Here is a 66,601-nt window from a genome sequence, read left to right on the forward strand (position 1 = left end):
TATAGTTTAATTTGGATTTAATAACAAAGTAATTTATTTTTGGTTTAATAATATAATTTTTATAAAGATAATAATTAGACATTCTGTTAGAATTCAATAATTATCTAATTATATTTTAGATTTTCTATATTTAAAATGGTTGTTTATCCTGTATTTGATTATGTTTATCTGCAATTACTTACACGAATTTAAAAATGAAGCTTTAATAAGTTGTAATTACGTAAAATTACTTGTAATATTGAATTTTAAGTAATATGTATCAATAAACAGTATTTTATGCATAAAAAATGGTATTTACAAGTTTTTGTGAAATACTTTGTAATATAGTATAGATAGTAAAAAGTAAGAACTAAATAATAATAATAATACAAATAAACAAAACCAAGACCCTGCACCCTAAATGTGTGCCGCCCCCTCGGTTGATATGAATATCCAACTTGCAGCCCCGTAACCTGAAACTCCAATATGAATATCCGACGACTCTAAAACTATGGCGATAGATCTGAATGTTCGGCAACTCAAAAACTCCGGCGACTAGATCTGCAACTCCGTTCTTGTACCTCCATCCTCCCCACACATCGTCTCTACAACTAAATCCAACCATTGTTCTCTATCCTATGTGTTTTTTCTTCCGATAGCAAATGTAATCTCCATGGCTCTAAGGCTTTTCTCAATAGAAAAATCTTTTTTTAAGGTATATAATATTATACACGACAAATAGAATAAATAAACTCACACACCCTCCTTACCTTTGGTGAGACTTTAACCTCTGACCATCTAAAGACTCACATACCGTTAGGCCAAAGACGTTTTGTTCAATGAAAAAATCTTCGTTGCATCATTTTCCTTGATTTCTATTAAGTTGTTTTCATCTTTATTGATAAACCTCTGATAAGTTATTTCGAGTTTCTTGTAGCTGGTTTTTATCTTCATGGACTTTCATCTTTGATATAGGGATAGAAAACACTAAAAAAAACGTATGACAGAAACCATGGTAAGCGCTTAATGGGTAAATTGTTGCATACAATGTCGTTTTGGTGGACTAAAGTCTTATAAGGTAAGTAAGCGGTAGTGTTATATTTTATTGGTAAACACTTACTGAGTAAATGTTTGATAAACGGTCTCTTAGTAAATGACTCGTTTCAAAACTTGCTAAATATTACCTTTTTTAAAATTAAATATAATTATAGTGAGGTCGACAATCGAAATTGGTGTAGCGGCTGGCAAAATAGCCAGCTCATCAAAACCATATTTTATCTATACTATATTATAAAGTATTTGACAAAAACTCTTAAAAACAAATTTTTTATGCGTAAAATATTGTTTATTAATGCATATTACTTAAAACTCAAGAGTACAAGTACATTGTGCGTAAGTACAACTTATTAAAGATTCATATCTGAATTCGTGTAACTAACTGTAGATAAACATAATCAAATACAAGATAAACATCTCATTTTAAATATAAAAAATCTAAAATATAATCATGATAATCATTGAGTTCTAACAGAATACTTAATTATTATCTTTAAAAAAGTGTTATATATTAAACCAAAAATAAATTATTTTGTTATCAAACTTAAATTAAATTATAATAAAAAATAAATTAAAGAAATTACATAAGAAAATGATAACTTTTAAATAGTTGATTTGGTATTAACATTGATATATTTTTTTCAATTTTTTATGATATCTTCAAACTTATATTTTATTCAAACATAGAATATTTATTGTTTTTTTAAGAACACATAAATCGTATTATAACATCGGTAGAGACAAATAATAAAATAGAACATTAGAATCGAAATGTGTCTCGCTGTATTGTGTAAGTGTTCTTCTAGTTTATAAAAATTACATTTTATAAGCTGAGAAATGATCTGTTACTAAATCTTGACTATTTTAATTGAATTAAAAAATAAAAATAATATCCAAAATAACAATTCTTAATCAATTTTTCCTTTTACGAAGAGCATACAACTAAAAACCTCTTCTAATTACAACTTTAAATTTAATAATTTATTAAATATCTAAAACGTATTAAAAATAGTTATGAAATAAAATCAATGGTCGTAATATATATGTTTGTTTACCTTTTAATCTATATTATCTTATTAAGCAAATTTAACAAAAGTCTTAAAGTCTTAAAATTCTAAATGACCAAAATATCCTTTATACACACTTTTTTACCTTTTCACCCCCTCCTCTCTTCACATACACTCACCCCCTCACATACACTCACCCTCTCACAACCAATTTTTTAAAAATTATAATTTTAAATTTACATTTTATACCCCTATAATTAATTAATTTATTTATTTTACGTCATTTACTTTTAAATGTTTCATTTTAAACTTTTATCAAATTAACATACATAATCGTATATCAATTAAAATATGTTTAAAAAATACATTTTTATTTTAACAAGTTACACCATTATAATCGTCTCGTTAATACCTTCGAAATGAGTCCAATATTAAATAGTTTTTGAATTAATTATATTATTATATATTATAAATACTGTGAAAAAATATTATTAATATTTACGATTTATACTTTTATAGTTATTTATTTATATATATACTATATATTTTGGGGTTAGGCGGTTCAAATTGTATTGTATAATATGTTTTGAATTAATATGTTCTTGGGTTTTTTTTTTTGAAATATATATATATATATATATATATATATATATACATGTATTAATTCAACCTTAATTTGAGTTTCTGGACAAGAAAGAGAGTAAGCAGTTGAAATTTCATTCTAAAACCCATATTTTTTTGTCTTTTCATGGCTTATGATCTGTAAATCGAATACATTTGGTTTTGAGTGTTTATCTTAAAACTCAAGTTTCTTGGTTCTTTGCTTTTGGTGTAAATCGAATACATTTGTGGAGTCGTTTAAATATGTTGAATTTTAAATATATTGAATTTTAAACTGTCATACAATTTTTTTCATCGATAGTCTGTAATTGGAACCATAACTCTAATTTATTCAAACTGTATTAATATGTAAAGACCAAGTGTAACATATATCATCGTTAAATTTTATATTATAAACCAGTGGAACTTCAAAATCGTTAAAATTCATGGCTCCCGCCGCATTGCGCGGGTACACAACTAGTAGTTTTATTAAGAGGTAGTATCTGAATCGTTAAGTGGTGAATCTTGTTTGATAAAAACTTTTTGTCTTTTAATTGTTTCAAAACATTTTAAATAATTTTGTATCTTGAGTCTCTCAAAACCATTCACCATGTAATATAATGATAATATGATACAGTAGTAAAAAGTAAATTACAAATTTCGTCCTTGTGGTTTGGTGAAAATTTAAATCAAGTCCCTCAAGTGAAATAATTACAAAGAAGGTTATTGTGGTTTCATTTTTGTTATGGATCAGATCACTCATGATAACAACTGTTTAAAATCTATCTTATAAATATTTTTTATGTTTTCGTTGTATTATGAAATTTGTAATATTTTTAAGGACCTGTTTTGTCAATTTCTGAAACTCAATAATAATAATAAAAAGAAACAGAAAAAAACAAATCTTGTATAGACCGCATCTTCCCCATCACCATCCCTCACCTCTGGACTTTAAAAATAGAAAATTTAAGCTAGTCAACAAAGGTTTTTGGTTTTTAACTGGGGGTCTGTCCCTCAATGTTTAAAGCTTGGATCCGCCCCTGCTTGAGACCATTACAAATTCTATAATACAGCGAAAATATGAAAATATTTATAAGTTAACGGAGATTTTAAACGACTGTTAACATGAGGGACTTGATCCATAACAAAAATGAAACCACGATGACCATCCTTATAATTATTGGACTCGATCCAAATTTTTGCCAAACCACAAGAACTAAATTTGTAATCTACTCTATAATATATTAATTTATTTTTAATTTTGTTAAAAGAAAAAAAATTATCCCTAACTTAACAAAGTTAAAGTTAACAACATCACGATGGGAGATCTGATCCATAACAAAAATGAAACCATATATGTAATTATCTCGTCTAAAAATCCTTAAATTTTATAGGGTAAAATGCATAAAATAGCAATCTACTTTCATAAATTTCTTTATTATAGCATTGTACTTTCAGTTTTTCTTATTATAGTAATGTACTTTCAAATTATTTTTTATTAGGACATTGTACTTTGAAAAATTTATCCATTATAGCATTGGGTAAATTTTTTATTTAAATTTACTCATTATACTAGGTTTCCATGTCACCTCATTGTCCACGTAGGTTGTCCACATGTACTATAGTGATGTGACTTTCTTACTACATCATTGTACTTTCAAAATTATTTTATCATAGCATCTACTAGTTTTTATTAAACATTATATTTTTAATTTTAATATTTAGATATTTTACATGTTTTTTTAATAAATATATTAAATGAATTAAAAAAATTCTAAATTATTCATTAATATATCAATATCAATAAAACTAGTAGAACACAACTTATCTCGCTAATATTTTTTAAAAATAATGTGTTTTTTGAAAAAAGGAAAATAAGAATTGTTCTTTTTTTACCAAAAAATATTATATTTACTTGAGGAATATATTATATTTGTTTAAAAAAAATTTACTTGACGTATAAATATATTAAATTAATTAGATTTTTTTGAAGTATTTATTAATATAACAATATTAAAAAATTGTAGATAACAATTTATTTCATTAATATTTTAAAGAGAACTTTAAAAGATATGTATTTATTTGAACAACATAAAATAGGAAAAGTTGTCTTTTTTACAAATAAAATATATCTCGAAAATAATGTTGCATATTTATTTAATAAATATTTTACTCTAAGAATATTTAATTTAAATACAACTTAATAAGAAAAAATAAAAATAAATAAATGTTTTTTTAGATAATAGCAATGAAAAATGAAAATCACTAATAATAATTTGAAATATGTTTTTATTTTAATTTTAGTTAAGTCATCAAAATGATGTGTCATCCACATCAGCTCATTAAAGCCACACAAGCAAAAAAGTCAAAGGGTTAACCGGTTTAAAATGTAACAAGTTACCCATTGCTATTATGGGTAGATTTTAAAGTACAATGTCTTAATAAAAAATAATTTAAAAGTACATTGCTGTAATAAAGAAAAACAAAAGTAGAATGCTATAATAATAAATTTTGTGAAAGTAGATTGCTATTTCATGCATTTAACCCAATTTTATATAACCACAAGAACTAAATCTGTGTTTGGCAGTTGCTGAATGGTTTGGTGCAGAATGATTAAGTGATCAAAATGATTAAAAGGCTCTCATGATATAGTGCAAAATAAAATATAATTATCTGGTAAATGTTCACAATGAAATTAGGACGCTTAATCATGATTTAATCATTTTATTAACCGAAATCGATCGTTACGGATCGATATCAAGAAACCCGTTTTTTCCATTGATTATCAGAAACGACGCTTCATGTTTGACATCGGGTTAGAATTAAACTCGTTATAAAACTGACTGTTTTTTGTACGATGATAAGATACATTAAATATCTTTCTTCCTTGGTGATTTATGTGTAACTAAAATAATTAAATGTCGCCCTTATTTCTCGATGTTGATTCGTTCAATTTTTTAGTCAAATGTGACGAGTTGAAGCATTTACCGGTTATTATGCTGATGTGACGAGTGATACGGTATCCAACTCAGTATTATTTGTTGACGTAGTTAATGACATAGATTTTTTTTATATCTAAAAGTAGTTTTTTTTAATCTAAAATTAGTCTTCAACCGGTTATCCGATGGTACGTTACCCAAAATATGAATCAAATTAAAGTACGTTATTTTTTCATGCAATTTGACCAAAAATAAACCTCAATAAAAGAAGGTAAGGGTACATGTAGGTCCATTATGCCTTTGTAGAAACCTCTCTAACCTTGAGATGCCAAAACAAGCATGACCCTATATATGTTTAAATACTATAAAATGACGTCGTCTTGTGTATTACTCAACTCAACATATGAGAAAAAAAATAAATTCGTGATAAAGAAATATAAGAACCCCGAAAAGGTTAAAATACACTCTCGATTCACGTTTTACAATTTTTTTAACGACAATAAGAAATATGTAACTGTACGTTAATAGAAATCAGACACTTTTATGTCTTATTTTATTAACAGATTCGTGTTACCATCAAAGTAATCGTAATCTGATTCTATTTATAGGAACAGAGTAAGCATCAATTTTCGGGATTCGAAAACGAGAAGTGGAGTTCTTAGACACGAAAGTAACCAATTATGAAAGAACACGTAAATGTTAAGGCTTCCCAGTGGAGTAAAAATGATCAACAAATATGGCATGTTAATAAATGGTGCAAGACGTGTAATAATGGTTTCGGGTTTTCGAGGGCGGAAGTTCTTTTCGTACGAAAGAACGACTTTCACGCCCACGTTATTTAGACGAGTTGTAGGGGATTTGGTATCTTTTTCTATAAACAACGGGTTTCAAGAATTCAGTTGTAAATAGAAGTGGAGGGAGTTAAGAGTAATAAAAGATTTCCGTCATGAGATACGTTAGATGAAACAAGGTCTTGTACGCAAGTAGTTAAGGATGTAAACAGTTTGGTTTGATTATATTTTACCAAGAGATTGAAAATCAAACTTTCTTAACGGGTTTCGGGTTTTCTGGAGTGTGTGTTTATCGACGTATATTGGTCAAATTCAAACTGGTTTGATTTCACAGTTCAGTAAACTGAACAATTTGTGTTGCTCATAACACTTTTAGTGGAAAATGGTAAATAAAAAATAAAATATTATTTTTCTGTACAACTCAAAATGAAAAGTGAGAATAAAATGGAAAATATTGTCTCATATTTGACGTGACATTGAAATGAGATCATATAAATATGAATGCGACAAAATACGGTCTTTTTGTATTAAAATAGATGGAATAAAAAAGCAGATAACAATACTAAATAACTAAATTACAAAAAACTACAATCGTCATCTGCTGATGCTTTTGTATATAATATATATATATATATATATATATATAAATATATAATATTATAAAATAATTATACATTATAAACATATTATATTTTATCAAATTACTATACTTCTTGTGTATATAATATTTAAAAACATATCATATATTTATGCCCATAACATAAATAATATATTTTTTGAATATCGATAAATAAAACAAATAAACTTACATACCTTTCTTATTTTTGATAAAGTTTGAACCCTTAATCTTTTAAGAAGCCAATAATTCACATACCATTAGGTCAAAAGTCATTTGATAATAAATAATATATTTGTGTATGATAAAGTGTATTATATATATATATATATATATATATATATATAGGGTTAGGTTCACGTGAGACCAGACTGTTTTTGTGAGACCCGTGAGACCCGTGAGACCATATTTTTACACTTGAAACTTCACAGCAAAAACACTGTGAAGGTTTAAAAAAGTCGAACCTTCACAGCAAAAACACTGTTAAGGTTACCTTCACAGCATTTTGTTGTGAAGTTTCAAGTGTAAAAAGTTGGTCTCACGAAAACAAACTGGTCTCACGTGATCCCAAATCTATATATATATATATATATATAGAGAGAGAGAGAGAGAGAGAGGTTGGTTATTATACAACCCTTGACATTTGTGCAACCAATACAACCTTATCTCAACCGTCCATTTCATTTGATTAATATGTGATTTCATAGAAGTTTTGATTGTTTTTTAATATAAAGTATTGATCATAATTAATGAATCGTATTCATCTTCCATAAATATTTAAATCATAATAAATGAATTTTTATCATTTCCATAAATATCTTAATTTATTGGGTTGTATTGGTTGTACAAATGCAACGGGTTGTATTTGAAACAAACTCTCTCTCTCTCTCTCTCTATATATATATATATATATATATATATGGGCCCATTCAAGGGAGAACTGATTAATTTGTGGTAATCGTGAGATCCAATCTCAACCACAAATCAATAGATAAATTAGAAAATTTATAATTTTGGTAGTTTTTAATTAAAATTTTAATGCAGAGACATTTTAGGTATTTTCTCTTCTCTCTCCTCTCTCTCTTCTCTCTCCGTCCTCGTCTTATGGCCTCCGGCCACCGTCCTCCAGTGATACCACAGTGTGATACTCAAGCACATATAAGATGCATTGTGATACAATTATGTTACATATCCGATCGACCATACAAACGACCTCAGTGTGATAACAAACACATATAAGATACATTGTGATACCACTATGGTATCACCGGAGGACGGTGGCCGGAGGCCGGGGGACGGAGATAGAAGAGAGGAGAAAAAAATACCTAAAATGTTCTTACATTAAAATTTTAATTAAAAATTATCAAAATTATAAATTTCCTAATTTATCTATTGATTTGTGGTTGAAATTGAACCTTACGGTTACCATAAACTAATTAGTTCTCATTTGATTAGACCCATATATATATATATATATATATATATATTAGAACACACATATATATATTTATAATATATATTATATTATATTAAACTTTTGATATATTATATAACATATAATATGTTTTTAATATATTATATAGAAAATATGACGAATATTTATAAATGTATTATATAAGCACTTGGTCATAATTTGTAAGTATTTTTATAATTTTTTATTGTTTTATTTTTAATGGTAGTATTGGAGATGGACTTAAAACATTTTCAATAATTTATTTAAAATAGAAAAAAACGAGTTTTTATTCTTTATAAACATTTTCGACAACTATGATAAAATAAAGAAAAATGATATTTTAACAACTTTTTTTCTCCAACAGGTATACTATCTTGTATACTAAAATTAAAAAAAAAAAAAAAAAAAAAGGAGATAGATGGTAGAAATCTCTAAATCTCCATATTTAAGAGAGATAAATAATTTTTTTTTATCTCTAAAATAGAGATTTTTTTATAAAAAATGTATTGAGATGTTAAATTGAGGAATATTATAATAATATAATTTATATTAAAATCTCTAAAATAAAGATTCTGTTGGAGATGAATGTAAATCTTTTTAGAAAATTTATGTTTTGATTATTTATTTTAAAAAAATTATAAAAAAAGTTGTTGAAGATGTTCTAAAAACCTACACACGTTCAAATGTCCAAACAAAATACTTAAATCTATAATTTTAATATTTAATACTAAAAAAATTAAAATTAAGAAATAATTAAATAAGTCGATATCATAATACTACCATGATATACGATTTTCAATACAATATACCAATTAAATTTGTATAGTTGATACATTACTATCAGTTGATTGTAACCGATACCAGTTTAACTGATATAATTGGTTTGATTTATATAAAATTGATACATATTTGTTTAGACAAAAAAAAAAATTATTAAATATTATAAATATCTTATCGTATTACAGCAGTAGAGATGTAACATATATATATCTTGTAATAATTATTGAAGTTCTTGACGATGGAGTCTTTTAATCAGGAGTAGATGGGATGATTAATGAGGAAGAGATAGACTTTGAGACGAGGGTTTTTCCCTTTTCTTTTTAGGCACACATAAACACAACGGGGAACCCAGATTGAGGAGCTGATCCCTCTGAATCTGTTGCAGAAACAAAAGATCAGGTGTGTTCGTACGAAATAACCCCATCTCCCATAATCATTCCAACTTTACACCTTCGTTTAAATTTTACTCTATTGATTTTCCACGATTCCCCTTTCTGGGTTTGTTCTGGATCAGCAATTTATCACTAGGGTTTCTGTTTTTTTTTTCGTCTTAATCGATGAATCCGGGTCTTTTATTCTTCTTCCAGTACGTAGGGTTTCTTGGCCAGACGTTAAATTGTGCGCTATGATCCGTTTATTACTCTTCTTTTTCCTATTTGTGGGAAGAGATTGCAACTATTAACTTACATGCACAGATGAAGTATATTTGCAGCCTACCTGTTTGTTTTTATCCCCCAATGGGAAGATACTCCCTTTTTTCTCATTATCTGTTTGTGTATGCTTTTGCTATAGATTGTTTATTGTACTTGGATGTTTTTTGTTGCAACTTACTAAGTTATGCTTACAATTTTGTTTCCAATTGCTATGTTTCTCAAATAACTTCAAAGATTGTTCTGTTTTTTGGGGTTTTTTTTTATGAGGAAGTTGATTGCATCTGTTTTTGGTTGTTTACCACTTGGATAGATTGTTGGAGGAAGGGAGAACATCTTAACTCGTGATTTATAAGGATGCCTCATCACGAAGTTGACCAAATAGATTACATGGCAGAAGAAGGGGACATGTCGGATTTTGCGGACGATGTGGATGGAGAGGAAAACGGTGGTGGAGATCGAAGTCTTGATGACTATGATATGGTAAGTCTAATTCATCCTTTTTTCATGAGTAGATACTTGTTCGGTTAGAGTTTAATCCAGAATCTAGCATCAGATTTATTGTAATCTGCTTTATATGGTATCAATCAAGTTCCTAATTTTGAGTAGCTTACGAAGGTGACGGATACGTCCTCTGCTCAAGCAAGGACAGGCAAAGATATTCAGGGCATTCTGTGGGAAAGATTGAATATAACAAGGGAAAGTTACAGACGTACAAGGCTGGAACAGTACAGAAACTACGAGAACATTCCCTTATCGGGCGATGCTGTTGATAAGGTTGTATACCTAAGGCGCTTGCCAGTCTTCTCTGCTTCATAAATATGATTCTTTTTTTGCTCTTGATATCATGGCAACTTTGTTGATGTGTGCAGAAATGCAAACAAAAATCGAAGGGCGGTTACTACTATGAATTCTTTCATAATACGAGATCAGTGAAGCCTACGATCCTTCATTTTCAGGTTTATACCATTACTTTCTGTTCATTCAAGCATTCAGTTGCTATTAGACTGATATCAACTAAAATCCCTCATATCAAATTAATCCACAAAAGTCATCCCTAATTTGTGTTTGCTGTTTTTCAAACGATGTTCAGTACTTGTAGGATATAAGTGTATAACAACTGTAACTTAGGGGTTGTTTACCAAACACTTACCCGGGTAAGCGCTTACCAAGTCACGTTACCTCATCGGATGAATATGGTAAGGACCAAGAATCTTGCCCGGTAAGAGCGAGACAAGGACCATGAGTCCTACCCAGTAAGTGAGGGCGACAACTCTTACCACGGTAAGCGCTTACTAGGTAAATTGTTGCATACRATGTCGTTTTATTGGACTAAAATCTTACCCGGTAAGTAAATAATGATGTTAAATTTTACCGATAAGCACTTACCGGGTAAGTGTTTGGTAAACAGCCCCTTAGTGTTTTTACATGCCTAATTTATTTTGCGGTAATTGGTTCTTGGTTCGTCAATGGTATATGACATGTGCATAATGTGTACAGCTAAGGAACCTGGTATGGGCTACCTCGAAGCATGATGTATATCTCATGTCTAACTACTCAATCATGCACTGGTCATCATTATCACAAAACTTGACGGAAATCCTTAACTTCTCTGGGCACGTAGCACCTACTGAGGTACTTCCCTTTGATCATAAAGTTCTGGAAGTTGCAAAAAAAGGGAGGCATTGCCGTGCCTTTTATTTTTCTGTGACTTTACACCTATTAATATTCTGCTGTGCTGATATTCATTTTGTGGCCACAGAAACATGCTGGAAGTTTACTGGAAGGCTTTACGCAAACTCAGATTAGTACACTAGCAGTTAATGACGATTTTCTGGTTGCAGGAGGCTTTCAAGGAGAGCTCGCTTGTAAGGTAATTCTATAATAAAGGACTACGCATTCAGTCAAAAGTTTTGTTTTCTTTTCCTTGGAATATATTTAACTGGAATGTTTGGTAACTGCCCTTAAAAATGTATAGACATAATCCACTAGCTTATAATCGGAAGTTTATATAACCAAGTAGCTTTTTTTTGGTAAATGTTCCAACCAATTGATGCAGACTGAGATTTAAGGAGAAAGAGAGATGACCTAAGCTCAACTCCATATACATAGAATGGTTAGTGATTAAATATTTTCAAACAGAAGGCAGATCTAGCCTAAACAGGAAAAGGAAACTAAAAAGAAGGAAACACACTTCTAAAAAAGGAGATATACAAGACATGATTAGCATCAAACCCATTCATCATTAACTATGAATTATTTACTTCCATAATAACGCTAAATGATAAAAAAACGTCAACTAAATCTAAATAGGTAACTTCATCATCTCACAAGTATTTCTACTGAATTATTAAATAAATTTTATCTCCTAATAACCATGCGTAGTTTCCAGTTACTAACATTCTACATTACCGCAGCCGTTCTTGCATTCAAAGTCACTGTTAGATATGGTTCGTGACCTTTGACTCATCTGCCATTTACGTTGTCATCTTGATGGGGATGTCAAGACCATTGGTTGTTGGTACCCTTAAAGCTGTCTTCCAAATATGTTCTGCATCTTATCTGGAATGCAGCATTTGTAGGTGCCATTGCATTGCCATCATCGCTATCTGACCTTGCCTTTGAATTTATGGGCCATTTACCTGGTCATCTGATGGGAAACAACCTCTCTACCCCTTAGAGTAGAGGCATGGTCTGCCTACATCCTACCGTCAGACCCTATTTGTTAGGTTATTTCCATTTGGTTTCTTATAGTCAAGTTAAGAGAGCACTGTATTCGACATCTGAAATCAACCGTATGCATAGTTGAATCCTTCAGTTTTTATGCCTGTTAAAGGAATGATACCACACCTTGGGTTATGTTTTTCCTGTACTTGCTTCTATTTATATTGCCTTTGCTTAATCATATCTACTTTTATCAAAATTTAGCATATATGTCTTTTATCTTTTTCTATTTTGTATTGCTGTCGTTTGCTCATATCTAGCCTTTCGAATTTTAGCATATTGATATTCTCCATTTCACACACTTTTCACTAGTAGGACTAGGGGGTCTTCATGGAAGCAACCACTCTACTCTTTTGGGTAGAGGTCAGGCCTGCGCACATCCCCACCCACGGCGGAGTGCTGCAGTGCATGCACCTGTCAACATTTAGTAATCACTTATACATTTTGTTGATTTGCTTTCATCTCTAATATGAAACTTGATTGTATTAAATGATGCAGAGGTTGGATAAACAAGGAGTAAGTTTTTGTACAAGAACAACTTATGAAGACAATGCCATAACAAATGCTATTGAGATATACGACACCTTGAGGTACTTATAAATTAGGATGTACCTTTTTACTATAAAATATATTATTTTCGGTAGGCTGACATTTCGATTAATGTGTTACTTTGTAGTGGTGGGACGCATTTTATGGCATCAAACAATGATTGTGGTGTGAGAGAATATGATATGGAGAGATTTCAGCTTGTGAATCACTTCCACTTTCCTTGGCCAGTGAATGTAAGTTTCTGACAATGGTTTTGTTACAAATCTAGCATTACTCTTTTCATGGTTGTAATTATGAAATTTGTCATAGGCTATGTTTGGCAAACTAGCTGATAAGTTAGCTGATGGCTGATAAATTAGCAGATTAATGTAAAATGACCAAAAAGTATATCTGCTAGAATGCAACTTGTTTCAGTTCGAATGTTCCATTTGGGTACTAATGAGTGGTTCTTGTCGCAGCATACATCCTTGAGCCCAGATTGCAAACTCATCACTGTAGTCGGAGATCATCTTGATGGATTGCTTGTAGACTCTTCAAACGGAAAGGCAAGAACCTGTGGATATAACTCCTAGTTTATAACAAGTCACGTATTTTCTTTTTCGGATACTGACATCCTATTTTTGGCAGACGGTTGCGACAGTGGAAGGTCACCTCGACTACTCATTTGCTTCTGCATGGCACCCGGATGGGAGAATCTTTGCGACAGGCAATCAAGACAAGACTTGCAGGGTATGGGATCTAAGGAATCTATCAAACCCAGTTTCGGTTCTGAAAGGCAACATGGGTGCAGTAAGATCAGTGCGCTTCTCTTCAGACGGGCAGTTCTTGGTGGTGGCAGAACCTGCAGATTTCGTTCATGTGTATAACACCAACTTAAACTACGAGAAAAGGCAAGAAATTGATTTCTTTGGGGAGATTTCGGGTGTTTCACTTAGCCCTGATGATGAAAGCCTTTACATTGGAGTATGGGATCGGACTTTTGCGAGCTTGCTACAGTTCAACAAACGACATAGGTATGGGTATCTTGATTCGTATGTGTAGTCTAGTCCCTAATAGTCACCCTGAAATAAGTCGGTCGGAGTTGTTTGTTTTTGTTTTGTTGTGGATTGGAGACCATGGAAGTAGTAGTATCTAAAACATTATTCCCCAGTGACAAGAAAGAAAATGTATAGTAAATATGGAGAAAAGGTTTGTTAAGTATGTTGTCATGACAACTTGTTAATGTCATATGGGTTGTTACTTGTTAATATCAGTCATATTGTGTTGTGTTGGGTTGGGTTGGGTTGGGTTGGGTTATGCACGACTTTCTTTCAAGGTATGGTTTATGGTCTTTCTTTATGACCTTTTCCCCTTTCGGGAACCTGATGCACCCGTCTCGAAGGGGGGACTGGGGATGGGGACGGGGCCAGGTAATGAGATCCCGCCTGCACTATGGCTGCACATGGATTGGGTTGGCCCAAGGGTTGCGGTTTGAAGAATCTCAACCCAGGCAAAACTATAACCCATCCCAAACTGTATTTGGTTGAAATGGTACACCATTTTACAATTTAGCCAAGTGTTTGTGTCTAAATGAAGTAAATCAAAATGATTAACATACAAAAAAAGACCAACAAATTCAAAAAGAAGTTACGAATAAGAAATAAAATTACGGTTAAAATTGTAATATAATTTTGAATATGGTTAATTACGGATTGGGCTAAATATGTTAATCAAAGACTTTAAAAGATTCATATAAAATCCGTAGTATAGAAAGACGAGATTTTTTTTTGATAAGGAGGGGGAGACCTCTCCGGATCAAGCAAAAAAACACTAAAACGCAAGACAAAAAGCATTCGGGTGGGGGCGAGTCCACAACCACCAGAAAAAGTCAAGGAGCCCCGAAAGAAAAGAAGGGAGAGAAAAAGAAACAAACCACAAGGGAAAGGCCCAGACAGGCAAGACTAGGCAAGCAACGGAGAAACAACAAAAGAAGGAATAAGGGCCTAAAACAGGCTCACCCTAAACCAAAAAAGACGAGATTTATCGAGTTGGGTTAGGTTAAAACGACCCTAATCTAATTCAAACCAATAGATGCAATTCGGTTTAATTTTATATCAACTATGTATCGAGTTCCTCGGGTTAAATTCCTTTTTGGGTTATCTCTTGCTGGGTTGGTCGTTATTTTGTGCACCCCTATCCTATCCCGTCCCCGTATATTAGAAATTTGTAATTAAATACGTTGTATATTTCTTATTAAATATCTTTTAGATTTATAAATAGTATCTTGATCTTTTTTCCTTATATATTTTATAATTATATTTTTATGACTTGTCTTCCTCTTTTAGATAAAGAAATACGGAGAGCCGAAAACGTTTAATCAAATAATTACGTATGATGTTATAATTTTATTCACATATGAATATTTGATACCCCATAAAAACAAAATTTTGGAAACATGTGAGATTTAAAGTATATGTTTAAAAAATATGTAATTATTACATTTTGTAAATCAATTAAATGACAATTGTATCCTTAATAACACATGAAGCAATAAATTTATGTATTTCATAATTAAAGATAGAATTAGAAAGTAAATATGTACGTTTAAAATATATATATATATATATATATATATATTGTTTACTTCGATTCAGATTAGTTTTTAGAAGAAGATATCTTAGTTGATTGTAATTGGGTTTTTAGGATCGGTTTGTTTATATTAAGACGTGAAGTATTTGTATACGGTATTAAGACATATTGGTTGGATCCCAAGCCGATGCCTTTCCTAGCATCTGATCTGCTCTCCTCATATCTTCAATATGTATGTTATATTTTCTCTCTTTTCTTTTAAAATTTGGAGATTTCTTCATTCTATCTCATATTGTTCTTTACTCTAGGGGTTGTTCGGTTCATATTCTGTTAAGACATGTATGGATAAAGTTGTTTGTATGATATCAGATAAATTGTTGTTTGATTGTTGTGTTGAATAAACTGTCTGAATAATATAAATGACCATTTTACCCCTTTTCTTTGTTTTTAGCTTTTTCATTAACAAAAGAAAAACTCATTGTTCGCTGTCCCAAGTTCCTAACTTCCTGTGAACATAGCAAATAACAAGAAGAAAGAAGAAAATAGATCTACATATGAGAGCCATGGTTTTTGTTTCATGAAACAAAAAGAGGAAAAACAGGTCTGCAAATGGTATGAACCGGAAGAAGAAACATAAAAAATGGTGAGTCTTCAACAGATCTCCGACGGGAAGGAACTGTGGAGTCGGGGAGGAACCTATGATGGTGGATTCTTCAACAAATCAACAAACCAGCAACAGGAAAGAAATCGATGGAGAGACCTGCAACAAGAAGGAAACCGGTGGAGAGAAACATGCCTGTGATGGATGGTGAGACGCAGAACCGATGGAGTGTTGAGAGAGGAGGGGTTAAGCCCACACTGAACAACCATATATGGCTATATGAATAAGCCATATCCATTATACAACCCATTAAGCTCCTACCGAACAACCCCTCAGAGAGTTTAACACAACTGTTGAAGCAAACTTTTCCCAAATCTCCAAAAATTCTAAAATAACATACTTGTTGAAAATACTCTAACAAGAGGAAGGAATATATTTAATGACGCGTTGAATCAAATATCAGAAATATAATATTATGGTTATTAAGTTTATGTCTTGTTTATTTCTTATAACGCGAAAGTGTTGGCAAAAGTATGCGAAGGATCAACATTTCTATTTCAGTTTTCTTGAATATTAATCATTTTGATTTTTTAAGTGCAACGTATGTTATAGATTAACTTAAAGAAACATAGATATACGAATCTTATAAAAGTTGTATAGATTATATTTAATGACACATAAACTAATCAGATATCCTTAATTCACCATAAAAAAAAAACTAAAGAGTTATTTGTTTACCTCCTAATAGTTCCATTAAAAGGCAGCATTTGAATCGTTAATAGCAAACAAATATACGGTTCTAAAAATATCTTTAAAATATATAACTGTTTGATAAAACATGCCCTAAGTTTTAACCCTCAACATTTTGTAGGGTGGGGTTTACTTGTTTGCTTTGTGTCAAATGATCTTTTATGGATAGACTAAAGATTAAATTTATCATACATTTTATGCATTCTTTTATTATATAAATTACGTTTTAATGATAATATTGATAATGACTAACATGTCGTTTATACAACACTTATCAGGTAATTGCTTGTCAAATCAATTACCTTGTTGGATGAGCATCGGATGAATCGAGAATCTTACCCGATAAAAATGAAGACAATGATTGAGAATCTTATTAATTAATTTTTACAAAACGAATGTTTTAAACATATTTTAAAATATTATAATATATAAATTCTACGTAATACCAACCACTTGATGGGATTTCAAAATCCTGTAACTTCAAATCTACTGAGATGAAATTCAAAACCAATAGTGCAAACCAAAGGTACAATAAGCAATGCATAGTGTACAACTATCCATAGGAAAGGGTGAATAGTGACATGAATATATAATATATATGAATATATATATATATATATATATATATATATATATATATATTGATGCTTATCTTGAAGAAAAACACACCCTACAAACATAAAGGTAGTGACAAAACGCCTCACATTCCTAAGCCATAACTGATAACACCCCAGGCCCCAACCCCAATCTCAAATTCAAGATTTCAAAATATAAAAAAGAACCAACCCAGTAAGTTAAACAATAAACCAAGCCAGCCAGTGGAGGTACACCAACTAATGCAAATGGTACAACCTCATCAATTAAGACACACAACAATTACATATGCTTTGCTAACCCCTATGCCTATGCTCATATATATATATATGTATAATATATATATATATATATATATATATATATATATATATANATATATATATATATATATATATATATATATATATATATATATACACTTGAATTGAAGAAAAACACATCAGTATGAAGTTGAAGCAAGAAACAAACAACTCACCTTACCAAAGCAATACATGTGACACCACATCTTTTTGCTCATAAAATCAATTTCTCAACAAATTTCAATCTTTATAATATTTCATTCTGGTAGCTATAATGGGTAAATAAGGAATATTATCATAACTAATTATACTTGGAAAAAGTTTTACTATTTACCCATCATCAAATTTTGTTTTTTGCCAAGAAGTCGCGGGTCAACATCACGACACGTTTTTCCTTGCGGTTTATAGTATTTTTCGACACATCCACATAAAAAGTGGGTGCAACGCAAAAAATAAATTGAGACGCCGTAGCTTGCGACACAAAAAGCAAGCCAAAGTCGCATCTTGTAGTGTTTCGCGTAGTTATGTTACGGTTTCTTGGTTGTTTTATGATAATAACACAAAAAACGAAATTATTGTGGTAGGATTTCTTGAATTTTCACTTTTCAGTTGCTTCACTGAGATATGCAGTTGAAACTTCCATGTGGGAAGATAAGGTACAACAACTAATGCAAAAGGTACATACATTCTGATCAGTCAGGATGCTTGAAACAACTTTTGCTTGTCCCTATGATGATACTTCAGTTGAGGAAAAACACACAAGTATAAAGGTGAAGCAAGAAACAAAGAATTCAGATCACCCAAGTTATACATGTGGCCAAGTGGGCCCCACCATCTTTTTGTGGGTTGTCTCTTTCCTGCTCTCACAAAACATTCTTTGACAGACTTCCATCTTCATAAGTCTTGATCATATTCACTCAGCAACCCCTCCTGTGTCTTCCAGGTAGCTTTCAAAAAGAGAGAGGGGTAAAAAAGGAAAGCATTTTAATGGGTTTTCTTGAATTTTTCATTTTTGTGTTAACCTTATTGAGAGGTTGCAAGAGCATTGATGATTCTCTTGAGCTAAATGATGATGTTTTTGGACTTATAGCATTCAAATCAGACATTATTGACTCATCATCTCATCTATCCTCATGGAATCAAGATGACAACTCCCCCTGTGCCTGGAAGTTCATAACGTGCAATCCGGCAACCGGCAGAGTCACCGAGCTGTCTCTCGCCGGCTTGAGTCTCTCCGGGAAGATTGGTAGAGGCCTCGAGAAGCTGCAGAATCTGCAGGCACTGTCTCTTGCTCATAACAATCTTACAGGCAACCTTAATCCTCAACTATCTCTCCTCACCAATCTTGAAAGGCTTAATCTTTCCGGTAACACTCTTTCCAGTGGAATCCCACCGTCTTTAATCAACTCCGGCAGGATAAAGTTTCTTGATTTATCTGAAAACTCATTATCAGGACCTGTTCCTGAGGAGTTTTTCTTAAGCTGTTCGTCGCTTCGACTACTCTCATTGTCCAGAAACAACCTTCAAGGTCCAATTCCTAGTTCACTTTCTCAATGCACCATTCTAAACCATCTTAATCTTTCCCACAACCGTTTTTCTGGTAACCCCGGATTCGCTACGAGTCTTTGGTTGTTGCCCCGGATCAGAACATTGGATCTTTCGCACAATGTCTTATCGGGTCAAATACCGAATGGTGCATTGGGTTTGCCTTACTTGAAAGAGCTTTTTCTGCAAGGGAATCACTTCTCAGGAGCTTTGCCTTCTGATATAGGTCTATGCTCACACCTAAAGAAGTTGGATTTAAGCAATAATCTCTTTACAGAAGAGCTTCCTGTTTCTTTCCAGGGCCTTTCTTCTCTAACTTATCTAAATCTAGCCAATAATATATTAACCGGTGAGTTTCCTCTATGGATCGGAAAACTGAACGGCCTGGAATACTTGGATATTTCGGGCAATGGTTTGACAGGAATACTCCCAACATCTATTGGTGGTTTAGGCTCATTGACTTATGTGAGCCTTTCTGGTAATAGTTTAAGTGGGAGCATTCCTACATCATTGATCTACTCCAGCAATCTGTCAGTGGTTCGATTAAGAGGTAATAGGTTCAATGGTAGCATACCAGAGGGTTTATTCGAGCTGGGGTTGAACCAGATTGATCTTTCAAGGAATCAACTGACTGGTTTGATCCCTCCAGGTTCAAGCAGACTTTTTGAGACTATTCAGTCTATGGATCTATCTGCAAATAGGCTTACGGGAGACATTCCTGCTGAAATGGGACTTTTCTCCAAGTTGAGATACTTGAACTTGTCATGGAATAATTTTGAGACAAGAATGCCCCTGCAGCTTGGATATTTTCAGAATCTAACCATGTTAGATCTACGAAATGGAGCTTTTCATGGTTCAATCCCTGGTGATATATGCAACAGTGGAAGCCTTGAAATCATGCAACTTGATGGTAATTCTTTAACAGGATCAATACCTGACGATATCGGAAATTGTTCATCACTCTACTTGCTGTAAGTCTTCCTTTAGCATCTTTAACCTTACATGTTGGGGGCAGAACTGTAATTTGAGCTTTTATTTTGTGGTATATGCAGGAGCATGTCTCACAATGACTTGCGGGGACCTATTCCAAGATCAATGTCGCTGTTGAAAAAACTCAAGATTCTCAAGTTAGACTCCAACCAGCTGAGCGGTGAGATACCACAGGAGTTGGGTGAATTAGAAAACCTCCTGGCAGTAAACATATCCTACAACAGGCTACAGGGAAGGCTTCCTGCTGGGGGAATATTTCCAAGCTTACAGCAAAGTTCTTTGGAAGGAAATCTGGGTATTTGCTCACCCTTTCTCAAAGGACCATGTAAGATGAATGTGCCAAAGCCTTTGGTTCTTGATCCATACGCCTACGGGAATCAAATGGGAAATCATCAAGGAGGAGGGGCTGAATCTTCAAAAGATTCCAAGCACCACAGATTTCTCAGTATTTCGGCCATCATTGCCATATTAGCATCTGTCTTGATCTCCATTGGTGTGCTGGTGATAAGCTTACTCAATATTTCAGCAAGGAGGCGGCTGAAATTTGTCAACACTGCCATTGAAAGTTGCTCAAGCTCCTCCCGTTCAGGACGCAGCCTATCGATGGGTAAGCTTGTTTGGTTCGATTCCAAGATTGCCCCTGATTGGGTTGTTAATCCTGAATCTTTGCTAAACAAAGCAGCTGAGATTGGGGGAGGTGTATTCGGAACTGTCTATAAGGCTTCATTAGGAGAAGATGGCAGAGATCTTGCAATCAAGAATCTTGTTGTATCAAACATGGTACAATATCCTCAAGATTTCGACAGAGAGGTTCGTGTTTTAGGGAAAGCAAGGCACCCTAATCTTGTATCCGTAAAAGGGTACTACTGGACTCCTCAGTTGCAGCTTTTAGTGACAGATTATGCACCCAATGGTAGCTTACAAGCCAAACTCCATGAAAGGTCACCTTCAACTCGACCTCTTTCTTGGCCAAAGCGGTTTAAGATCTTGCTGGGAACCGCAAAGGGGCTTGCCCACTTGCACCATTCATTTCGTCCACCTATTGTGCACTATAATATCAAGCCCAGCAACATTCTTCTTGATGATGATTTGAATCCAAAAATATCAGATTTTGGATTGACAAGACTTGTAGCAAAGCTTGACAAGCAAGCCGTGGGTAACAGGTTTCAGAGTGCATTAGGTTACGTGGCTCCAGAGTTGGCTTGCCAGAGCCTAAGGGTCAATGAGAAATGTGACATCTATGGTTTTGGGGTTTTGATTCTTGAGCTCTTGACTGGCAGACGGCCAATCGAGTATGGGGATGACAATGTCGTAATACTTAATGAACAAGTCAAGATCATGCTAGAAGAAGGGAACGTGCTGGAGTGTGTTGATCAAAGCATGGGGGAGTATCCTGAGGATGAAGTTTTGCCTGTTCTTAAGTTGGCATTAGTATGCACTTCTCAGATACCTTCAAGCAGGCCTTCCATGGCAGAAGTGATTCAGATATTACACGTCATCAAAACCCCCATTCCTCACAGGATGGAGGCGTACTGACTGCTAAGAGTGCTACAAACTTTTAACTTCGATTATGTATAATTGTGGTGCTTGTTTATTATCAACAATTAATGTTTCCTGCACTTGCACGAATGGATTTTGCAATTACTTAGCTTCCTTATAGTTCTTTCAACCTTTGCTTCCACCACCAACCTAAACTTCATATTTGTTTGTCCAGTTGCATATTTGATCCAAAATTTTACCTTAGAAAAAGAGTACTGATGTCTTGATGCTATTCATGCTTATAAGCCACCTAAAACAGACTTGACATCATGAAGCAAAAGAGCAGTACAGATATGAAATAATCAATGATACACATGAGACGCGATATCACAATCTATTATCAATTGCTGCCTTAAGAAACAATAAATTTGCAGGGTGTAATGGTACACCAGAAATTTGAATAATACATTTTAAAGTTAAGGAAGTAATACAGTTAACTGTCTAATAAAAGAACCAATAGAATCAGTAACTATTAAAATGTACAGCTAAAAAGTGAAGTAGATACTGGATGGGAAATGAAATAAAGATGGTAACACAAGGCAAAAAAATTGGAAGCTCAGTATCATTTCTCTCTTCAATTATAAGCTGAACATATAAGCCATATGCTCTAGACATGCAACTAGCAAAGGCTATAAGGGTTAAAAAAAATGAAAGATTTAACAATCTGGTGGTAATCTCACTGATCATTTCTTGTGGATGCTTGATCATGTGTTCATTTAAGAAAGAACTTCCAAATTTCTGCGTCTGTCGTTTCTTTAACTAAATGAGCTCCAAAAATACCTTCCTCGTCTACCAGGCTTCTTAATTGCCGTGCTGCGCTGTTGAAGCCAACATAATGTTTTTTTGTGGCAAAGAACAATGCTCCATAAGGAGGCTTCAAGCACTGATGATAAAGACGAACAACACAATTAAAAAGAGAACGAATGTAGTGTAATAAAATTTACAATCTAGGAGTTCAAACCACTAGCAACTCTAGAAAACAAAATATCACCTATTAAATGAATGATTAAGGAGTAAGATCATAAACAACTGGCAACTAAACACGTTGCGTCACTTGGCACCAAGACTAATGGCACCTTTTTTTGTAATTCCTGTATGCTTAACTTTCTAAAGTTGATAAATGCATCTAGTGATCTAGAGTGCTACTATTTGCTAGTTTCCATCGTCTGTTATTTCTAAAACAAACACCTCTGACTGGAGGAAAGGAACACCAAGAATTATTTGAGATCATAGATAACAGTTATCTGAACTGCTGAGCTAAAAGAATATCACAAGTTTTCAATGAGCGTGGTATATTACTTTGAAAATAAAGCATATCTTGTCAGGCAAAATAAAAAAAAGTCGATTGATGTCCTATTTCCATGTTTTCCAGCTGCTTTACTGCCTACTCTGATCTCACATTTCTGTAAAATTTATGCATGATTCCTTTCTGTCCAAATTGAAAGTGATAGCAAGTAACACAACTCACCTTTTTAATTAATGCAAACAGCTTTTTCAAAGAAGTTGCTGAATGAGGAATATCAGTCATCAATATGACGTCATATCCTCCTCCAATGTCTGTGTCATTAGCCCTCTCCCAGACCCTACTTCCTGAAAGCCTCGTTGATCGCCTCGAGGAATTTTCTTGTCCCATGATGCTACCATCATGGCTACTAAATCCATCCATAAAATCCTCCTCCGAGAAGCTGAGGTTCGTTGGTGGCGGCACTTCCAGTACATTGTTCTTTACAACAGATAAGACTCCAGCAAGCTCTTCCCACTGTCCAGCATAAAAGTGAACCACAGGGGAAAGAATCTGCCTTGACGGTGTAAGGGGACTCTCAGGCTGACGGCTCTGCCTGTCCCGAGCCTGCTCAAGATTGACCAGGACATTTGGGATAGTTGTGCATCTTATAGTTTCGGCATTTAAATCTTGAAAGTGTACTGTTGAAGCTCCCTGCAATATGTTATAAAACAAGTTCAAAATTAGAACTCTCAGAACATATCTTATTGTGGTATCCATCTGAACAAATCTTTCTTACTCAGGATCATCATACTGATCTACATTTGAGCTTTAGTGTAAAATGTTTAAAGTGTTTGAACACAAAACACAGACTGTTACCTATGCATGGGATTTACCCTAACCCTAGGGTCAATTTTTGGTAACAAAAGTTTATGAATTTCCGTAGTAACTGTAGTATTTTCATAATTAAGAAATCCTCTAAAAAGGACTTGTAGAAGTTAGGTATTGTGCTTGAAATGATTTAAGAGAGATTCTAGGTTATATTAGGAATCTTTGGTAGAGACTGCCAACCTCTCATAAGTTGGACAACCTTTTTGTTCATTATTAGTAAATTTATTCAATAAACTTGTCCGGGTCCCATCACACACACATTGAAGAGAAGTAAAATCGGAATTGATAATAATAAAGCACAACTGATGGTACCTTCAGACAAGCAAAGATCCCTGGGATTCCATAGCCACAACTAAGCTGGAAAAAACAGAAAAGAGAAGGTTGGTAAATTCTTAATACAGAGTAGCATCAAGGAATATCTTGTAAAACAGCACCAATATCATAGTGTAATCTTGATGTGATTTATAGAGTAAATCGAGGTAGTCTTAAACTGAGTATACCTCAAGCACCCTTTTGCCTCTGAAGCTTAGCTGTCCATCCCGAATCTCATGCTTAAGGATGTTAACAAGTTCAAACGAGCTATCCCAGGATTTCAAAGATGCTGCAACAAAATTAAGTTAGATTCTAGGAAAGTTAAATACATAAGAAAATATGACCCATTCACTTTCCAAAGTAAACAATTATAATGCCCCATGTTGGTGCACAATGTTGTACACTTTGAACATTGAGGAGTGGTGCAAGATTGTACTTACCATCAGGTTTTGATGAAATCAACTCTGTGCCTATAAGATCTGAGACACTAACTCTGCCCTGCGTTAGAAATACAGAGGACCTATCAAATACAACTACATACACTCTAGTATACATATAATCAATGTGGCAAAGCAGCTTTGATGCTAACCACAACTCTGATCCATAGTGTATTTAATATAGAACATGATTACTTGCAAATCTGATCCATAGTGTATATAATATACAAAATCATCAAAGCATCTTTAACCTGATTACCATCTCAAAAGATATATATCACATTCATGTTACATCATGTATGACTACTAGACAAGACTACTGAAGAAAAAAAAACAGATATGTAGAACATGGTGTCCAACTACTGGAAACCAACTTCTAACATGGCAAAGCAATCATGATATCTTTATATGACATGGCAAACGCCCAAAAACATATGTCATAACACATAATATTTCTTCTTTTGTGGCAGCATAATCATTTAACACTTCATTTCAACATCAGGGCTATCCCTTAGAGTTCAATCAATTGACACAATCTGATCTATTTGAATCCCAACAATGAAACTATGAAGGACCTAATAAAAATGAGCAATGGGAGATATAACTCACCTTCAAGAGGTTTACTCCTTGCCCGTCTATGCTCTCACCAGCATATCTGTGCGGGTATCCCATCTGCACAGAGAGGAATGCACTTGAATATTTAGAGTAACAGGAAGTTATATCAAAAGAATACTGTGAATACAAAGACCCAGGTGTTGGTGATTTTAGTGTCATCAACCATTTGGTGTAATTGAGATGTACTTGAGATTGATTAAGGTGATGAGGCAAACATAAATGAGTTAGGAGCTGCGGAGTGCACACTCACACATGTTTATCACCTTAGATCGCCATAAGGCGGTGGTCAAGGGGGCTGCGCCCCTTTGCGGGGGTCAAGGGGTGGTACCTCTAGTGGGGTTCCAAGGAGCAGAGCCCCTTGGGGCTATAAGTCTGGATAGTGGATTCAGAGATCTGAAACATGGATCCCGATCAATGGAATCAGAAATCTGAACCTTGAGTTCAGACTTTTAAGTTCCCGGACTTAAGAAAATTAACTCTTAAGTCTGAACCAATGGGGTCAGAGATCTGAACCAATGGTTTCAGAAATCTGAATCTTCAATTCAGACTTGTAGTTTGCTATCAGACTTAGTTCCCAATGGAGTCAGACTTCGATATCAAACTCTGATTCGGTTGTAATTGCTCTTCAATCTAATCTATTAACCGTCATAACTGCCTGTAACCGTCGATCTCTCATATAAATACATAAAACATGATATGATGAATATATATATATATATATATATATATGAGATTAGTGCCTTATTTCGTGTATGAAAATTCTAGATTATCGCGGTACTGATTACGTGTTAACCTAGGCATTTGAGGGGTGAAATACAATATTTGGAAAGTGATTTCCAATATATGATCTAGAAATTTATCTAAGTTTTACAGCCACAAAACCCATATTCCCAACACCAAGTTGCGTCACATAGAATAAATAAAATACCTTAGAGGGTATAATCTCAACAGCTGGTGAAGGCAGATGCATCTCCTTATCAGATGCGATGGACATGCTTTGAGCTACCCAGTCATGGGGCGCCAAGCCAGGCAAACATTGTGTAAACAATGATGGTGCACGCATTTTAGACAAACACGTGAAGATCTGAACTGTTTTAGAAGAAAAACCAGTAATCACAATAACTTGATCAGAATATTTGAAGCAATGAAGAATAATCGCATGGATATCAGAATTTCGGATACACACCGACTGACTGACACACACACACAGAAAAAAAGGACACATGGAGGTTAAAAATACAATGAATTAAATGAATCCTGAAACAAGGATAATCAGAACCAAGACAAATCTTTAGTATTACCAAACAAAACTACAATGACGGATCTAATGTATTGCTTCTCATCAGCAGTCCAACATGACTCTATTCTCCACCATATTTACCCCCTCTAAGAATGACTAAAAGCTATCCTATCATCCTTGAATAGAGATAGAGTTATGGGCATTCATATTTGATTATTCTTGCTCCTTGCCCCTACGGTACCTCAAGGGAAATTCTTAAGCCTTTTCAACATGAACTTCCTATCGTCCTTGTAATCTAAATCATGTAGGCTTTTACAGCATAATACATAGTGCACATATTTAATTAGATATTAAAAATGTTATGCTCCTAACTTCCTAAGTACTTTCTAAATATAGTTATACCTCATCACAAAAAAAATTGCACCAGAAGCATGTGGTTATATAACCTATTGAACCATTCGACCAACAATGCATCCACCCACTCACCCTGGTAAATTGTAAAGTGGGTTTTAAGCTCTCAAAAAGATGTCAAGGGAGTGGCATAGTGATGAATATTTTTATTGATAAAAACCAACTTCGTGTTGATCAAAACACATAACCATACAGCCATCTAACTCCACAGTTTTTCGAGCAATACGAAACCAAAAGATAAAAAACAGACACAACATCGCGATCATTATCAATGTAAATCGGGTTAAAGCTAATAAACAACAGTTACCACAAACAAGAATACAAAGTGAAAAGTAGCACATTCTGTTGGGAATTGCAATACGAACAGAAAACTATCAGATCAAAATAAATCCAACTCCAAAAAGCTAGAATAAGCATCAAACTACTGGTTCTAAAAACAAAAATATCAAAACACTAGTCACTCACCACAGGTCGAATCCCAGAATATAAAACCAAAATATAAACAGATGATTGGAATATTGAATCAGTCAATTTCATTTACAGCCAAACTCAACATAAGGTAACCGAATCATCAGACCATTAACAACAAGATTCAAGAAAAACAACAGAATTATCAAAATTGATGTGAACAGGAGCATAAACATACCAAATCAACAAAGAAAGAACTGAATCACGATCCCTGGATGCAAATTAGCAGGAAATGATGCAATTGCATAGAAATTGTAGGGTTTTGGTCAAAAGAAGCACCAAATCGAAGAACAGAAGCTTTGGTAGACAGACTTGCGTTTGAAGCTGTTGTGAATATGTAATATATTATTTTAAATTACGGTTATATCCTTTTGACTTTTTCGAAATGGAAAGGAGTCAACGTAGGTTTGGTGGTAGATTAAGTGGAAACGTGAGGGTAATATGGACTACAACTTTTGCGGTTGGTTGCTGGTAAAAAAAAAAGGGGAAGGAGGTGGAGCACCTTCGTCTCTGGCCACGTGCATGGCACGTAATTCTTGTGGTGGGTAGAATAGTCTTTTTCTTAAAATCCAAAAATTACGTAATGTCTTACCACACGTATTTTAAAATGTCATAAAACGATTTGATACTTTTTTTATTAGAAATATTTTTTTTAGAGCATTATATCAGAAATGTTTTAAAAACTATAAACCAAATGTGGATAAAACGAACAATATATGATATAGTTAGCATATAAATGTTAAATGGTTTGTACGTACATTTTGTGTATTAAGGGGGTGTTTGGGATTGCTTATTCAAAATAACTTGTGTTTTTTTTTTTTTTTGTAAAAATGTTTTATCAACTTATGTGGTGTCAAACTGGAGTTTTATAAAAAAATGTTTGATTAGCTTATGACGGTACTAAAATGTAATAAGTTGATAAGTTATTCTTTAGTGTTTGACAAATTTTGCTTATACATGTAAAATGTTCAAAAAAAAGACATTTTTATCGATTAGGGTTCTTTATTTGACACATCTTTCTAACACCATTCCCATATATACATATCGGATCACCAAGATGATGAATCGAATTCACGTGAAAGCAATGGGTGGGTTTATATTTCTTCTCCATAGTTTTCATTTTGGATAAACTCCAGTCACAGACTATTTCTTTCTACATACTGATCGATTAGGGTTCTTTCTTCTGCCTCCGTCAATTTCTTCCTTCTTGGAGGAGGCATCGTCAAGAATTGGTTTTCTGTAAGTTATACTATATATACTCATTCAAGAACAAAAACATATTCGATCTTTACACAAATTCTTGACGGTGAAGAAACCCTAATATATATGTTTACATGTAATTAGACACAAAAGTAACGATTTGAAAAGTGAAAATACTACTGACCTTGGATGGTAAAATTGGGAGCTGTAAGTTGCGATTAGGGTTCGAAAGGTTGAGGATTTATGAGTTGTTGAACTGATGTTTGATTCGGTTAAAAGAAGCTCAAGAAGAAAGAAAGAACGAAAAGAGTCAAAAAAAAGGATAAAAATGTAATTTGGTTTTCAAAGTTGATAAGTTGTTTCTGATAAGTCAGAAATGAGTAACTTATTAAACCTTATTACCGGTTTGACCCCGGTATAAGTCTTTTCTTTTATTCCCATCCAAACACTAAAAACTGCTTATTACCAGTATCACACCAAAATAAGTTAATAAGCAATTTAAATAAGCAATCCATAACACCCCTAATTGTTTGCAAGGCCATGTTTCACCCGTTAAACTTAAATCGACCAACATAAGATGTTAGAAATCTAAGATAGAACGAAAATGAAAATGAAAATGAGTTTTGGAACTGGATTTAAGTTCAAGACGAATGTATGCAACCATCATGTACGTGACCCAATGATACTATTCACTAACATCAACATTAAAATGGTAATTTGTTGTCATTCAAAGAACAGTTACCAAACAACATTATTTCATTCAGCACTTAACCATTCTGGCCCTCTTAACCATTCTTGACCACTTAACCATTCTACACCAAACCATTAAACAACCGTCAAACATCCCCTTATACTATTCACTAACACCAAAATAATGTAACAATTGGTTAGAGTGAATTTGATGAATTGGTATAGAAAATGGAATTTGGTACACCTCCAATTCAACCCCAAAACCCAAAAATGTATAATTTGGTTTAACCGTAGTTTAAAAATAAATAATAACTGAAAACCAAACCGAAAAACTCTAAACTCATTCAAATTGGATGGGTTATTCAGTTTCGGTTTTTTCCGACACTCCACGACAAAAGTAATACTTGGATATTATCTCAATCACGTAATCATCGGGGTTGTGGAAGAGAGCCCGTCACACACTTGATGTCCATCCCTCCAGGTTTGGGCAGAAAATTGATACCTACACAGGAACCTCAACAAAAAAAATTAAAAAAAAGGTCAAGAGGACTTCTATGTTCCTGGGTCTTTGGATCATAATCTAACCACATGGAAAAACCAATGAAAGTAACAGCAGCAACATCCTTACCACCCATGAAAGAGCAGAGAAACATGTCATCTAGGGGCTGTTTAAAAAATGCTTACTGGGTGAGCATAATAATAACTGAGAATCTTACATCGTGAGGGAGAAGACTCTTAGGGGTTGTTTAGTTGGTTTTTCATTAGGTTTGTATTGATTAATTTGTCTGTGTGGATTAATCTGTCTGTATAAATTGAGATGATTTTTCATATATAGAAGGAGTGTGTTCTTTAATTTGGTGGGACATGTTTGGAAAAAACTCGGCTTTCTGTATAGAACTCCCCCCATAAGCTTACTGAACAAGCCACTTTCTATATCATTAAGCCACTACCAAACTGTCATGTATAGCTGACCAAACAAGGAGTGATCCCCATACAGCTCATTAAGTTGCTAATAAACAGACCCTTATACGGTTAGAGCTTACCAGGAAAAAGATGCTTACCACATTCCATTTTGATGGCCGAGAATATTATCCAATAAGGTAAGTAAGAGAGGTTACTTTAAAAAAAAATCTTTTTGTTAACTTCACGACTTCTTAATTTATCATAACTATTATATGGATTTCCGATACATCTCCAATTTTCAGCCCATTCAATATAAAACTTAATTGCTGGTAAGCGTTTGGTCATCATTCTCTAATCATCACAATTTACGTTTTAAGAAGATTAGCAATGTGCAGGTTGGTTATGTAAATTTATACATACCCTCCTTCCCTTATAAAAAGATAGAATTAATCCTGAATCATGCTAGACAATCTATGGGCTCATCGAACAAAAGGGGACCTTTTGGTATCAAGGTGCAACTCAGAATACATCCCAATCTGGGAAATTTTAAACATATAAATTTTAACGATCCACAAGGACAAAGACAACCCTAAGCAATATCATCTTCTTGAACATTGATACTATGCACTCAATATCATAACTCCAAAAAAAGTGTAGAATTGTAAAAACGTCTTTAAAACACAACGACAAGAGAATGTAAATATAGCTTAAAAAAGGTTGGAAAAAACCATGGGATCATGTAATTAGTAAAAATACGAACGCCAAAGAGTATATTTTGACTAATGGCCATCCATAAGTAGCAAGCACACCTTGTGTTTTACATACTTCTCTAGTAGACAATAATAGATGATAATTGCAACATCTGATTTGGGTTTGGGACATAAAAAGGTAAGATATTTGACTATTGGTAGAATGTATGAACTACATTTAAATGATAGAAAAATAAAGAAATTTTGTAGATTAAAATCAAGATCAATATTTTGTAATGACAACAAGGAAATAGGTAATTGTAACTTGAAAACTTTCAAAAAAATAGACATGTTTGCAATATTCAAGGGATATCACAAAATTTTGTTACAACCTATGCTGTTATATCGGTCAGAATACGAAATATCGGTCAGGACCGATATTCGATATATCGGTTATATCGGTGATATATCGGTGATATATCGGAAATATCGGTTAACATAATATTTCTTAGAATTATATATATATAATATGCATTAATTAGAGTTTAGAAATATAGTTTCAAAATTAAAACATCACATCATTTAAAGTGTTCAAAAACAAGCTAATCGCAARCAATAGGTTCGGAGTAGTCCGTCGACTAGAAGAAAAACAGAGGAGATCGAGAAGAGAGCTGGAGTGGCTTGGGCGCTTGGCTCTGTGTAAGTCGTACCGAGAGAAGAAAAGCGAGAGAGAAAAGAGAGAGACCGAGAAAGAAGTCTGACTAAGTTTAATGTTAGATTTAGACCTAATTTACTAAGCAGCCCAAAAAACTAAGGCCCATAGCTTAAAAAAAAAGCCCAAATTTTAACCCTTGTAAAAATCGGAATATCGGACCGATTTTTCACTAAAATATCGCTCAAAATATCGTCAAATATCGCCAAATATCGCCGATAATATCGTTGGCGATATTTTGGCCGATTTTTCATGAACGATTTTTTTTTTTCAAGCGATATCCGATATATCGCCGATATATCGCGATTTTGACAGCATAGGTTACAACATTCATAAGAGGGGGAGTTTAGTGATCAAGCCATTTGATGTCTCATCTTGTGACCCTATTATAGGAGATACTATAGTTTGAGGCAACTCACTTAGGTGAGAATTAATAAGTAGGGTTAACTTAATGGATCAAATGTAGTAATGGTTTAAAACAAGATGACCGATATGAGGAAAACAAAAGGGTTACCTGAACCTGAGGCGTTACTCTACCGGTCAACTTCTCTGCCAGTATTGGCCAAAATGCACTCAATTCCTCATGAACCTGATCATATGTAAGCTTTGCCTCAGAATGACAAATAACTATTATGCATAAGAGGAAATTTGAAATTTCCTGAATTTAAATAAAATTAGTAGCATGGATAAAGATCTAAATTAAGAGATTGATGGGTACAGCAACTTACCAGCTTGATCACCTCCATGTGGATTCAAACGGATAAACCTCAAGATTGAGCAATAGGTTTATCTTCTTGAGCAATAGGTTTATCTTCTAGTAACACTTCTATGCAAGCAACTACTGATTTTGCTAAGGAGGTGAGGAGGTATCCTCCTTCCAACGCCATAAGAATCATTCCCCTGCTAAATTCATCAACTAGACAAAGCAACAAGCACCAGAAATACCATTAAAATGGTGGTTCTTTTTCTTGAAACAGAGGTAGCCGAAGACCTTTGTATACAAATTAAACTTGCTCCCTTTGATATAGGCCAGTGAACGAGAAATCAAAACAAACATCATTGAATACAAATTCATTGGTACCAAATGAATAAACTACAAGGCTCCCTATTCCCCCACATTCTTATGTATCTTTTCATGCCCTTCGACTACCTAATGGCTATGTTATTTGATCAGCAAAAAATGGAACAAAACAATCTTGGATGAGAAAAGAGTAAACCATTAGTACACACCCCTCCATGAATGCCACTTCAGTTTCAACTGGAACAACAAAGGAGGAATGCCCAAAATCCCTCGATTTAGCCTCGAGTCAAAGACATCAAACCCCACACGACTTAGAGAATCCAGAATAACTTGTGAAGGCACAGCAGGCAAAAGTATTGATCGAGCTTCTTTAGGAACTGATTCAGCCAAGGCACGGGCCTTCTGTAAATGGGCATTAGCCGTGGATGCCATATCAAAAACCACCTCACTGAGTCTCTCACGTGAATCTGTTCGTATCTCCAACCTCCCTCCTTGCTTTACTAGTAATCCATGCTTTTCAGCCACCTTAACTGGTATATAAGAAAACTGCTGATGACGGTTGGCGTGGTAAGGAAGGGCCTTGATGAGCAAAAGTAGACCACTTGCCTTGCCGATATGTGAAGCAGCATGATCCGCAGCAGTTGATCTTATACCACCTGCTTGGAGAGTTGTATACAGAATAGTTGAGGACGTATCTTCAGCATATCTCTCCAACTCTTCTACTGTTTCATAGATATCACTAGCATCCCTTTGGGCGTCATTTATACGAGCGTCAACAGACCGTTTCAACCAGCTCTTGCTAATTTTCTGATCAGATATTACAGATGCAAGAGCCTGGGCTGTAGGGTGTTCAATGACCTTGTTCTTATAGATTTTGTCAATGACCTCCTGCCACCAAAGAAGACGCATCAAGCCAATTTTGGGGTCAGAAGTGAGATCCATTGCTCTGGATGTCTCGACGTTGAAGGCACGGAGAGCAAAACCAGCCCTACGCATGTTTGTGGGAAGTTCAAGAAGGCAGAGGTAGTGATGGTAGTCATAGTTCCGGACTTGTTGTACACAGTGTGAGAATGCCACCTTTAAGCTGCTAGATGTGGTAGCTCCATTCATCGTTCCTCGCTGAATGAATGTAATTTGATTAGCATATTAACCAACCACCTGTAGGCCTAGCTTTAGTACAAGGCTACTTGCTAAATGAAACATATAAAAGAGCAGAGAATAAGAAACTATAAGTCCAGAATATATATTTCCATGTGATGACTAAATCTTACATTGCATTACTTCTAAACCAATATCATCTATTGACTATGATAGAGTAGACTTTTACAATGAGAACAAGAGAGAAAACAATTCAAAGGACCAATAGTGCCTTTACAAACCCAATGGTATATGCTTCAACTCAATTGCTTGAAGGATTAATCACTTCTATTTTGTCCCATTACCTGATTCGATTCGATTGTTGATCAATTATAGAATACCAACTAGCTTTAGTCATGATCAAGAAGTACATATTGGTAGGCAAAATAGGCAATCACTTGCATGATCTTCACACAGAAGTCTAAAACATAGTATGTTTTGCCACTCAGAGCAAAAAAGCTCGGTAATCATGCATTATTGATATATTATAGCACTATCATGCGGAATCAAGAGTCATGTAACAAAAAGATGTCCCATGATAATTGATCTTGAACAGTCAAATACCTAAACCTTACACCCACGAAGACCCAAACTTTCTTCGTCATCATCCCTCCATATGAGATAAGATTGGAGTGACTAAACTAGTAATCTCAGATGCAAAACTAATATCAGGTAGACTTAGCAAGAACATTAATATGGGGCACAAAATACCAAATGTTCGAAATCCCTAAACCCCCAAATTCCAGAAACCTACTCAAATCACACGCGCTATTCTAAAGCACACTTACGAATCAAGCGCAACATGAAGCACAATTGCATAGACGAATTGAAAAACATACCTGATCAGTGATCAGTGATCAGCGAGAGAGAGAGCCGCACCTGCGGAGTGTTTAACGCCGCCGAGATCTGTTTAAGCGTCCAAAGGGCACGTGAAAAAGCGGTGGTCCGTAAACAGCATCTTTCCAATAGAATCTTTGTAAATTATGTTTTTAGTCCTTTGGGTTCGTTAAAATTTACAATTTTTGTCTCTCTATTTTTGAAATTAAAATTTGTTATTATTTCCGTTCCTATACTTTATAAATCATTGTTATTTTAGTCTCACACTTATAAAGTAAGACTTAATCTTACATTGTGTTCTCGTAGGGTTTTAGAACCATTAAGATACAGACTTTTTTTTATCACACAAGATTCACATCTTAACGATTCAAAATTATCTCTTAATGAAACTATTAAGAAGTAAACAAACAACACCTAAAAAGTTATTTTCTTTCTTTTATTAAATTACAAAACAATCCAACCTTTTCATCATAAATCATATATATTTTTAAATAGTATATTTATAAAAATGGGAAAATTGCACCAAAATGGAACCAACTTTCACCTAATTCTTATTTTGGAAAACCAATTTTCAAAATCGTCATTTTGGGGAACCAACTTGCATCTGATTTCTATTTTAGGGAACCAACTTGCATCTGATTCTTATTTTATGGAACCAACTTTCAAAATCGTCATTTTGGAGAATCAACTTGCACCTGATTCCTATTTTGGGGAACCAACTTGTAAAATAATTACAGAAAAATAAATAAAATTCGTTTTTTTTCAAAAATTAATGCAATAAATCTATTTTTCGTTTCAAATCTCGTTTTTTTTATTCAGATATCAAATTGAACATTTTTAAAAAAATTCAAATTACCACAATAAAAATTGTTTTCTACTAATGCAAAAAAAATCAATTTAATAGAAAAAATTTAATTAATGCAATAAAATATAAATATTAAATATCACATTCAAGATTTTTATATCTAACCAATTGCATCAATTAAATTTTTTCTATTAAATTATTTTTTTTTTTTTTGCATTAGTAAAAACAATTTTTATTGTGGTAATTTGGATTTTTTTTTTAAATGTTCAATTTCATATCTGAATTAAAAAAACGAGATTTGAAATGAAAAATAGATTTTATTGCATTAATTTTTGGAAAAAAAACGAATTTCAGTTATTTTTCTATAACTATTTTGCAAGTTAGTTCCCCAAAATAGAAATCAGGTGCAAGTTGGTTCCCCAAAATGACGATTTTGAAAGTTAGTTTCATAAAATAGGAATCAGATGTAAGTTGGTTCCCCAAAATAACGATTTTGAAAGTTGGTTCCCCAAAACAGAAATTAGGTAAAGTTGGTTCTATTTTAATACAATTTTCCTTATAAAAATAATATATATTTCATTTATTTTCTCCCAAATTCAAGAACATAAAAAGTTATTTTCTTTCTTCTATTTTCCTTTCCTTGTTTTTTGAGAATAAAAATTTTTTTAAAAAAAATGTTTTCTTTTCTTCTGTGTTCCCTCCATTTCTTTTTTTTGTCTAAATTCAAGAACAAAAATAAAATAAATTATAAACCATAAAAATAAAACCGCTATTTTAATATACACAAAAACAAAAGAAAATAAATTCCAAAGTTTTGAATAAAAAAACATTTAAACATTTAATATCTCATTAAAATATTAATTTTTATGTTATTTTATCCAAAATAAATAATTAAAATATTGAGAAAATCATATTTTATTCATTTTTAAAAAAAATCTCTATTTTCAATGATAAAATGAGTAAATAAACACAATAAAATTGTTGGTTTGCAAAAAAATGATATTTTGTTTTATGTTATAAAAACGTAGGTTATATTTTACAACATTCAGCATGCATACCAACATTTGAGACAAAAGAAAGTTTATACATTAAAAGAAAAACCAGTACGGATCAGCCCGATCGACTAACCGATTGCTCCTTGTTTTTTTCTCCCATAGACAGGGACCGGTTCATGCTTTTTGGAGGATGAGACCAGGACCAGTTAGAACCGATCCAAGGACCACAAGTGAACCAGTTTGCCCATCTATGGCTAGGCCTAAGAGACAAGCCAATGACCAAGTAGCACAACTACGCTTACTTCTGCTACTTGTATCATGACTCGTCGTGCATCGTGATCTGCTTACCGACAGTTTAACACATGGTACAATGACATAAACAAGTTTTTTCTATCAACTCCGTTACAACCTTGACAACAAACCCCATTTAAGTAATAGTAGTAGCACAATCCGTCCAAAATCACTCCACTTCAAAAGAAAACCCTTCGAATCTACATCTTTGACCAAGAACCAACCAACAAGAACAAACCAGCAAACCAACGGTTTAACCGATACACCTAGCCGTTGCCTAGGTGGCATCTATATACACCCCCCCCCCCCAACCACCCACATCACAACCTATCAGCAAAAGACTAACTAGCCAACAATTGCAAGTTTGCAGCATACCTGATGTCATCCAATCTTTTCATCTTTGCTTCAAGGGTGTAATATGCAGTCTAATGCAAGTAATTATCGAGCATTTTCACCGGCTGGTGTGGCACATCTGGCACGATGTGACGGTTTTTGGGTTCATATAGGTGCACTGATCACACGACCAGCCAGTAGAATCATCATTTCTGCTTGCGGCTCCACCCTTACTGGACGCTTTTCCTTTTCCGCCTTTCCCCTTGCTCGTCCCTGCAGCGTTCTTCGAGCTACTTGTTTTGCTTGAAGCTCCATGTGCATCCACGTCGGATAGCCCGTTTTCTAGTGCTCTCACCAAGTTCTCAAAGTAGTTGCGTGTCACACTGTTTAGTGAACAAATACACGTTTTTAGCACATTTATTCGACCATTATTTGAACACTTTCTTAAGAGTGTACTAAACCAGATCAAGGGATTATGAGCCCAAAAAGGGTCGACCCCCTAAAGAAAGAGAAGATCTAACAAAACCAAACAAGTAGGTCGCACTTGTAAGTGGCGTCTTGGGGTGAGATGTACGCAGAACTGTCCTCCACTCAGAAGAGTAGAGCGGTTGTTCCCGTGAAACACCTGGCTTGCGGAAAAGCGTTTGCAAAAAGATTTTGGTAAAATGCCACCGAGTGCTTCAAAAAGTTGTCAAAAAAATTTGGAAGATGTTGAAAAGATTGTAAAAGGTAAGACACGTTAAACAAAAATTGCATGCATATATCGATGATGAAAACTTGATATAACAATTACCTAGTCAAACCGGCCAACTTTGTTCTGAAATTATTGAATTCATCTTGAGAGGCATCTTCATTTAGGTAAGTATGTAATTCCTTCTCTGCACATTGATGAAGCCTTTCTAAACCAGCCTCTGCTTCACCTGCCATGTATAAAGTTTTGCCAAACCGTCAAAGAAGGGAACATGCTGCGCTCATACTCCCTCCATCCCAAAATAAGTGTCCATTTTCAAAAGTAAATGCCTACTTTCCAATTCTATCTCTTAACTATGATATGGAAAACTTCATTACTCCCTTATTATTAAGGGCAAAACTGTCATTTCATTAATTAAGAGTGAAATAATTACACATTTATATTGGGAAGTTGGGAGTACATTTTTTTGTAAAATGTGGGAACCTGACATACCTTGTAAGTACTCAAAAAACTGTCTTTTTGCATGTTCTTGCTCTGGTAGGTAGTACCCGTATGCATAGGTCCATTTCAACACACGCCTGCATTCAACTATCTGCAGTAGGAAACCATAATATCATTCATAACAAAATTTACCAAGTAATAAACCATTGCTTGAATAGTTGACCTATACATATAGAACAAAAAAGTATTAACAACAAATTGACATGGATAACAGAAAACCACTAGAAGCATAATACGGCTAATCGTCAAAACTGCTAGCTGGAGTAAGCCAAAAGCACGATATAAATGAAGAAAAGAAAAGAAAATGTGGGTTCAGCCATTTAAGATTGCGAAAGGACACAAAATAGAAAAAAATAAAAAGAAATAGAACATCTAGAATAAATGAGCTCCCACAAGACTTGAACATGACGAATACTCGAAGATTTCGATATTAGGCATACCTGCAACCAAGCTTCTATTATGAATTTCAATTGTGTCTCAGGTTGGCACTGCTTCTCACTAAGTTTTGCGAGCTGAAAAAGAAATACATAGAAAGATAAGGACACATGTAGAAAAAGAAGCACTTTGAATAAATAATATATAGGCAAGAAATCAAACAAAAAATGCAGGGTCATCTTGCTTTTTTCCAGAAATAATTCACAACAATGTTATTATAGAAAAAATGCCACCCGTATTTTTATGATTAGGTTCATTGAATAAAAACAACAGAAAGCATCTTGCCAGAAGGTGAGTAAAACATATACAAGTTCTCATGTAATCATTAAAAATCGAATCACTGAAGCAAGCAGAACCTCACCAAAACCGTTGGTGTCATGTTGTACTTTGTATATCATACCAAAAACTTCATGTATTGTATCAAAAGATAGGATTTGGTAATAATAGAAATATATAACTCATAACCAGATTGAGTTTGAATCATTTCTAGGGTTGATGATATAGCACTAAACTACATTTTTTGGGGCTGATGCAACTTTTTAACTTAATGACGAGCTGGCACATAATATTTGGGAAAAAGGGTTTGCTTTACACTATCTGCCAGACTGCTACAATGCTTGACCATGTAAAGCTGATTTTTTTTCTGAAACAGCAAACAAACTTACGCACCCATGTCTCTAAAGAACATTAAGGTTGTAGAAACTTGACTCACACACCCATCCATATAAAGCTGATTATGCCATTTTACCATTTATCAGACTTAATTACCATCGAGTATAATACACAGATATGAAAGAATAGACTAGTGATTCATCATATTGTAGATTATTGATATGGAACCTGGCTTTCTTCTCTACCGTTATCATGTTTTGCCAACTAAAAGAATTTTAGCTTCATGAAATAAAATAAAAAAAGGTATTTGCCCCCTCTGGAGCGGCCCGTACCACTGAGGCAACATGCAGGGACAATTTTAGTGATTCATGAGACCACTATAAAAAAATAGTTTGCACATTGAGGATGAGAATGTGGGTTTGTGAAGAAAATCATCTCAGGAAACCAAGGAAACAGAAAGAAAGAAAATGTAGCGGTGAGATCATTGAGTATAATTAAAGGGGTGGAAAGAAAACAACAAAAGGTCTTTGCATTCTAGCAGCTGTAGCACCTTCTCCATGCTATATCAAAATGGAAACATAGACTTCTATAGCTCATGTAAAGATAAAAGCATCAAAATTTTAACTTACATGAACTGTTTGCATCTGATGCAAATCCGCAAGAGCTTTTTGCCTCGACTGCCAATGTGAAAAAAACAAAATATCATATATCAGATACACAAATGTACATAAGAGAAAAATGCATTCATTTCCGAAAGCAATGTAAGAGATTAAGTGATTACAAATAATTATAACACGCAACTTGCAAAAAGATTGATGAAGCACAAACCATTAATCCGACAACCAAAAATGACACAAGAAAGTTTATAGCGAAACTGTGATCATCAAACCATTTACATGGACAATTCGAGGGTTTTCAAAGGTTCAAGTGGATTTGACAGATAAAACACGCAATGGGAATTGAATAGTATACGATGATATAGAAATGGAACACTACAATTTTATGCCCATGTGGTCACACGAGAAGAATACTGAATGACCAACTTGTGCATACCGATTGGTTTGTAGCCCAGCGTTCATAATAGTGGGTGTATCGCTCTAAGGAATTCTTTGCCATCTCTCTTCGACGTTCAGACTCATCATACTGCAAGCGGAAGTGGAATTACAAGATCAAAGATTTGAGACTTCAAGAGAAAGAAAATTGATAATGCCTGATTGGTATGGAGCAAAATATGATAGGTTTTATTACCGCTCCCTCTTGCTTCGCAGATTCATAACGGTTGCAAGCATAAAAGCCACCAGTTCTCTCTCCATGATCCGACCATTGGCCAAGGCACAACCTACATGTGCAATTTTAGAAACATATCAGAATCATCAGTAGATGTACAAAGAACACCAATGAATAAGGGTGCATTCACATTGTTGCACACATCAATTGAGTGGAGGATTCTCAACAGGAAATACCTAGAAGAAATAACAGACAATAGCAAGAAAGGTGCCTCAATATGTACAGCATAAGCAAGCAAAACTTACCAGCAAAATTCATATTTGCAGGGGGGGTTGCATGTCATGTGCATACAACCTTGGTTCTTCTCAATTGGACGCTTGCACTTTGGACAAGGCTTAGAATTGGCTAGAATCCTGAAATGCATTACATGAACATCAACTCGAGAAAATATATAATTCTACGACAGGGTGAACAAGCAAATGAAGATGTATATGAACGTTAAGATTTCCATGTCAAGAACGTGGTAGTGGTTTCACTTGCATACAAGCAATATATCATGGACATGCTTAAAAACAGAAGAAAGCAAGCGGGATTATTTACACATAAGAAGCATAAATGGAATGTCCTTGGTGAGCAAGCATCATAACTTATATATGCATAGCCCTAATAGTAGAGCTAGATTACAATAGGATTAACATGATTCATGCTACCCCTTCAGTAGTTTTTGCTCACTACAAAGTTTTCTATGCCAATCCACATGCTACCAAGAAAACCAAGATGATAATTAGTGGCACAACATTTCTTATAACAATTTTCCTAGGGTTTCATCCCCTTCAACCAAAAATGGCACAACGTTATTGCTTGAGAACTACATTAAATTCTGGTTCCAGTCCATATGTTTCCTAGGAGAAGCAGACACTTTGTTCCTCAAAACCTTAGTCTCATCTAAATTACACTTGCAAACTTATGGTTCATTTTCTGATCCATCAAACCCCAACAGCATTTAACAACTCAGAGACGATATGAGAAGAAAGTAGAAACATAAAGGAGGAGATTGCAGGTAATGGCGCAAAGGAGCTTGAAGTGACAAACAGAAAGTAACATGGGGCAGGAGTGGAAGAAGACGTATATACATGAGACCAAAAGCAAGCATGAGTACAATTACCAATTCATATTTTCAGACTCTGCACTGTTTTTCATTATCCATTTGGACACAGTTTCACAATCCACAGGACGATGAGCTTCTTCTGTACACTGCATCACAGCAAAAGCGTTTATCATCTATAAAGTAAGAAAATAAACTAATCTTTCTATAACTTATAAATAAACATAATACTCACATTCCAACAAAAGCTGTATGAGCAATGGCAAGTTACATCATAGCTTCCACTTCCAAGATCAAACTCAATGGCACAATCACACCCCGGTGCAGGGCACCACTTTGTCTATCAATGAATAAAAGTAGACAGAAAATATTAAATTACAGAAAGCAGAAAAGATACATTATGAAGCAATTAAATTAAAAGCAGAGAAAAGGAAATGCTTCTTAAATAAGCACTTCTGGCATAAGAACTAATATTTGGTACATGTTAGTCCAAGAAGATCTAGTCGTTCAGAAGACTATACATTATACCTCTTGATGACGGAGGGTATTATCTTCATATGCCTAAAAACCATATCAAACTAAAGCATAGAATAGAACGTGTGGGAAAAGATAGATGGGATCCATGGTTTTGAAAGACGAAAATAGGTCTCATAGGATTTCATTTATTAAAAGTATGTTAGAAAGCCCCAACTGCACCTCATACTCTTCAGTAAGCCTCGCCTCAGAATCATGTCCCTCGTCCATGTGAGGCATATGCCTCGATACCAACAGCAGAGACATAGCTTCAGCACATGCAAAGCAAAGTATTATGCAACACTCTTTTCTAGTTACATCACTCTTTTCCATAACGCTGCATGGTACCCCTTTTCCAGCAAATAGGTCTGTGTCTTAATAGCCCTTCAGGTACGAGAACTCCATTATCTTATTTTCTATAATTTGAAAAGTTTTCTGTTGTGTCATTTCGTTAAACTGTTATTGAATGATTGCTCTGTCATCTATATGATTTGTCGGGGCATAGGGATAATGCTTGTAGGATCTTTTTTAGTCGCTTGATTCGGAGGAGTCTGTTATTAGATACTTTTGCATTTGGTTAATTACGTTAAATTTGTTGTTACTCAGGTTACTTGATGCTTATATACTGTTTTAATGGTAGTTCCTTTCATTATCATTAGCTGTTATTGTGTAATCCAATTTTGTGGTAGTTAAACTGTTGTGATTGGTGCACACTAGGTGTGAGGTCCATTAAGACATAAGTTTAGGCCTTGTCTTGACTAACTGGCTAAGGCCCTTTGACTTTGATGAGGAGTAAAGCTCAGCCTCTAATGCGCAAGAAACAATGCAAAAGCTTTATTCAAATGAGTTATAAGTCAATTTTCCGCCCATTTTTAGAATAAGAAGTATTTCATCGTGGGAACTTTTTGGTTTTTGTGATTCTTAATATATTTAAAATCTTTTCAACTAACGAAAAGGATGAGGATTTTTAATTACTCAAAATTAGGGCCTTCGTTCTGACTCATAAGCTTCCCGTCTTTTTACCTATCCTCTTTTCTCTTTGATGATTTTGTTTATAGGCCATGGTTAATTGAATGTTGATTCTTAGTATGTTTTAATGTTGATTTTAGTGGATGATTCTTTAATTGATGTTAATTGACTGTCAATCGTTAGTTTCGGTTATAACTGATGTTACTATTTTTGTTCAATTGCTAATTTATGGCGCCTTAATCTGTTCTTTATATATAGTTGTTGATGTAAATACATGTTAATAACATATGTATTGATGCTTTCATGAATTTGATACTTTAGGTAGATATGAATCTTCACCGATTTAATGATTTTCTGTGTGTATATACATACATACATACATATACACAAATACATATATTTGTGTGTTTTTGTAATTTTCACAGGATAACGGGTCACATATTAATAGGCTTATAGCTAAAAACCTCATTGATAAATTAGAACTTGGCTGTCCAATGCATGATTGTATCTATAATCTTTTGTCGAAGGATATCATGTGTTCTTGACTTTATTGACTTCTTGTTTTATTCAAAGTTTGTTATGTCAATCTTAATCACCTATATGTTCTTTTTATCCAAAGCTCACTCCTAAAAATAGCCAGTAAACACACGAATAGCAAACTATAAAATTTTAGAAGATATCCTTTATTGATCAACCAAAATCATATAGATCGACAACTGAAGATGTTGAATGAGTAAAAACAAGTATCCTCAGGGCTCAGACTACTTGCAGCTGTGATTGAATTGGATGTGCTCCTGCTTATATATTAATGTTTTTGTTCTGTAAATTTGATAAATATATCTTCAAGATTGTGCTTATAATCAAATAGAGGGACCACACATTAAGCAAATACCAAGTCCAATATGAAAACGATGTCAATTGCAGTAAGATGAATAGATCAAATTTATACCTTTCTATTGTCCTCGATATAAGATCTAAGAAGGTAACGCCGGTATTTCTTCTTCTCTTCATCTGAAGCCAACATATTGACCATGTCCACACCAACAGCAGCACCACAGGACGGAATGGCACATCTCAATGTTAAACATCCAGGACCATCATTGATAGATGTGCTAATGTAGGCTGCCACAATGAATATGAAACATAAGAATGAGATATCATTATTCTAATTGTAAGCATATAATAAGAGGAAAACAAAGGATATTATCAGCATAAATCATCAGCCAAACTTTTTGCAGATGAGTTATGAACATACTTTTTAAAACAACTGAGAAATGCTTTTCATGTATCAAAGAAGCAACAAAAATCATTGGAATAAACAATTTATTTGAAGTGGGAATCAAAAGAGAATACATGCAAGAACCAAGCAGATCATAGAACCAAAAAGAGATACAAACCTGTCCAGCATGTGTTACAGAAAGGATGGCCACAGGCAGCAGTACTAATCTTATCAAGTGGATATGACTCAAAGCAGATCCCACAAGCCACCTTCGAAAGATAGATATAAGAGGGCAGACAAGAATATCTAAAAGACTAAAACTTCACAAAAATGCAACTTATTTACCCTAACATACCTCTCCAGCTTTTGGTGGCTTGATATCTGTCTTGTCCAACAGGCCAACAGCCTTCCTAACTTTATCTTCATTAGCAAACCATGCTTCATGAACATTGCTAACACTCCTGTAGGGTCCAAAACGGTTTAATAAAAAAGAAAAATACCAAATTTTGATACAGAACAATGCAGCATGAGATTCTTCTTGGTCCCCAGTTACAGATCAATTACATGGAAGTAAGTTAATTCATAATTGATAATTTTGTCCACTGCTAAAATCTATGAGGTAGCGAATTTTACAAGAAATCAAAAAGCTTGAATGCCTCACCAGTTAAAACGGCGCAAGAGCATGCAAGCTGAATCTCTCGAAATTGACAGAACAGCAGAAATTCTAGTGATATCATCCTCCTGACGTTGACGTATATCATCTTCCTTCAAGATGGTATAATTTTTCTGAAACATAAAACCAATAATGCTAAAGCTTGGATGGAAGCAAAGAGGAACAGATAACAAACAATAAACAAGAAAAATTAAATCCCATGTTGCAACATAAAAAGGTCCAGCCACTTTATATCTATGCTGTTATAGCGGTGAAAATACAAAATTGCGGTCGGGACGATATTTGAAATAGCGGTGGTATAGTGGTCCAAAAATAGCGGTTCATATAATATTTCTTAGAATTATATGTAATTATATATACAATATGCCTACATAAACATATCATTTGCAAAATGAGAAAAGTGCTCATAAATGAGCTAATCGCAAGCAATAGGTTCAGCATCCGAGTCAACATCATCTAATACATTCACTTCTTCGTTAAGGCTAAAAACAGAGGCTGAAAATAAAGCCAAAAAAAAAAACTTGAAATAAAGCCCAACTATCTAAAAACAGAGACTGAAAATAGAGCCCGAACCCCCCCCCCCCCCAAAAAGTAACGTAAGCAATTGACCCTAAATATCAGTCAAATTTGCGGTAAATTAAACCGATAATTGCGCTACCACAATCTGACCACCGTTATTTTGCTAATGTCCGCTATCCGAGATATTGTGGCGCTATTGCGCCGCAATTAACAGCATAGCTTTATATCAGAACTTCTAAAACTATATTTCCTCCAACTTTGATCTAAGATCATTTGTCTGACTAAATCCACCATGATCGGCAAACAATCACATGCCCATCAACCAAGGCATTGACAATTACCCATACTGTAACCATCAACTTCTTAACCAAAACCATCTTCTTATCTTGCTCGAGTGATAAGAACCAAGAGGTCCCAAATCCTAAGTTTGAATATCTATTGTGTGTCTCGATGAGTGAGCAGCATGACTTTAAACCTTGGTGCGATTTCCCTGGTCATTAAAAAAAAACCTTATTGGCCACCATAAGGCCTTTGTCCCTAGAAGTTACCCAAAACAACATTAACTTTACTCAGGGCCTGTTCGTTAACAGCTTAATGAGCTTAATAGGACTCACAGCTTATTCAGTGACTGTTTGATATTGGCTTAACGATATAGAAAGTGGACTAAGCTTTTAGGGGATAGCTTTATGCAGAAAGCCAATATTTTTCCAAACCTGCCCCTCCATGCTCCTTGTAAGTAAAAACCCTCTTAAACCAAAACCTTCCCAATCTATATGGACAGATTAAATGATTAATCCACTCAGACAATTTTATCCATCTACACGGGACTTAATAGAAAATCAACCAAACAGCCCCCGACTGGTAAACTAACAATCACCAAACAACAATGTCTGATTGAAACAAACGAGTCATATGCTAACAAACCACCATACCTATACATAAAGACAAACTTAAACTGATTGAAACAAATCATCATATGAAAGAATAGTATGAAACCCACCAGTTCAACATCAAATTTGCATCGAATCCGATGAACAAACGCTTTGCGAGTAAACAAATAAATTCCAAAATTCAATTCACCTGTTGTCGGCTAACTAATGCGTCATCAGAATCATCGGAATCATTATCCAAAAACTCATACCCAGCATCATCATCGTCATCGCTGTACATCGCATCGCCGCTGTAATAATCTTCTTCGTAAGAATCAACATCGTTCGCATCATGCATATCATCTTCCGAGTCCATCGTGGGAAAAACCCTAGAAATCTTTACAACGGGGTGCGAAAACCTAGGGTTTTAGGCGGTATAATTATCAAGAAATTGATTATACAAGTTCGAGAGAGATGGGTTTGGGGAAGAAAGGGTGATCGATGGATGGTGTATTTTGGGGGAAACTGAAAACGAATTGGGAGGGGTTTATTTTATAGGATCATGTTGTTGGTCTACGCAAAGTCGCAAAGCAACCACAATAAGAACCCTGTGATAGGTTTAATCGATTCTTGATCTCCCTTTTATCATGGCGATCCCAGCTCCAAATCACAAAATCAATGCTTAATCGGATCAACGGGATGGAGGGATAGATTCAAGAATTCGCAATAGCAAGTCCTTTGTTTGCCTCTATTAGGGCAGGCTTGTGGTATAGAATAAACCATGTCAATCTTTGTATTAGTCAACATGTTCATCTTTTTCTATTATTTCCTTACAAATCCACCATGGTTTCTAACAAAAATACCAAAAAATTTCTTATTAGTTTCTAAAAGTCATCAAATTTATACAAATTATGAAGGGGATTAACGTTGGCGTTTGATAGCATCATGGATTGGATATCAGGTGTTGATACGTTCGTTTGATGGTGTCACGAATTAATACAGTTATTAGATGGTGTCGTGGATTAAAAGGTACAATTGATATATGGTTTATAGTGTCATGGGTCGGAAATCAGGGGTTGATACATTCGTATAATGATGTCATGGATCAAAAATCGGGTCTTGATACATTTGTTTGATGGTGTTATGGATTGGAAATATGGGGTTGCCGATACATTTGTTTGATGGTGTTATGGATAAGTCACGAATTAATACGGCCGTTTGATTGCTTTGTGGATCATAAATCATGAATTAATACAGTCGTCTTGATAGTGTCATGGGCTAGAAAAGCAGGGTCAATACAACAATTCAATGGTGGCGTGGATGTGAATCCATGGACTAATACGGTCATTTAACGGTGTTGGGGTCAGAAACCAGGGGTTAATATAGTAGCTTAAAGACGTTAAGACCGAAAACTACTACTAATACAGTCGTTTAATGGTGTCGTGAATTAAAAATCATGGGTTAATACAGTCGTTTAATGGTGTCATAAATCGAATGTCATGAATTAATATGATCGTTTGATAGTGTCATGGATTGAAAATCACGAATTAATTTAGTGGTTTGATAATGTCATTGAGCACATATCATTTTGTTCCATTGCTTGATTTACATTTAAAAATCTTCGTCTGACACGCATCGAAAATCGTTAACGAATATTATACATGAATATGCGCAAATATCATTCATGCATGTTTGATGATGTCACGGATAATCGTCGGCGCACGCTATTCATCGTAATATCATTAACAAAAAAAAGAGGCCCAAATCAAATCATTGTTTAATTACGGTTATTTATATGTTATTTACAATATTTACTTTCTTGTTTTGTCAAATGGATAAACGGTATTTTCCATATTTAAATAGAAAAATACATGCGTTACATATTATTTATTGCATGTTTCATGTCAAACCTATATGGTCGTTTTTTCTTGATTCTTTCATAGCACTTGCCAAACATCTCGATCTATTATGTGGTCGATTTGCCTTGTTCCGTTTGGTGGGACAATACAAGACATAACTGTTTAAAACTTCTTGTTCAATGTTTTATGTGACATTATAATATGACAGCTGTATTTTTTGACAAAATATTAGCTCAAAATCTTTATTCTCCATTGTAGTTTTTGACAAAATAAATATTGATGATCTGATTTTTAAAGTCAAAACAGTTAAATTTAGGCAATGAATCAGTTTCATACAAGAATAGTAACCAAATAAGAAAATATGATCACAAGAGTGGTGTCTGATTGGTTTGAGCTTGGCTCCAAAGGTCAAAAGTACCAGAAGGTCACAAGTTCAAATCCAAACAGGAATAAAAATCCCTTTGTGGCCACAAAGGTTCAAATGTGGTGACTTCGAGCTATCTGCAAAGCAGGTGGTCGTCTTGGAATTAGTTGGCTCGCATAGCGGGTTGGATATCCAGGTTAATAAAAAAAAAAACATGAGAATGTATATATGGACCACACAATTCATTAAATAAAGAATTAAAAAAAAAGGGTATAAAGGTAATTTGCTTATATAAAAGTAAGACATCTATTCAACATTCTATTTTTACTATGGGCCTCTTTGTTTTCTCAAAATTATTTTTTAATACCTTTGAAGTCTGATTCGTTTAGATGTTTGGGTATTAAGAGCATTTGTTTTTTTTTTCCTTTCTAAAATACGAGTTTAAAAGCTCTAAATATTATCTGATATTTTAAGTGGTAAACGTATCTCTTAATTCTAATCTACCCTCTATCAAATGGTTCATATTTTGCGGGCCGGAATAGATTTTATAGCAAAAACTATTTATCTTCTTATACTTTTGTAAAAACTATTTATCTTTATATTTTTGCACTAGTTTGACTGATTCAGATTTCAAACTTTAGACGTAAAAACAAACAATCTTATTGATCCAGATTTCAGACTTCATGACCACCTCTTATAAATCTGAAGTGAAATCAGACTTCAGACTTTAGTACCTATTAAAAAACAAATGCCACCTATATTTTAACATGATTTAATTTTTTTTTTCTATTTAATGCATTTAAAAAACGCATTTAATTTCATTTAAACTTATTTATATTTAAGGCAATATTAAAAAAAATTACAATTTTCGTCAATGATTCAAATTGAAACATTGAAAAAGAAAAATAATGAAAACAAAATCACATGTGATATGTAGCATAACACTTTTAATATGTATAAAATCATATGCACTTCAAAGTGTAATTCAATATTGTAGATAATTTATATTTATTTTCCACATAAATTTACTATGAACAATATTACATATAATATTTTGACGAAAATGAACGATTCTTCGTGTAAATAAAAACGTTGATTAATTGTGGATATCACATGTTGTTGGTCCCGAACAGATCTACAAGAAATTTAAAGGTAACAATTTGTAGAAGGGGGAGTTGGATACAAACATACAAGTTTTCACTTCTTAAATTCGTTTATTGACTAAAGAATATCAATACTTAATTTACAGATTGTTACGGAAAAAATTAAGGTTAAAACCTAATCTAAACAATCTAAGAATCACACTTATGATGCACAAAAAATATAAGAACAAGAGAAAATAGAGTTTGAGGAAGAAGAAAGCGTTGTTGAAAAGATGAATATTCTCAGCTATTTATAATCATTGCATTCAATGCATGTCATATGGTACAAGTCACGTGGCAACATTCTATTGGGGAGCTTGTCATTTGTCTTCAAATATGCATGTTTTTGGCCGCATAACAATTGGCTTTTACTAGGTAGGTAAACACGTTTTGTGACAATAAAATAACTATGTATATGTACCTTTCTGTGTAATGTATGGGGTTGTCCTTTTGTGCATATAAGATAAGACAAAAACTAATCTTGTAGGATAAGATAACACAGTTTTCCACACATTTTTGTAAACCATATATTTATTTTTATCGGTAAACTTGTCTCAAAACATAATGATTGCAATCTCTTGATCCGGCAAATGGTACAGCATGCATAGTCATATTTGTTCCTTTCAATTTCAAGTCCTACGGTGCACATCTATCGTACATCTCTATCAGTCTTCCACGATGATAATATTCTGTACGAAGACTACTTGATTTCAGTGAAAGAAATTTTGTAAAACAAGACAATAATAATATAATGTGTATTCGGGTTATTTTTATAAAAAATAAATATATAAAATATTAGTTTAATGTGTTATTCTGTTTAGAAAAAAAAATCAATATAAACTTCAGAAAGACAAAAAAATAGTTTATGATTTTGTAAAAATATGATTTGGCTGTATTTGGAAAGGTTATAAACTGTAGTGCTTAATAGACAATTTTAATAAAATGACAGATTCTGGATTTCTACATAGGAGCAGATTCGGACAAACATAACTTAATAAAAACCGGGTAAATCGTCACTCTCATTTACCAGGTAAGACTCATAGTCCTTGCCATCATTCTTACCGGGTAAGATCATTGGTCATTGATATGTTAATTTAATAGGATGAATAATCCGATAAACATTTACCAGATAAGCATTTAGTAAGGTATCTATGTATTTTGTACCAAACAATATTTCCCCCTCCATAAGATTGATCTACCAACTTGAACTTTATCTTTCTTGGAATTACACAAGTAGTCCCTCACTTCACATACATATTATAAGTTAGGGCTGTTTACTAAACACTTACTTGGTAAGTGTTTATCGGATAAATTTCTTCATCGGATGAACATGAGAAGTGCCAAGAATCTTACCGGGTAAGAACGATAAGAATGATGGAGAGTTTTACCCGGTAAGTGAGGATGATAACTCTTACCTAAGTAAGCGCTTACCCAATAATTTGTTGCATTCGATATGTTTTGATATACTAAAATCTCACGCATCAAAATAAATCATAGTATTGACTCATATCGTTAAGCGCTTACCGGGTAAGCAATTGGGTAAACGGTCCCTTAGTCCGTTTTCGAGGTGTTATAATACATTATACCATTGATCAAAATCTATTTAGGAGCCGTTTACCAAACGCTTACCCGGGTAAGCGCTTGGCAAGTAACATTACCTCACCGCATGAATATGGTAAAAACCAAGAATCATACGTGGTAAGAGCGAGACAAGAACCAAGAGTTTTACCCGGTAAGTGAGAGCAATGACTCTTACCACGGTAAGCGCTTACCGGGTAAATTGTTGCATACAATATCGTTTTGATGGACTAAAATCTTACCCAGTAAGTAAATAATAGTGTTAAATTTCACCGGTAAGCACTTACCAGGTAAGTGTTTGGTAAACGGCCTCTTAATCTACTACCATGATCGACCATCCATAAGACCATAATTAGTCATGAACTATTCATTCCTGAGCCATTGTTTTTAGTATGCAAACCAAAATACGGTACATAAGTTTATTCTTTTTGTTACAACAGATACATTTCAGTATTCTTATCAAAATCTTTAATTTTCTTTTATAAAATAACATAAAATTATATTTTATCCTTTCTTAAAATAATAAGAAAGAGAAATTTTATAATAAAATAAAAAATAAAAAATAAAAAATAAAAAATTCTGATGAAAAAAACTGAAAAAACCCTTATTTTAACAGAGAAAACAAACGATCAGAGATCACTTTAAAAAAATGAAAACTATAAGAACAAAACGTATATGTTGTTTGTTTACCTCTTAATAGTTCAATTAATAGTTGTTTGGCAAAAAAATATGTCTTTTAATGGTTGTAAAATTCTCTGAATGATTTTGCATATTGATTCTTCCTTCACCATTCAACGTTATAATTTTATTATAAACAATTACCAAACAATTATATTTCATTTTATACTATATCATAAAAATCTTTTAATTATTTTATGCTAAACCATTCAGCAACTGTCAAACAATATATAAACTTATTAAAATTATGTAACACTTTCAAACTTTTCAAAAAAACTCGTGTCCTCGTGGGCCAAAATTAAAGTTTACTCTTTTTAAACCACAAATCATATACCTTTTGAGATTCAATTGCAACGTTGGTGAAGTTAGTACACGTGTGCAGAAATGAGAGCCCCCAAATTTGCCACGCCATCGATCAATCGCGAAGAGGCGCGTAGGATTTGAAAAAAGAAAACAAACAGCGCAAAAGGCGAGTAAAAGCAATATTAAGGGATGTGGCGCGTGGATAACATGATTTGTTACAGATTGACATTTTACCAAACCTCTGTCTAAAATGACACGTGGAATAACAATAGCACCATGTGATGTTGATATGGATACGATAAAGTCACACAGATGCCATGTTCCTCACATTAATCACCTGATAATGGATAATATGAAATCGACAATTATGTCAAAATACATATTTTTTAATATAATTTAAAATAGAATATCGCTATTATATTATAAAGCATTCGAGAAAAATTTCTAAAAATCATTTTTATGTGTAAAGTATTGTTTATTAATGCATGTTACGTATAATTAAATGTTACAATTAGATTGTACGTAAATATAACTTATTAAAGCTTCATATCTGAATTCATGTAACTAACTGCAAATAAAAATAATCAAATACATGATAAGCATCTCATTTTAAATATAAAAAATTTAAAATATAATTAAGATAAAGTTCTAACACAATACTTAATTATTATCTTTAAAATGTTATATTATTAAACCAAAAATAAATTATTTTATTATTAAACTTAAACTAAATTATAATAAAAAATAAATTAAAGAAATTATATAAAAAAGATAACTTTTAAATAGTTGATTTGATACTAACATTGATATTTTTTTTTCAAATTTATATTTTATTTAAAAATTAAATCATTATTGTTTTCTTAAAAACACATAAAATCGTATTATAACATCGACAGAAACAAAGAATAAAATAGAACATTAAAATCGAGATGTATCTCGCTGCATTGCACGAGTACCCTTCTAGTTTAAATATAATAAAATTTGTCTTCAAAGTCGTCAATCTAATATTTATCATCATTATTTATTTTATCCAGTGAACATCTAAGAATAAAAATTTCTATTATATCATTTTAATTACCGAAAATATAACCAATAAAATAAACAAGAGTAGTACTACTTGTAATATTGGGATTAACATCTTATTTGGTCAATTATATATGATTGTTTATTACTGACTTAATGATATTGAAAGTGACTTAAGAGTTGTTTGGTGGTTGCTGAATGGTTTGGTATATAATGATTAAGTGATCAGACTGATTAAGAGGCTCTCATGATATAATACAAAATGAAATATAATTGTTTGTTAATTGTTTACAATGAAACTAGGGCACTGAATGGTTAAGGAAGACTCGTGATACAAAGTCATTCAGAGAGTTTTATAACCATTAAGAGACGAATTCTTTTTGCCAAACAAGATTCATCTCTTAATGATTCAAATGTTGTCTTTTAATGGAACTATTAAAAGGTAAATAAACAACCCCTTATTCAGTAAGCTCTAGGGGAGCTTTATGCAAAAAACCAAGTTTTTTTTTCAAACTCGTCCTTCCAAATTAAAAAACATTAATTCAATTTATGAAAAAACCATCCTAAACAAAAATTTTCCGAATTTATACAAACAAATTAATCCACATAGACAACTTTATCTATACAATCGTTGGTGAAAAACCAACCAAACAACTGGGCTAAAGTTGGTAAAAGACCCCTTCATATGTATTCGGTGTAAATGGTAGGTTTTTTTTTTTTTCGTAATAAAAGTTTGATTGTTCATATTTCTTACTCATTTTATGCGACAAACGAGTTTTCAATGTACGTATAAGTTGATTTTGATTTAACATTTTTTACGTAATAGAATATTTATTTTGTTAATTCATAAAAACACTGTTTGATATCTCATAACACTTATTGCAATGGATAGATCAAAGTTTACAAGTCCTAACTAGTTTCTTTTAACAGTTAAACTAATTATTTTACATATTAAAATAGAGGTGGGTTCCGGTAAGAATGAAATTTATGGTGCGTAAGACAATAAATGATATATACATTTGGATCAATCCTAATTGAAGATCAACACTAATGAGATAAACTGATATGTACTGGATCGATTCTTGTGTCAAGTGTAATTCATAAGCTGGAGTGAGATTATAAATGATGAAAATTTTAAATTAATTTTTATGCTTCTCATTTTAATTCATATTAAAAAAACATTTATAATTTGTTGTAAAACTTATATAAATATTTAAATTTCTTTTAGGTTTTTTATATTTTCAAATACAATAATTAATTCAGGTGAGTCACCTACCTGTCATTTTAGGTTACATCCCTGTACGAAGAACTTTAAAATCAAGTTCTCCACGTCTTTTGAGCGATAAGCCATCTTCGTACCAGGGCCAAGATCGTCGGAGCACTGCCGTAGAAATAGTTTGCTACTTTTCCTAAATTTCATCCCATCAGTCCTCAAGCTTAAAATCGTTACAGAAAGGTTATTGCCTTCCACTTCCTTGCTTGAGCTCATTCGATTTCGATAATCACCCAATTCCATTTTTGGAAATTGCTCAATTGAGGTTGTTTTCGCTTGATATCTATAAGGATCTTGATAATTTCACAAACGAATCAATCGAGATCGTAAATAAATTTATCTGGGTTTCTTTGTTTGCCCACCAAGTGTTCGATCACTTGCCTGACTTGTAATCTTGATTATCAGCTGGGATGTGTTTTAGAAGGAAAACAATAGTGTTTTAGAAGGAAAACAATCTTGATTATCAGCTGGGTTGTGTTTTAGAAGGAACACAAAATGACGATAGAAACGTTTCCAAGAAGTCCAGGGTTAGATGCTGGTGTTGAGAAGAAAATAACATACTTCAGCAATAAATATGTGTTGGGTTTGACTGTAATTGCTGGAATTGGTGGTCTTCTTTTCGGATACGATACAGGTGCCTATTTTTCTTTTAATGAATATTATATATGATTTGCGTCTATATCGTGTATGTGTATGGTTTGATTTGCTTGGCAAATTATGATATATTTTATGCTTGGTTTTCTTTACTATCTAGCCAATAATTGGATGGTGTCGTTTGAACATGGAGAAGGAGCCTAAGAGAAATATGTTAATGATCTTAAAGAAATGCATTTTGTTTTAAAAAAGTAAAATTCAATACAAAAATACTAGATTTTGCTTTTTCTTCTTTAGTCAACATATAGCATATTGCGTTGAATGACCATATTCTCGTGAGCCAACATGTAACATATGTTAATTCATATATTTGTTTTTTAATATTATTAATAATAATAACACATGTATATGTGAAGCTATTAGCAAATAGCAATACATATGATCGTTTGAAGTAGAGATGCATAAAAAGAACCCAAGCGCGAAGCCCGACCCAAAAAACCGGGGTTTAGTGAGCTAGAAAGCCCGGTCAGGCCATGCCCGCCCCAAAAAAGCCTGAAAAAACCAATCAGGTTTTTTTTATCCCAAAGCCTGGTCCGAGCCTAAAAAGTTTTGGCCTTTTTTGTTTACTGAAAACGGGCTTAGAAGCCCTGTCCTAGGGCCAAAAAATCCAAGGCCTCGTGCATATGTAGACCTATTAATAGCAAATGCAATAAAATTTCCACATTGTAGAAAGATATGATTTGCAGTACAAACTCTATTTTGTTATGTGATTTTGAGGGTTGTGTAATGTAGTAACAACATCTAGCATTAACATATTTAAAGGTTTTATACGGTTATACATGCTCTGTAAAACCTTGATTTCTTAAAATAATTTATTCCAATGCGCTAGACCCACATCTTAAAATATAAAAAATTCTGTAAAGACTAATGTGACACCCTAATTGTTAAGACCTATTCTTCTTTCTGCGGAAGCTTGAACAATCAATCCTCTAATCTCACACTTCTCATTTAATTAATTAGAAGTCTGAGTTTGTGGATTTGTGGAAAAAAATTAATTTTTTTGACCTATTAGAATCAAATAGTTAACAGAGAGAGGTCATGACTAGTGGTGGACAAATGGACTGTTGGACAACCCTACACAACCAAACAAATAGCTGAAAACAAGTTAGATTTTGCTAACCAAGTGAGTGGTTCCGGGTACAAATGAAAATAACCTCTAGGAAAACTAGTCACACAAAAAAACCCAACAAGAAAAGGCATTGAAAAACTTCAGTACAATTTACAGTCAAATCACATCAAAGAAACACAAAATAGACTACGGATTTATGATATTTAGCACAGAGGGGTAAGTGATCACAGTAAACCAATATATATCTCTAAGGGTGCAATACCATATACCCTCAGAACTAAAGTTGTTTCAATAAAGACGAAGACTGGGAGAATTTGTCTATTATTTTACGTATTATGGTCATGAAGAAGTTCATTGGCTTTGCTTCAACAAGGTATGTAAGTTTTTCTATTGATATTGTAGAAACTGACATTGAGATTGAAAGAAAAAGTAAATATACAGACTTTTGCTTTCTAGGAGCATCAGGAAGGATCATGGAGCTTTTAATCAGTTAATTTTATATATTCTGAAATAAATACTACTAATATAAAATTTTCCGGGCCCCTATTTTTCTTGCGCCCTGAGCAAGTGCTCATCCCGCCCTTGCCCAGAAATGACCCTATGTGTGAAAATCTGCAATATATTTCCATTTTTTAGAATTAAAATTATAGATGACAAACATATACTGGATTGCCGTCTGCGTGTGTATCAAATGGAATTACTTGATGAGTCCACGTTTTGAAGTTAAGGCCTTCTGTGTCTTTTATTTGGAATCCTTTCTTCCCTTATGGATTTATCAACTTATAAACCATGCTCTTTTAAACGTAAAATTTTGCTTCAGGAGTTATATCAGGAGCTCTTCTATACATCCGTGATGAATTTGAGGCTGTTGATCAAAGTAGTTTCTTACAGGTACTAGTTCCATTACTAACTAATTGGTTAGTACTTTCAAACCAGCTTTACCTGTTCAATTTCCTCTCAGCATTCAATTTTGTTAATCTGTTTATTCAAATGAATTTGCTCTTAGCGGTTGTAACTGTAACAACCCGTTCCACATGGATAGAAAATAGATTTGTGAGCTCGTTATAATCTCCCAATAACTTCCACCATGGTTGTAAGTTGAATTAGAAGTTATTTGGTCAGCCTGCTGTTTCGGCATATGGACATTACAGTACAAACCCTCTTACCATCGCATATATGCAGGAGACGATTGTTAGCATGGCGTTAGTTGGTGCAATGATTGGAGCAGCAGCTGGTGGTGGGATAAATGATGCATATGGGCGTAAGCAAGCGACTCTTCTTGCTGATGTGATTTTTGCGTTGGGATCTTTTGTCATGGCTGCTGCATGGAATCCATATGTTATTATATTTGGCCGCCTCTTGGTTGGGCTGGGCGTGGGCGTAGCATCTGTTACTGCTCCAATGTATATTGCAGAAGCAGCCCCTTCAGAAATACGGGGAGGTCTTGTGAGCACCAATGTGCTCATGATAACCAGTGGACAGTTTCTTTCCTATCTCGTCAATCTTGCTTTTACAGAGGTCGGGTTTTTCTTGCTTTATCTTTAAATTATCTTCTTCATAATATGCTGCTTTTTCTTGATACAGCATAAGATAATTTAGCTTGAAATGTCTATACTTTATGACACCATTTCTACATCAATTCATCAAGGGATCGAGAATTCGGCATCTCAGGAATTTGTAGACGACCGGTCTTAAGATGTTTCCATTTAATAACTTAAAAAAGGTTAAGATCATAAACTAAACATGCCGGTGTAATTTTAGACCTTCTCTCCTAGAGTTATATTAAGGGCGAATCTTGGAGCAAACAATGCTAAGGTCATTGGTTTTTTATATTTTATTCTTGGTAACCATGTGTGTCTGGGTCAGTTTGTGCGCACTTTTTCCAGACTAATCCCATGGGACCTTGAAGATAACAGGCATTAAAATCTCCAGTGGCCTGGAGTAGACTTGAATAACGACTTATAGAGAGGAGCCGTAAGGCCTAGTCTTGATTTGCTGGTAGAGCTGGCCCTCCTCAAGGCTGAAGGTCATTGGTTGAAGCCATGGAATCAGGCTTTTTGCGAATCTGAAGGGAAATGCACTGCGCAAAGACCCCTTCCGGATCCTCAAAAGTTGGGAGCCTAAGTTCGAATCACCCGTTAGAGTAATTTATACGAAGTTGCATTGTGAACTATATGTTATCAAAAATGGGATCTAACACATCGTCAATTTTAACAAACTGCAAATTTTGTTTACTTGTTCCTTTTCTCCGGTTTTGTTGCATCATTGTCTTTCCAATTTCAGTGCATATAAGTTAATATGTTATGTACCTTGCTTTAAGGTTTTTGATTATGCAGTTTCAAGGCGGCAACTTCAAGCTCGAACTGGAGTTTGCATAATAAGTTCTCAGTACAACTCTTCTATTTCCCACTTAATGCCATTTATAGAATATCGTTTATTCTTTATTAATCCTTGCACAACTGAAAAGCTTCTGAAATTTGTATATAGCACGAGTTTCGTATAAAATTTTCTTTGCCTTAATGACTGTCGGACAATCTGCAGGGAACACTAAGTTTCTGCTCGGCCTGTTAGATGGGTCGTTCAATTGTCCCTAACCATAGAGCCATCTGATGTAACTAACGGCATACCCCATAATGGAGGTGGTTCTTCATGCATTGTTAACTCATTTTTCCCATTTTTTGATGCGTAGAACGTTCTTTCGAGCACAAACGAAGTTGGGAACCAAGGCTTTGAAGGGATTATTAGAAAGCCTTTTGTTCCCAAAGTGAATGTTTTTTGATAAATTCGGATCTTGAAGACTAGAAGTTGTGCTCCTTAAGGTTTTTGAATCTTGATATTATGTATGGTGCTGAACAGGTTCGTGGGACATGGAGATGGATGCTTGGAGTAGCTGCTGTGCCCGCTATTATCCAATTTTGTTTGATGTTGTTTCTTCCCGAATCTCCACGCTGGCTTTACATGAAGAGAAGTAGATCCGATGCCATTGTTGTGCTGTCAAAGATTTATGATCCTTTTCGGTTAGAAGAGGAGCTCGATCAGCTTTCTGCTGCTTTAGAAGAAGAACGCCAACGCAGGAATGCAATCAGTTACTGGGATGTTTTCAGAATCAAAGAGATCAGACTTGCTTTTTTAGCCGGAGCCGGTCTTCAGGTAATAAAATGGCATTGAAAATACAATTATTAGAGTTCCGTGTCACTAAACTTGGACCTATTCTCCTCGATATATGTTGGAACCTCCCTTCTCTCCTTAAGATTCAAAAATTGGCGAAACTGGTCCCTGCAGTGCTTTAGGCGACCCTGGTATGCGATCTTTACATGGCAGGATAACATCTTAGGGTAGCATTTTGTGTACCATAAGTTCATACCCATATGAAGAATTCAATCTCAAGCTCAAAAATTTAGAAGGGTGAAGGTAGCCGGTTTGTAGTTCGTATTCTATATAGTGAGCGACCCTAGCATTTTCCTCTGTTATGCCTTTCTTTGATCACTTGTTTCATACAATCCTCTTAAGCACGTCAACCATTTTTTCTTGTGTTTTCTCTGTTATATCAACCTATAATGGAATGATAAAAACACGTTTAGTGGGTTTTTTAGCCACATAAATGGGGATTACGTAAGGGATTCGATCATAAAATATATCACGAATTTGACATTTATCAAAGGTCTTTTTTGGAGAGAATTTTTTTGGTTCCACATATTCTCACATGGTATCAGAGCCAAGTGTACCACTCTAGGCACTCGACACTCTAGGGGAAATCTGTACTCGTCTAGCCCCCTCTCGAGACACTCTTAGACAGTCTGTGTCCATCTAGTATTCGTTGGAGGGCGTATGTTAGAGTCACACATCGGCTAGACTTGAACCTGTTCTCCTCAATATATGTTGGAACCTCCTTTCGCACCTCAAAGGCTCTTTTGGAAAGTAATTTAATGGGATGTTTTGCGTAACATTTTCTTGATATGCAGGCATTTCAACAATTCACTGGCATCAACACGGTCATGTACTACAGTCCTACCATAGTTCAGATGGCCGGTTTTAGGTCGAACCAATTAGCCCTTCTACTCTCCCTCATAGTTGCATTAATGAATGCAGCCGGCACCATCGTCGGAATCTACCTCATTGACCATTTTGGCCGCCGGAAGTTGGCCCTCAGCAGCCTCTCAGGTGTGATCCTATCCTTGATTCTCCTCTCAGTGGCATTTTACCTCGAATCATTTGGTTGGCTTGCTGTTTTGGGGTTAGCTCTTTACATCTCTTTCTTTGCCCCTGGGATGGGCCCGGTTCCATGGACCGTGAACTCGGAGATATATCCGGAATCATACAGAGGGATATGTGCAGGAATGTCTGCTACTGTCAATTGGGTATCAAACTTGGTGGTGGCTCAGAGCTTTCTCTCCGTGGCTGAAGCTGTTGGGACTAGTTCGACGTTCTTGATACTGGCGGCCATTGGTGTTGCCGCATTCGGGTTTGTGTTTTTGTTCGTACCGGAGACGAAGGGGTTGAGTTTTGAGGAAGTTGAAAGAATATGGAAGGAGAGAGCTTCAGGGAGTAGTATTCATTCTGAATCTCTTCTTGAAAATGGAGACTAGTTTTCAAGAAAAAAACGCAACTTTGGCAGGAAGTTCCATATACAGAGGTAAACTTTTTCGTCCATCTTATCGTTATACTCTAGAATCTATTTCCGGGATATACCGGTTTGTTGTGTAGACGAATAATCGTGTAAGAATAGGAGTTAAGGTGAGAGGCATAAGAAGGGATCCGGACCCTTAGATCACTTTTAATCCTACCCCATCCCATGAATTGCTTGAGAATTGACCCGGTGCATCTCAAACGTTTTAATCTACAATTAAGATTGATCAAAGGGTGAAGATCCATTCTTACTTTTCTCATCATAAGTTCTATTCTCACCGAAACCCAAGCCTCTCTGTGTGTGTATATATATATAAAATGTGTAAAACATGTACTTTGCGGATACATTTAATATTCAAAAATACATTATAAAGTGTGTTCTATTGTATTCATGGGAGTGGGTACTGCTTGTTTTCACAACATTCATTGCTGAAAATGATCTCTCGGTTGTCGTGGTAGAAATAAGGAGAGTAAGTAATAGACTTATTAGTCAATAAATAAGATCAAAAGTGGTTTCTGTTCTAGTTCTTACCAACCATTGACACAATTCTGCAATAGATGTCAATTGCTTATAACCTGTATGTTGAACGACATCAGTAGCACTAATGTTGAAGTTGTATTTTAAGAATTGTTTTCTCATGATCACTGAAATCTTCAGGATAGAACTTCTCTGCTAGTTGTCGTACATCAAGACTTCTAAAAGTCTCATACGTATTTTTGGGATCTAGAGTTTGGCTTTTTTGTACGCCTCTAAATGATTTGCTTTTTTCATGCATTAAGAAAATTTGGTAATCGTGCATATTTTCTTTGTGTTGTATAAAATGCGTCTAATTGGTATAGTTTAGAGTGGTAGGTACAGATCAGACTTCACGCTCCCTAAGCCTGGGATTTTTTGGGTCGGACTTCAGCCCAAATAAAAGTTGACCAGCCAATCCTTGTCATGGCTCCACTTAGAGATAGTCAAAAACCGGTCCCGGGACAGATCAGGTCAGTCCCAACTGGTCCTAATATTTCTCATAACCGGCCATAACCGGTCCCGCTCCTGCTCGAAAAAGTTGGGCACAATCAAGCTTTATTGTAACCGGTTATGGGCCGTCGGTTTCGGTCCCGGTCATTAAACAATAATTTTTTTAATGATATATATTTTTTATACATTATAAAATTTGTAATTGGGTTACTCAAATACACTTTAAAAATACATTATAGTCTTTGGGTCTTGATTTAAGACCCAGTTTATAACTACCACCGATTCAGTCGGGTTTAGTTCGTTTTGTCTAATGTATTTTGTAACAATTTTTAATATTTAACCACAAGGGTGGTGCCTGATTGGTTTGAGTTTGGGTTTCAAAGGTGAAAATGCCTGGAGGTCTCAGGTTCAAATCTGAGGAGAAATAAAAATCCTCTTGTGGTCACGAAGGTTCAAATGCGGTGACTCTGTGCTACCTACAAAGCAAGTGGTCGTCCTGGGATTAGTCGGCTTGCATAGTGAATTGGATATCCAAGTTAATTAAAAAAATAATTTTTAATATTCTACTATTAATTATTTGCGTGTATTAACATATTTATAATTAAATTTTTTTTTGTAACATTTATCTAATGGGGAATTATTTAAAAGTTATGATTTTAATTCTATATTGCAATTTCGAACACATAGAATGAGTAAATCCAAATAAATTTTAAATAAAATAAAAATAAAAATAAAAATAAAATAAAAATGAAAAGGAAAAGAAAACAAAAAGGTTAGAATCCGAGGAGGACCAATTCAGACCGATTAGGACCGTCAAATCCAAATCTATCTTAGATTTTGAACGTCAAGATTGTTTATAACTGAGACTGGTTGGGGAATCACTGAGAATGACAAATCTGGATTTGTCTTGAATTTTGAATGCTGGGATCCGTCTTTAATTGAATCAAGCTTACCTCTAGTTCAATGAAGTTCATGTGTATCTTGTGGCCATGGAGGTTCACCTACGATGACTCCAAGCCATTCATGGTCGTCATAGGGATTAGTCAGTGTGTATAAGCTAACCCGGAAACCGGTTACCGAAAAAATCTAGCGAAAAGAAACAAAGGACGGGAAAGTATAAAAGAATGAATAGAATAGAAAACCCAAAACAAATAAAACAAGGGTTTGCTGCAACAAAATCTATTTTCAGACGTAAATGCATAATTAAGTAAACGTTTATAACTTTACATCAAATATTTTTATATTACCTTATTCTGATTCTTTCATTGAACATTATAATAATTACTTTCAGAACGCACATTCAAACTAGTGATGGCCAAATCGGCCCAGCCCGGGACCGGCAAAGGACCGGTTATGAGACCGAAAACTAGGACCGGTTGGGGTTTTTGGAAGTTACGTGGGACCAGGACCGACCCGAAAATTCAAATAATTTTATAAATAAATGTATTTTTAAATAATTTTATAATGTATTTTTATAAGACAATGTAATTTTAATTATATTAAAACACATTTTTAAAGTGTATTTGAGTGACCCAATTGTAGATTTTATAATGTATTAAAAATATATATCATTAAAAAAATAAAAATAAAATCTTATTTTTTAATGCCGAGACCGGGACTGGCGGCCCATAACCGGTTATGAAGTACCTTGACCGGACCACCATTTTCGACCGGGACCGGTTACGCCAGGACCGATTATGACCAATTATGAGAAAGTTTGAGACCGATTAGGCCCGACACGGGACCGGTTTTTAGCCATTACTAATTCAAACACACCTCAACCAAAGACATAATCTATTTTTCGAAATAAAAAATATTTATGAAAGGCAATTTGAAACAAATAGTAACGTGGTGGAAGATATTGAATTTTATACCAATAATGAGACAAAATAATAACCATAACATAAACATAGAATAAAAAGTTGAGTGTAAAATAAAGTTGACGCCATTTTATGGTGTAATTCATGTTTCACACTCGTGAGCGACTTTAACTGTCCCTCTGCTGCGACTCAACAACGTCTCACACCAAACCATAACCTCACGTCGTAGTTCTTGTATTGTAGCCTCTTAGTTTTTTGGGAAAAATGGGTTTTATGCCCATTTTGAAAGGAAAAGCAAAGTTGTTAGAACAAAAATCGGCAACATGTAAACGGGTTTGTGGAGTTGGTGGGTTATTTTTCACACCCTTATTCTTATAAAAGGAACCGCAAAGCAAGTATACGATATGGTCTAATGTCGTCTTTTCTAAGTAATAAAGTGGTAAAAACCAGTTATCGTCCACGGAGATCATAGTAAAGGCTTAATAAGGTCCAATGAAAGAAATGATTTCAGATGATGAAATTGAAGACTTCAGTTGGATCTGAGTTAACAATAATGATATAACAGAATATAAAAGGGTAGCATGAGTATAATGAGACTTGTGGTGAAATGTAACCAAAAATTCCAGCAGACAATGTTGTAGGAATGCTACAGCATGCAGTAGGCCATAACTAGTTTCACCATCTATTTTGAAGGCATTCCTCTCGAACTTCCACCATTGCAATATATTATAGCTTTCAACTCATATATCTATGTGGTATTCGGACCAGAGATAGTGACGAAATAGTGTCTTCAAAATATATAGCTAAACAAAATCTTTTTGTTAAAAATCACTTTTTTGAGCCGATTCTCATATCATATTAGATTAAAATATGATAATGGTGCTATTTATCAACTTATTTCACACAATTGCAATTGATATTAATTATACGTTTTCTTACGCATGGGAGTTGAAATCATCACAACTGTATATAATCAACAAGATTCAATAAATACGAGACTTTTTATTCTTACTGCAAACCAATTATTATTCCTCTATATCTGATAGCATAATATGAATTTAACTATAAATGATATCGGACAATTTAATAAAAAAAATGCCAAGTACAATGGCTCTTTTTACTACTACATGTTGAAATGAAGGGTGATAGGCCCCTAAGACAATCGTTATTGGCAGTTTTGCAACAGTGTATTACGATGTCTTAAATTGTTACTAATCCGTTGACAATTGACGATGGATTACTGACAATTCTCATATCCAATATAGTCCTTTGATAAACCGTCTCAATTTTTTTGGTTTGTATATATGTTTGTTGATGTTCAGTCGCAGTAATCCATCGGTTAACAACCGTCGGTGATAACCATCAATGATACCTGATTTTCTAGTAGTGCACGATTCTATTTTTATTAACATTAAACTAATGCAATCTAAACAACATTTTATTTATACAATAAGTTATTATTTCATAGATACGGACCATGCGACATACAAATTAAATGATTTGTTATGCTCGGCACAAAGCCTACAACGGATCATCTTGATCGAGGAACTCGTTTCAAATTACAAGCACACTTGACTAGAAAATTGAATTGTACATGTTGGCATCACTCAAAAACCTTAATTATTACAAACCAACTTATTCTGAAGTAAATACAGAGATACAGTTTTAACCCCTACCCTTTGAATGCTTTATTACGCTTCCATTGTAATACTCAGTTTGCAACACTTGACATCCTTGTGTTCCAATCAACGCCAACAAATGCGTGCGAGCAATATGGTTTGGTACCCATATTTCAGTTTAATACCAACGCTATTACGTCATCATCGGTAACAACCTGGGACACGAATGAGACAATTAGTGGATACAATATTCTTGCATAGATGTACCAATTTAGCACATATATTAGGATACATATGGGGAGTTCACGTGAGACCAGCCAGTTTCAGTGAAACCTATGATACCACAAAATAACATTGAAACTTTAAGCAAAACAGATTCAATATTTTTTGTACCTTTACAGTGTTTTGTTGTGAAGTTTCAGTGTTATTTATGTGGTCTCGGATCTCATAGAAAGAGTTTGATCTCACATGATCTCAAGTATTTATGTATATATATAACTCACATTCAACATTAGTTGACGGCTATCACTACCTCAAAATACCACTTAGGCAACAAATGAAAAATGTTGCCTAAGAGGRGTTTATATGTTGCGTAAGGCTTAGGCAACAAACTCGTGTTGCCTAAGCAGTGTTGCCTTCTCAATGTTGCATAAGAACCAAGGCAACATATGCAAACAGAATATGTTGCCTAAGCGGCCTTCTTAGGCAACACGCAAAAGGTTATGTTGCCTAAGTAAAAAACATATGTTGCATAAGGTATCAGCTTAGACAACATACTCTATCTTCATATGTTGCCTTAGATATCAGCTTAGACAACATACTCTATTTAAATATGTTGCCTTAGATATGAGCTTAGACAACATACTCTATTTAGATATGTTGCCTTTAAACTGTAATTAACATAATATAATATTTCTTTTAGACAACATTTATATTATTAATTATTGCCTAAGATTTTTGTGTACCATGATGCGGTTTTTTTCTTGCACACTTTCTACAATGAATCTCAAACAAGCAAACAAACAATCAAATATTTTATACAAACAACCAA

General features: G+C 34.0%; 7 protein-coding genes across 17 annotated transcripts in view; 3 read left to right on the top strand and 4 right to left on the bottom strand.

The window, feature by feature from the left end:
- The first annotated feature begins 9,463 nt into the window (after window positions 1–9,463).
- LOC112519065 (uncharacterized WD repeat-containing protein C2A9.03-like) lies at window positions 9,464–14,395 on the top strand. 4 transcript variants are annotated; one of them, XM_025127012.1, is made up of 10 exons: window positions 9,464–9,620; window positions 10,185–10,354; window positions 10,481–10,648; window positions 10,744–10,830; window positions 11,372–11,506; window positions 11,634–11,744; window positions 13,094–13,185; window positions 13,272–13,377; window positions 13,603–13,689; window positions 13,772–14,395. In XM_025127012.1, exons 2-10 carry the CDS (start codon window positions 10,229–10,231, stop codon window positions 14,183–14,185), a joined length of 1,326 nt encoding a protein of 441 aa, XP_024982780.1. In that variant the 5' UTR covers window positions 9,464–9,620; window positions 10,185–10,228; the 3' UTR covers window positions 14,186–14,395. The 4 variants fall into 4 exon arrangements, with proteins under 4 accessions (XP_024982780.1, XP_024982781.1, XP_024982783.1 ...); XM_025127013.1 differs by having other exon boundaries at window positions 10,490–10,648; XM_025127015.1 differs by having other exon boundaries at window positions 9,478–9,620; window positions 10,269–10,354; window positions 10,490–10,648.
- Window positions 14,396–18,946: 4,551 nt separating this feature from the next.
- Window positions 18,947–22,147, top strand: LOC112520122 (probably inactive leucine-rich repeat receptor-like protein kinase At3g28040). Its single transcript, XM_025128424.1, has 3 exons — window positions 18,947–20,054; window positions 20,154–20,475; window positions 20,557–22,147. The coding sequence occupies exons 1-3, from the start codon at window positions 18,947–18,949 to the stop codon at window positions 22,028–22,030; spliced, it is 2,904 nt and encodes a 967-aa protein (XP_024984192.1). The 3' UTR covers window positions 22,031–22,147.
- Window positions 22,148–22,428: 281 nt separating this feature from the next.
- Window positions 22,429–27,939, bottom strand: LOC112519594 (histidine protein methyltransferase 1 homolog). Of its 2 annotated transcripts, none has more exons than XM_025127796.1 (8): window positions 27,808–27,939; window positions 26,439–26,594; window positions 25,505–25,567; window positions 24,899–24,956; window positions 24,647–24,747; window positions 24,459–24,503; window positions 23,502–23,969; window positions 22,429–22,916 (listed from the first exon to the last, which is right to left on the bottom strand). In XM_025127796.1, exons 2-8 carry the CDS (start codon window positions 26,571–26,573, stop codon window positions 22,746–22,748), a joined length of 1,041 nt encoding a protein of 346 aa, XP_024983564.1. In that variant the 5' UTR covers window positions 26,574–26,594; window positions 27,808–27,939; the 3' UTR covers window positions 22,429–22,745. The 2 variants fall into 2 exon arrangements, with proteins under 2 accessions (XP_024983564.1, XP_024983563.1); XM_025127795.1 differs by having other exon boundaries at window positions 26,439–26,599.
- A 1,739-nt stretch (window positions 27,940–29,678) lies between these two features.
- On the bottom strand, window positions 29,679–34,890 carry LOC112519694 (NADH dehydrogenase (ubiquinone) complex I, assembly factor 6). 7 transcript variants are annotated; one of them, XM_025127925.1, is made up of 5 exons: window positions 34,832–34,890; window positions 33,054–33,967; window positions 32,552–32,739; window positions 32,338–32,412; window positions 29,679–30,033 (listed from the first exon to the last, which is right to left on the bottom strand). In XM_025127925.1, exons 2-3 carry the CDS (start codon window positions 33,952–33,954, stop codon window positions 32,591–32,593), a joined length of 1,050 nt encoding a protein of 349 aa, XP_024983693.1. In that variant the 5' UTR covers window positions 33,955–33,967; window positions 34,832–34,890; the 3' UTR covers window positions 29,679–30,033; window positions 32,338–32,412; window positions 32,552–32,590. The 7 variants fall into 7 exon arrangements, with proteins under 7 accessions (XP_024983693.1, XP_024983692.1, XP_024983688.1 ...); XM_025127924.1 differs by having other exon boundaries at window positions 29,679–30,021; window positions 33,054–33,963; window positions 34,821–34,888; XM_025127920.1 differs by having other exon boundaries at window positions 33,054–33,963; window positions 34,821–34,888.
- A 2,091-nt stretch (window positions 34,891–36,981) lies between these two features.
- On the bottom strand, window positions 36,982–47,314 carry LOC112519302 (probable E3 ubiquitin-protein ligase ARI8). Its single transcript, XM_025127354.1, has 15 exons — window positions 46,787–47,314; window positions 45,176–45,300; window positions 44,870–44,975; window positions 44,693–44,783; window positions 44,245–44,417; window positions 42,049–42,153; window positions 41,874–41,962; window positions 41,014–41,121; window positions 40,730–40,820; window positions 40,535–40,624; window positions 40,111–40,158; window positions 38,875–38,946; window positions 38,426–38,525; window positions 38,036–38,162; window positions 36,982–37,625 (listed from the first exon to the last, which is right to left on the bottom strand). Exons 1-15 carry the CDS (start codon window positions 46,949–46,951, stop codon window positions 37,361–37,363), a joined length of 1,755 nt encoding a protein of 584 aa, XP_024983122.1. The 5' UTR covers window positions 46,952–47,314; the 3' UTR covers window positions 36,982–37,360.
- A 7,619-nt stretch (window positions 47,315–54,933) lies between these two features.
- LOC112519637 (inositol transporter 1-like) lies at window positions 54,934–61,515 on the top strand. The gene is made up of 5 exons (XM_025127852.1): window positions 54,934–55,429; window positions 57,339–57,409; window positions 57,701–58,036; window positions 59,375–59,668; window positions 60,481–61,515. The coding sequence occupies exons 1-5, from the start codon at window positions 55,291–55,293 to the stop codon at window positions 61,102–61,104; spliced, it is 1,464 nt and encodes a 487-aa protein (XP_024983620.1). The 5' UTR covers window positions 54,934–55,290; the 3' UTR covers window positions 61,105–61,515.
- Window positions 61,516–65,695: 4,180 nt separating this feature from the next.
- LOC112519182 (2-isopropylmalate synthase A-like) overlaps window positions 65,696–66,601 on the bottom strand; it is a 10,250-nt gene continuing 9,344 nt past the window's right edge. Inside the window, exon 9 of the mRNA XM_025127176.1 lies at window positions 65,696–65,765. Coding sequence (XP_024982944.1) covers window positions 65,724–65,765 — 42 coding nt within the window. The 3' untranslated portion in view covers window positions 65,696–65,723. The remainder of the gene's footprint in view (window positions 65,766–66,601) is intronic.

Source organism: Cynara cardunculus (genome assembly GCF_001531365.2).
Source record: "Cynara cardunculus var. scolymus isolate 2C chromosome LG 10, CcrdV1, whole genome shotgun sequence".
Lineage (NCBI taxonomy): Eukaryota > Viridiplantae > Streptophyta > Magnoliopsida > Asterales > Asteraceae > Cynara > Cynara cardunculus.

Coding starts and splice junctions, on each gene's coding strand:
- LOC112519065 (XM_025127012.1), top strand. CDS start 10,229: ATGCCTCATCACGAAGTTGACCAAATAGATTACATGGCAGAAGAAGGG. Junction 13,186..13,271: donor GAGATATACGACACCTTGAG/GTACTTATAAAT, acceptor GTTACTTTGTAG/TGGTGGGACGCATTTTATGG. Junction 13,378..13,602: donor ACTTTCCTTGGCCAGTGAAT/GTAAGTTTCTGA, acceptor TTCTTGTCGCAG/CATACATCCTTGAGCCCAGA.
- LOC112520122 (XM_025128424.1), top strand. CDS start 18,947: ATGGGTTTTCTTGAATTTTTCATTTTTGTGTTAACCTTATTGAGAGGT. Junction 20,055..20,153: donor GTCAGTGGTTCGATTAAGAG/GTAATAGGTTCA, acceptor TGATCCCTCCAG/GTTCAAGCAGACTTTTTGAG. Junction 20,476..20,556: donor TGTTCATCACTCTACTTGCT/GTAAGTCTTCCT, acceptor TGGTATATGCAG/GAGCATGTCTCACAATGACT.
- LOC112519594 (XM_025127796.1), bottom strand. CDS start 26,573: ATGCGTGCACCATCATTGTTTACACAATGTTTGCCTGGCTTGGCGCCC. Junction 25,568..26,438: donor TTGAGATTATACCCTCTAAG/GTATTTTATTTA, acceptor CTCTCTGTGCAG/ATGGGATACCCGCACAGATA. Junction 22,917..23,501: donor TGTTTGCATTAATTAAAAAG/GTGAGTTGTGTT, acceptor CTTTATCATCAG/TGCTTGAAGCCTCCTTATGG.
- LOC112519694 (XM_025127925.1), bottom strand. CDS start 33,954: ATGAATGGAGCTACCACATCTAGCAGCTTAAAGGTGGCATTCTCACAC. Junction 32,740..33,053: donor GAAGTGGCATTCATGGAGGG/GTGTGTACTAAT, acceptor TGCTTTGTCTAG/TTGATGAATTTAGCAGGGGA.
- LOC112519302 (XM_025127354.1), bottom strand. CDS start 46,951: ATGGACTCGGAAGATGATATGCATGATGCGAACGATGTTGATTCTTAC. Junction 42,154..44,244: donor ATATCGAGGACAATAGAAAG/GTATAAATTTGA, acceptor ATTCATTGATAG/ACAAAGTGGTGCCCTGCACC. Junction 40,159..40,534: donor GCTGGGCTACAAACCAATCG/GTATGCACAAGT, acceptor TCACATTGGCAG/TCGAGGCAAAAAGCTCTTGC.
- LOC112519637 (XM_025127852.1), top strand. CDS start 55,291: ATGACGATAGAAACGTTTCCAAGAAGTCCAGGGTTAGATGCTGGTGTT. Junction 55,430..57,338: donor TCTTTTCGGATACGATACAG/GTGCCTATTTTT, acceptor ATTTTGCTTCAG/GAGTTATATCAGGAGCTCTT. Junction 59,669..60,480: donor TAGCCGGAGCCGGTCTTCAG/GTAATAAAATGG, acceptor CTTGATATGCAG/GCATTTCAACAATTCACTGG.